General features: G+C 54.0%; 2 protein-coding genes across 3 annotated transcripts in view; both read left to right on the top strand.

The window, feature by feature from the left end:
- The first annotated feature begins 12,848 nt into the window (after window positions 1-12,848).
- On the top strand, window positions 12,849-46,027 carry Dnmt1 (DNA (cytosine-5-)-methyltransferase 1). Of its 2 annotated transcripts, XM_013034035.1 has the most exons (40): window positions 12,849-12,989; window positions 20,835-20,871; window positions 22,266-22,373; window positions 22,767-22,977; window positions 23,410-23,485; window positions 24,668-24,749; window positions 25,989-26,023; window positions 26,387-26,459; window positions 26,913-26,944; window positions 28,264-28,345; window positions 29,494-29,528; window positions 30,286-30,361; window positions 32,134-32,162; window positions 32,333-32,378; window positions 32,473-32,553; window positions 32,639-32,751; window positions 33,809-33,927; window positions 34,052-34,144; window positions 34,540-34,691; window positions 35,247-35,434; window positions 35,767-35,959; window positions 36,808-36,905; window positions 37,019-37,166; window positions 37,965-38,080; window positions 38,275-38,476; window positions 38,558-38,697; window positions 39,716-39,889; window positions 40,359-40,580; window positions 41,349-41,541; window positions 42,335-42,419; window positions 42,775-42,903; window positions 43,061-43,343; window positions 43,471-43,612; window positions 43,933-44,099; window positions 44,181-44,358; window positions 44,486-44,681; window positions 44,793-44,959; window positions 45,046-45,162; window positions 45,304-45,394; window positions 45,633-46,027. In XM_013034035.1, the coding sequence occupies exons 1-40, from the start codon at window positions 12,910-12,912 to the stop codon at window positions 45,674-45,676; spliced, it is 4,833 nt and encodes a 1,610-aa protein (XP_012889489.1). In that variant the 5' UTR covers window positions 12,849-12,909; the 3' UTR covers window positions 45,677-46,027. The 2 variants fall into 2 exon arrangements, with proteins under 2 accessions (XP_012889489.1, XP_012889490.1); XM_013034036.1 differs by lacking the exons at window positions 12,849-12,989; window positions 20,835-20,871 and having other exon boundaries at window positions 22,340-22,373; window positions 22,807-22,977.
- A 4,835-nt stretch (window positions 46,028-50,862) lies between these two features.
- Eif3g (eukaryotic translation initiation factor 3, subunit G) overlaps window positions 50,863-54,211 on the top strand; it is a 3,997-nt gene continuing 648 nt past the window's right edge. The window contains exons 1-9 of the mRNA XM_013033932.1: window positions 50,863-50,939; window positions 51,068-51,114; window positions 51,489-51,572; window positions 51,655-51,743; window positions 51,836-51,895; window positions 52,956-53,060; window positions 53,159-53,348; window positions 53,888-53,995; window positions 54,073-54,209. Coding sequence (XP_012889386.1) covers window positions 50,920-50,939; window positions 51,068-51,114; window positions 51,489-51,572; window positions 51,655-51,743; window positions 51,836-51,895; window positions 52,956-53,060; window positions 53,159-53,348; window positions 53,888-53,995; window positions 54,073-54,209 — 840 coding nt within the window. The 5' untranslated portion in view covers window positions 50,863-50,919. The remainder of the gene's footprint in view (window positions 50,940-51,067; window positions 51,115-51,488; window positions 51,573-51,654; window positions 51,744-51,835; window positions 51,896-52,955; window positions 53,061-53,158; window positions 53,349-53,887; window positions 53,996-54,072; window positions 54,210-54,211) is intronic.

Raw genomic sequence — 54,211 nt, 5'->3', positions numbered from 1 at the left:
CAAAAAAAAAAAAAAAGAATCGGAACTATGGCTCAAGTGGTAGAAAAAAGCTTTCAGAGAAGATTTGTCTAGGGCCAGAAGGACAGATGCCCAATTGCGAGCACTTTAGGCTCCTATCTGTCCATCCATCTGTCCACGAAACTATCCATTTCTTTACTTTCCCATGATCTGTCCATCCATCTACCACCCACTCATCCATCCTGTAAGCGGCCATCCCAGAAGGCCACACGGACACAGTCATGTACAGGAGAAGGAGGTTTATCAGAGGGGCTAACATGGCTATCTCCCCTGCAGGAGTGGGAGCAAAATGGCACCTGTCCCTAGCTGGGGACATTTTGCTGATGCAGCTGGTGGGCCAGAATGAAGAAGGAGGGGCTGAGGACCTAAGGTGGAGGGAATGCTAACACAGCCAACCAACCACTCACTCATCCTACCATCCATCCATCCATCCATCCACCCACTCACCCTGCCATCCATCCATCCATCCATCCACCCACTCACCCTGCCGTCCATCCATTCATCCATCCACCCGCTCACCCTGCTGTCCATTCATCCTGCCCTCCATTCATCCATCCTGCCATCCATTCATCATCCATCCACCCACATTCATTCATCTGTCCATTCATTGTTTTTATTCACTTACTCACCCCATTCATCCATCTCCATCCATTCATCTAAATTGCTCAGCGAATTTCTCCAGGGAAAGTCCTTCTTTTATATAACCTCAAGGAACCTATCAGAAGAAGATAAAAGCAAAATGAAAAACTAGCAGAAGCATGAAGGCTCCAGATCTCAATCGGATTTCACCAATGAGCTCATTACCCACCAGCTCAAATCGAGTCTTTATCCACTGTATGTTCTGATCCTGTGTCTCTTACAGCCCAGACTTCCTGAACCATGGAGATTAGTTATTTGCTAGAGTGTTCTTTAATGGGATTCTCTGTAGCTCCCTCCCACTGGACTCCAGAGTGATTTTTGGCCTGCTGCTGGTAGCTCCTGCTTATCATTCTAATTACTCAGGAGGCCGAGATCTGAGGACTGCAGTTCAAAGCCAACCTGAGCAAGAGTCTGTGAGCCTCTTTTCTCCAATGAACCACCAGAAAAGCAGACGTGAGCCAGGCACTGATGGCTCATGCCTATAATCTTAGCTACTCAGGAGGCTGAGATCTGAGGATCGCCCTTCAAAGCCAGCCCAGGCAGGAAAGTCTTTGAGACTTAATTTCCAATAAGCCACCAGAAAACTGGAAGTGGTGCTGTGGCTCAAGTGGTAGAGCGCTCACCTTGTGCTGAAGAGCACAGGGACAGCGCCCAGGCCCAGAGTTCAAGCCCCATGACCGACAAGAAAAAAGAAAAAAAGAAAATCTCAAGGATGGGTTGGGAAGGTGGCTCAGTGGTAGAGTGCTTGCCTCGCATGCATGAAGCCCTGGGTTCGATTCCTCAGTACCACATACACAGAAAAGGCTGGAAGTGGTGCTATGGCTCAAGTGGTAGAATGCCAGCCTTGAACAGAAAATCTCACAGACAGCATCTAGGCCCTGAGTTCAAGCCCCATGACTGACTCCCCCCCCCAAAAAAAAAAAAGAGTGCATTTTTGGCTGGAAGATCCTCAAAAGCCATTTGAATCCTTTTCTGTGAATCTTACCAGGAGTCACCTGAAGACAATTAATTTCATTACTGAATTTTTTTTCATCACTTGGAAATCCCAGCACCAGAAAAGCCTATTTTGGTTGATTCCCTTGGCTAAGGTGGTATCTATCAGTTTTCTCTGGTTAAAGTTACTACTTTCACCGGCGTTTGGTGGCTTGAATTTGTAATCTTAGCTACTCAGGAGGCTCAGAGCTGAGGATCAAGGTTCAAAGCCAGCCTAGGCAGGAAAGTCTGTGGGACTCTTATTGCCAATAAACTACCAAAGAGTTTTGGAAGTGGAGTTGTAGCTCAAGGGGTAGGAGCACTAGTTCAGGGCAGTGTTTGGGCACTGAGTTCAAGCCCCAGGACCAGCATAAAATAAAGTTATTATTTCCTCTGCTTTTTCTCCTTCTCCTTTTTTTGTAGGCCGTGGGGCTTCAACTCTGGGCCTGGGCGCTGTCCCTCAGCTCTTCAGCTCAAGGCGAGCACTCTAAGCTTGAGCCACAGCGCCACTTCCGGTTTTCTAGTGGTTTATTGGAGATAGGAGTCTCACAGACTTTCCTGCCCGAGCTGGCTTTGAACTATGATCCTCAGATCTCAGCCTCCTGAGTAGCTAGGATGACAGGTGTGAGCCACCGGCACCCGGCTTGCTTTTTCTTTTTTAAATTTTGTTATTAGAAAGGTAATGTACAGAGGAGTCCCAGTTATATTAGTCAAGGAATAAGTACCTTTCTTTTCTTTTTGTCAGTCGTGGGGCCTGAACTCTGGGCCTGGGCGCTCTCCCTTAGTTCTTCTACCACTTGAGCCACAGCGCCACTTCTGGCTTTTTCTGCTTATGTGGTGCTGAGGAATGGAACCCAGGGCCTCATGCATGCAAGGCAAGCGCTCTACCCCTGAGCCACCTTCCCAGCCCCCGAGTACATTTCTTTTTGACAATAGTGTCACCTCTTTCCCTTCCTCTCTCCCAGTTTTTCCCCTCCTGTCCCCAACCCTAAATTGTATGGTTCATTTTCAACAGTGTCTAGTGAGGACCACGGCTGCATTTGTTCACTTTTTGTCCCTCTATTTCTTTGCTCACCCCTTGCCCTCCCCAATATTTCCTCTTTTGTAATGATTAAGTAGTTATGGGGGAAGTATTTTAACGCTTCATCTTACTATTCAGCAGACTTTCATTCTTTCTTGCTCAGTTAAGTTATGACTCACTGGATATTTTGATGCAAATCTGAGATCTCCCCAAATCATTTCATTTGCAGTTTTTTACTTTCTATCTGTAAGACAGCCACACTTACAAAAGCAAAAACAAACCAACAACAACAAAACCAGTGTTAGTAGTTCATACCTATAATCTTAGCTACTCAGGAGGCTGGGATCTGAGGATCACAGTTCAAAGCCAGTCCAGGCAGGAAAGTCTATGAGACTCTTCTCTCTAATGAACCACCAAAAAGAAAAAGAAAAAAAAAATCTGAGACGGGGTTCTCTGGCTCCAAGTGGCAGAGTGGTAGCCTTGAGCAGAAGAGCTCAGGGACAGTACCCGGGCCCTGAGTTCAAACCCTAACACCAACAAGAATAAAGAAAGAGAGAGGTGGCTGGGAGGGAGAGAAGGAGAGAGGAGAGAAGGAAGGAAGGAAGGAAGAAGCAAGCTGAAAAGGCTGAGCAAGAGGGGGTCCCGCGTTTGAGCTCTGGGACTGGCTTCCACGCCCAGATGTTCACCATCAGGTACCAGGTGCGTGGGGCATGCCTGCAAGTCTCACCTACGAGGAAAGAGATCCGAAGGATTACAGTTTGATGCCAATCCCCTGTGGAAAAAGCTAGCAAGGCCCTGATCTCAGTCAACAAGCCAGGTGGGAGTGGTGTGTGCCCTGTCGCCCATCTGGATGGCAGACATCCATAGGTGGATTTCAATCCAAGGCTGGTCTGAAAGGAAAACATAAGACCCTGCTTGAAAAAGTAGCTGAAGCCAGGCCTCAGGCGCATGCCTGCCATCCCAGCTCAAAGCCAGCCCAGGCAGGAAAGTCTATGAGACTCTTATTTCCAATTAACCACCAGAAAACCAGGAGCGGTGCTATGGTTCAAGTGGTAGAGCACTACTTGAGCTAAAGAGCTGAGGGACAGCGCCCAGACCCAGAGTTCAAGCCCCACAACAACCACCAAAAAAGTAACTGAAGTGGGTCTGGCTGGGAAGGTGGCTCAGTGGTAGAGTGCTTGCCTAGCATGCACGAGGCCCTGGGTTCGATTCCTCAGCACCACATACTCAGAAAAAGCCAGAAGTGGCTCTGTGGCTCGAGTGGTAGAGTATTAGCCTTGAGCAAAAACAACTCAGGGACAAGGCTCTGAGTTCAAATCTCAGGACTGGTGAATATAAATAAATAACTGAAGCAAAAAAAGGTCTGGGGACATGGCTCAAGCTGTACCCGCTGTGGGGATAGCACTGCACCTGCTGAACAAGCACGAGGTCCTGAGTTCAAATCCCCAGGACTACAAATATTAAAAAAAAAATCCAATCTTGATTGCAAAAAATAGCACCTCTTTGGACATTGCCTTGGAAGTATTATTCAAAGGCAATTATAATCTTACCAGAAGACACATCAATGTGCCTCCAGGGCCATCCTCCTAAGAGGAATGTATGTCTCCACGGAGATCTCAGGTGAATTCATTATAGCGCCAAAGTAGAAACAATTCAGGTGTCCATTCACTTGAACCAGAAAAACATGGAACCTGCAATGAAGTAATATGTAGCCATGAAAAGGAACAAAGCATCCTCCCACACAATACCGGAGGAGGAGGAGGGGGAGGAGGGCCACTTGCTTGTAATCCTAGATATTTAGGAGGCTGAGATCTGAAGGCTGAGGTTTGAAGCCAGCCCAGGCAGGAGTGTCAGTTCACGAGACTCTCATCTCCAATGAACCACCAAAGAGTCAGAACTGGAGCTGTCATTCAAAGTGGTATAGTGCTAGCCTTGAGCGCAAAAGCTGAGGGACACTTCTTAGGCCCTGAGTTCAAGCTCCAGGACTGGTACCAAAGGAAGGGGGAGGAGGAGGCTGAAAGAAAAGGAGGTGAGGGAAGAGAAGGAGAAGGAGGATAAAGAGGAAGAGGAGAAAGAGAAGAAGGGGAAGGGGAAGGAGAAGGGGAAGGGGAAGGGGAGGAGGAGGAGGAAGAAAGAGGGAGAAAAGCTGCTGAGTGCAGGGGGCTCAAGTTTGTCATCCCAGTTACTTGGGAGGCAGAGATTGTGAGGATTGCAATTTGAGGCCAGCTTGAACAAAACAAAAACCAAAGAACCCTCAACAGTTCTTGAGACCCAATCTCAACAGAAAAACCTAGATCTAGTGATTCACACAGGCCTCTTTAGCTAAGTCAATAAGAGGATCAAAGGCCGGTGCTGGTGGCTCACACCTGTAATCCTAGCTACTCAGGAGGCTGAGATCTGAGGATCATAGTTCAAAGTCAGCCCGGGCAGGAAAATCCATGAGACTCTAAACTCCAATAAAGTACTCAGAAGGGACACGGTGGCTTAAAGTGGTAGAGTGCTAGCCTTGAAAGACAGTGCCCAGGTCCTGAGTTCAAGCCTAATGACCTACAATAATTAGCAACAGCGAAAAAAAGATCTACCAGGTCAGCCTTGGAAAAAAAGAGAGACCCTATCTCAACAATAACCAGAGAAAAAAGACTGGTTGGTATGGCTCAAGCAGTAGAGTACCTTTCTACCAAATTCCAGTAACTAAAACAAACCAACCCACCCTTATATTTTCCTCTATTCTTTTTGTTGTTGTTGTTGTGTTGGTTGTGGGGCTTGAGCTCAGGGTCTGGGCGCTGTCCCTTAGCTCTTTAGCTCAAGGCAAGCGCTTTACCACTTAAGCCACAGTGCCACCACCTCTGGTTTTCTAGTAGTTTATTGGAGGTAATGGTCTCCTGGAGTTTTCTGCCTGAGCTGGCTTTGAACCGTGATCCACAGATCTCAGCCTCCTGCGTAGCCAGGCTGACAGCTGTGAGCCACCGGTGCCAGGCTCATTTCCCTTTTCTAGAATATTTTGTGTGCCAATCCTGGCGCTGGAACTCAGGGCCTGGGCAATGTCCGTGAGCTTTTTTGTTCAAGGCTGGTGCTCTACCACTTGAACCACACCTCTATTGCTAGCTTTTTTTGCTGCAAACCACACACAGCAACAACAACAGCCTCCTGAGCAGGCATGAGGAACTGCCCGCCCCATCCCAGCCCCTCCGAATGCTGTTTTGAAAGCGCTTTGGGTGAGGTATGCAAAGGGAATGTGGCTTGCGTAAGCCCTGGATACTTTATATAACGACATTTCCACATAGTTAAAGCAATTCTGCTCCCTTGCCCAGGGGACATGGTGATGCCTGCAGACATTTCTAGTGGTCCTGTGGGGGGCGGGGAAGGTTGCTATGGCACCCGTGATCAGAGGTAGGGATGCTCCTCCCACAATGCACAGCAAAAGCCTCCCCCTGACCAAAGAGAATTCAAATTCAACTCTTTTTTTTTTTTTTTTTGTCAGTTGTGGGGCTTGAACTCAGGGCCTGGGCGCTGTCCCTGAGCTTCTTTTGCTCATGGCTAGCACTCTACCACTTGAGCCAAAGCACCACTTCCAGCTTTTTCTGTGTGTGTGGTGCTGAGGAATGGAAACCAAGCTTCATGCATGCTAGGCAAACACTCTACCACCATGGAGTCACCTTCCCAGCCCTCAAATTCAACTCTTATTGTCAACAGGCCCCAGGCTAAGCAGAAAATGAAAATTGGATCTCTTTCAGTCTCTATCTCCCCATTCCCATGATCCTGGGTTCCCAGTCTAGGTTCTGGGAAGGTGATGGAAAGTTCTAGAAACATCCCCACATGCCCTGAATCAAGATTGAGCCTCTAGCTTTCCCAGGTAATCTGAATAACTTGGAGATTGCTTGTTGGAGACTCAGTTGTGGTTCATTGGATGTGGGGTCGATTTGGAAGTATCTCAGGTGAAACCCTTTGGGGTTTAATGATGTGGGCGGATCCAGCTTGTATTTCTACCCCCTGGGGCGGGGACCTGACACTTTCCCTTTGGGCAGTTTCAGAAGTGAATGTGGTAACTTCACTTCATTTTCCTGGAAGGTAGGTAATTTCTTCTGTTTAACTTTTTCCTTTCTGAGTGTAACCACTGGCTTTCTCTAGGGCCACTGTGGGTGATAGTTGGGGGACCCTGGGTCTGAGCAGACCTAGAGGTGGACTGTCTGTACAAGGGATTTGGGAAGAAGAGAGGAGCCCCCTCCCCCAAATGGAGAAGGAAAGTGGGGAGAGATAATAGCCTCTATAAATGGTATTATGCAGTAATGTGTTTGTGTGTGTGTGTGTCTGTGTGTGTGTGTGTGTATACACTGAGGCTTGAACTCGGGCCTGAGCATTGTCAATTAATTTTTTTATTCAAGGCTGGTGCTTTTAACACATGAGCCACAATTTTCCCTGCCAGCATTTGCTGCTTAACTGAAGATCGTGTCCCAGGGTTTCTAGCCAGGTCTGGCTTCAGACCATGATCCTCAGATCTCAGCCTCCTGAGTAGCTAGGATTATAGGCGTGAGCACTGATGCTCAGTTTTATTAGTATACATGAGCCCACTCAGCTTTTTTCAGTGGTTGCTTTTGAACTCGCATGACACAGTAGATTGGAGGGCCAACAAATTGCAAGAATATGTTTACTTTCTGGATTTTTTTTTTTTTTTTACAGCAAAAGCCTTCTGTATAGTATTCACTTCTGTGAATAAGTGTGAGTTGAGTGTGGTGGTACACACTTGTAAAGAAGAACCAGGAGAGCTGGGTGCTGGTGGCTCACACTTGTAATCCCAGCTACTCAGGAGGCTGAGATCGGAGGATCACAGTTTGAAGCCAGCCAGGGCAGAAAAGTCCCTGTGGGACTCTTACCTTCAAGTAATGACTTAAAAAACTAGAAGTGGTGGGCTGGGAAGATGGCTCCGTGGTAGAGCGCTTGCCTTGAGCTGAAGAGCTGAGGGACAGCGCCCAGGCCCGGAGTTCAGGCCCCATGACCGGACCAAAAAAAAACAAAACTAGAAGTGGGGGCTGGGAAGGTGGCTCAGTGGTAGAGCGCTTGCCTTGCATGCCTGAGACCCTGGGTTCGATTCCTCAGCACCACATAAGCAAAAAGAGAAAAGCCGGAAGTGGCACTGTGGCTCAAGTGGTAGAGCACTCGCCTTGAGCTGAAGAGCTGAGGGACAGCGCCCAGGCCCAGAGTTCAGGCCCTACGACCCACAAAATAAAATAAAAAGGAAAGAAAAAAGCAGGAAGATCCAGAATTCCTGGCCAGCCTAGATTACCTAGGGAGGTGCTGCTATCTCAAAGCAAAAAAGGCCAAGCATAGTGGCATATTCCTGTAATTGCTTCTGCTTAGGAGGAGATAGGAAAGTCGTGGTTTGAGATCAGCCCCGAAAAGAGACCAGGAGCTCAGTAATCCTAGCTACTCAGGAGGCTGAGATATGAGGGTGGAGGTTCCAAGCCAAGTGGGGCAGATAAATCAATGGAACTCTTAATCACCAATTAAAGTCAATGGAACTCTTAATCACCAATTAAAGTCTATGGAACTCTTACTCACCAATTAACCACCAAAATGTTACAAGGGGAGGCGTGGCTTAAGGGGTTGAGCACCAGCCTTTAGTGGAAAAAGCTGAGGGTAGGCATCCAGGTCCGGAGTTCAAGCCCTAGTACACATACAAACACCCCAAAGCAAAAACATAATAACCACTAGATCTTATCCAAAATAAAACAGAACCCCTATTAGACCTTATCTGAAAAACTAGAAAACAAGAGGCCGGGGGTGGGGCCGGCGTGGTCACAAGCCTGGGAGCTGGGGGCGGGGAATTGGGGGTGTATGTGTGCAGGGAAAGGGGGGGGAACTGAGGCTTTCTTTCCGCATTTCCCCTCTGACTAAGGAACTTGAGCCGTTTTCCAGACAGGCTGGCTCACTTCATTCCTTTTTGGTTAAGTGTCTTGTCAACTCCTTTGTCCACCGAATAGCCATAGGGATTTCAGGGCCTTGTAGGAAAGGAAGGAAGCTCTTTTGTGTCTGGTAGGTGTGGGTTCCTTGTTAGGCTCTGGGGGAGCCATCTAGCAGTTATCTAGGGGGCACTGTGGGGGTGATGGAGGGAGGGAGGGGTCCTCGTGAGATGTGAAGAGGAGGAGGAGGAGCAGGAGGACCTCGGGAGAGGAGGAAGGTGGGAATTTGGGAAGGAGGCAGGGCTGGTTCAGGGGAAGGGCTGTGGGCCTTGGGCCTGGACATTGAAGGGGACACTTACGGGCTCTCTACCATCCATTGTGGTTATGGGGGGCCCTAGACTGGCTCAAGGGCTCCACAAAGCTCTGGCTGTGCCCAGCACGCTGCAGAGAAGGACTTGGGGGTTCCCTAGCTTGAATTTGTGGCTTGGGCAAGGCGCTTGAGTTTGGCAGTATGGAGGTGTGTGTGTGTCCGTGTGTCCTGGGCCTTGATTTGAGCTCAGAGCCTGGGTGCTGTCTTTTTTTTGTGCTCAAGGCTGGCATTCTATCACTTGAGCCCGATCACTACCTCTGGCTTTTAAGTGATTGATGGGAGATCCAGAGTCTCAGAGTTGGCTGCTCAAGCTGCCTTGGAACGCGATCCTCCTATCTCAGCCTCCTGCGTAGGTAGGCCAGATTTACAAGGTGTCCAGCTGAGCCTGGGGGAACTTCTGGGGTACAGTTGAAGGGTGAGAGATGGAGGATGGTTGAGTCAGACCCAAATGCTGGGGGGGGTGCAGGGAGGGTCTTGGTGCTGGACCCCAATTCCAGGGCTGTGACAAGCCTTACTTGGGGTACCAGAGACCAGCTAGTAGCTGATTCAGCTACAGCCACGGATCACCTGGCCTACTTGGGGCTCAGGACACATGGCCAGCCTTCTGTCGGCTCTCAATCCCTAATTTGGGGAGCCTGAACTTCAGTCAGCTGGGGATCTAGCTGGAAGCAGTAATGGGAGGGAGGAGAGGAGGGGAGGGCGGATTGCAGGTCAGGTGGAGCAGTGGATGCCTACAAAGGGTGCTGGTGGTTAATCGTGCAGGTTCTAGTCATTTCTGTGAAGGGTGGGTCCTAGCTATGGTGGGGAGGGGTAGCTGGTTAGGACAATTATGCCAGAGGACAGGTTACACTGTGCCTGTTCTCGGCTCCCTTCCTTTCTCTTGTAGCCTCTCCCCCCCCTCCAGCTACTGTGTGTGTGTGTGTGTGTGTGTGTCTGTGCGCGCGCGTGTGTGTGCGCGCACTAGTCCTGGAGCTTGAACTCAGGATCACTGTCGTCGTTTCTTTGTTCAAAGCTGGCGCTCTACCAGTCCAACCACAGCTCCACTTCTGTGTTTTTTTGGTTGGTCATGGGGCTTGAACTCTGGGCCTGGACACTGTCCTTCAGCTTTTCAGCTCAAGGCGAGCGCTCTACCACTTGAGCCACAGTGCCACTTCTGATTTTCTGGTGGTTTATTGGAGATAAGAGTCTCAAGGGCTTTCCTGCCCAGGCTGGCTTTGAACCATGATCCTCAGATCTCAGCCTCCTGAGCAGCTAGGATGACAGGCGTGAGCCACCAGCAACACCTGGCGTCACTTCTGGCTTTTTGGTTGTTGGTGAATTGAAGATCATTCACAGGCTTGGCTTGTCCATCCTGTCTTCAAAGCATAATTCTCAAATCTTAGCTGCATGAGTAGCTAAGACTACCGGTGTGAGCCATTAACTTGGGACTGCTGCTTCTGCTTTTTTTAAAATGATTTGAGGGGCTGGGAAGGTGGCTCAGTGGTAGAGCGCTTGCCTTGCATGCATGAGGCCCTGGGTTCGATTCCTCAGCACCACATAAGCAAAAAGCAAAAAGCCGGAAGTGGTGCTGTGGCTCAAGTGATAGAGCGCTACCCTTGAGCTGAAGAGCTGAGGGACGGTGCTCAGGCCCAGAGTTCAGGCCCCACGACCGGACCCCCCCCAAAAAAGTAAAATGATTTGAACTCAGGATTTCCCATTCTGTAGAAAAGTGCTATACCACTTGAACCACGATGTCCCAGGCCCTTGTTTTCCTATTGACTCTCTTCCTTTGCCTTTCTCTGGGTCTGCCAGGGTTTGAATGTTTGTCTTTATTGCATTGCTTTCTTCCCCCTCCCCCCTTTCTTCCCCCTTCCCCTCCTTTCTCTCCCACCTATAGTCTTGGGATCGCTGGGATTAGAACTCTGGGCCTCTGGTCTGCAGGGCAAGTTCTCTACCACTGAGCTATGCCCCTACCATGGACTTTTATTCTTACCTTTGGAATTTCTATTGGTCAGATGAATGAACTAAGGTAGGCAACACAGGGACTGAAGACAGCCCTACTTTTGCAACCTGATCCACTTCGGCCTTAGTTTCCCTATGTAGAAGAGAAATGACACTATGGTGGGGGCAGAGAACAGCTTTTTTTTTCCAGTCGTGGGCCCTAAACTCTGGGCCTGGGCGCTGTCCCTCAGCTCTTCAGCTGAAGGCTAGCGCTCTACCACTTGAGCCACAGCGCCACTTCCAGCTTTTTCTGCTTATGTGGTGCTGGGGAATGGAACCCAGGGCCTCATGCAAGCAAGGCAAGTGCTCTACCACTGAGCCACCTTCCCAGCTAGAGAGAACAGCTTTATTAACTCGCCAGCATCAGGCCCTTTCCATGCTCAGATAGTAATTGAACTGGTAACTAACTACATCTGGCTTTTTGTTAATAAAGTTTTATTGAAAGTTATAGCTTGAGATGGTTGTCTGGTTTTCTGCAGCCAGTCTGTCTTCCTCCGTACCAGGATAAAAAGAGTGGATGAAAGAGTCTTGGAGCTAAGTGCTGGTGGCTCAGACTTACAATCCTAGCTACTCAGTATGCTGAGATATGACCCATCTTGGTTGGAAGTCAGTCTAGGCAGGAAAGTCCTTGGCACACTTATTTCTGATAAATCAGCCCAAAACAAAACAAAAAACTGGAAGGAGAGGTGTGGTTCAAGAGGTAGAGTACCAGCCTGGAGTAAAACAGCTAAGGGCTCTGTATGAGGCCCTGAGTTCAAGCCCCTGTACTGGCTCACATACCAAAAAGGATCTTGGACATTAGTGAATGCTATAGAGCCACAAGGTAAGCAGAATGGTGTGGATAGGGTAGAGGGGATTTTTTTTCTTCCGACTGGTCTGAGGAATGTATGTTTAAAAGAATTGAATAGTGGCTGGGAAGGTGGCTCAGTGGTTGAGCACTTGCCTTGCATGCTGGAGGCCCTGGGTTCGCTTCATCACATAAGAAAAACGCCGGAAGTGGCGCTGTGGCTCAAGTGGTAGAGCGCTAGCCTTGAGCTGAAGAGCTGAGGGACAGCGCCCAGGCCGAGTTCAGGCCCCAGGACCGGACCCCCCCCAAAAAAAAAATTGGATAGTATGGTTTTGTTGTTGTGATGGTCTAGGGTCTGGAATTTAGGGCCTGGGCAATGTCCCTTTTTTTTTTTTTTTTGCTCAATTATTAGCTCTTTATCACTTGAACCATGCTCTACTTGCAGCTTTTTGGTGGCTAACTGGAGATGAGAATCTCGGATCCCCACCACCACACAATTTGAACCACAATCCTTCTATCTCAGCCTCCTGAGTAGCTAGGATTACAGACAGGACCTACAGCGCTCCATCTGAATATGTGGTTTTGTATTGGAAGTGGTGCATCTCTCCCGTTCTAACGTGAAACTCGACCCACTGACCGTGAGCGTGGTCCCCGGCCTCCCCTGCAGGGCGAGATCGATTCTAAACGTCTCTTTTCTGGTGGAGGGTCTATTTAACAGGCTAGATTTTTTTACACAGTTCCAAGGACCTGCTCAAGGTCAGATGCTGAACAGAGGCTGAAGGTGGATTGGAACTGAGGGCTTTTGAGGCTACCTCCTCCCCTCCCCAGCGGCTGGGGCTTCCAGTATTATGTTTAGAATGAGCAAAGGAATGAATGAACGTCTCAGGCGGCCCAGGCGTGTGTCTCCCCGCCCCCCTCCCCTTCCCATAGACGACAGTGTTGGCAAAGCTTGGGCGAAACCATGGCGCTGAGCTGGGAAGGGGGAGTCGCGCCCATTCGGCGCATGCGCACGACTCGCTCCCAGGCAGTCCCTATGTAGTTCCGCGCGCGGCTCCGGCGTGGTACGTCCGGCCGTCCCCCCCGCGCTCGGGGCCCGGGTGGTACAGGCGGCCTCCGCTCGCCGCCCCTCCCAGTTGGTTTCCGCGCGAAAAAAGCTCAGGCCTCCAGCGCCGTTGCCGCCGCCACCGCCGTCGCCGCTATCGCGTCCCGTGCAGCTTCGGAGAAGATGCCGGCCCGAACCGCCCCGGCCCGAGTGCCCGCCTTGGCCACCCCGGCCATCTCACTCCCCGAAGATGTCCGTAGGCGGTAGGTGATCAGCAGGGGAGAAAGAAAAGGGGGGTCGAGGGGACGCGGAGACGGGGAGAGGCCGAGGCCGGGCCGGGGTGCGGTGTAAGGGGGGGGGTCTTCTTTCCTCCCGCCCCCCCTCCTGCCCTCCCCGCGGCCGGCGGCCTCCGCTGACAGGCGGGCACGCATGCGCAGTGTGGCCCTGCGAGGCGCGCAGCGGTTGGCGGCGCGCAGGATGGAGCTTCCGGTCCCGCCGTTTTTCCCTCCCTGGCCATTTGGCGCCAAAAAAGCAAAACAACAAAAAGAACATAAACACGGGCACCTGGTGGCCGTGGGACTGGGGGTGTGGGAGGGGGTCTGCTTGTGATGGGTCCCAGGGAGAAGGAGCTTGCTGTGCGGGATCGCCTGCCCCGACGCGCAGGAAGTGGGCAGCTCTGCAGTCCCCTGGAGCCCCCAACCTCGGGGCTTCCACTTCCGGTGCCTGGCCTGGCCCCCCCACACCCCGGGGCAGCGTGTGTGGGAGGGGTGGGGTTCCTTGTACCCCCATGGCACAGCGATCTTTGCACCCCTTCCAGGGGAGCAGGCAGGGTGCATGCATGGTGCTTGGTGCTTGCAGGCCCAGTGGCCCTTCTAGTCAATGGGGGCCCACGTTCCTTGGGATCTCCCAAGGAAGCCGAACCTGTGAGAACCAGCAGCTGTTTCGTTATGTTCTCAGTGGGCAGATCGAGGGGGAGAGGGTGCCCTCCACCATCATGGCTTCCTCTCCCGCCCCCACCCTTCGAATTCTTAGCAAGTGTGGTTTCTATGGGGGGGTTTTCTGGGCCGAAGAGTTGGCGGGAAGATGGATCCGGCCTGCCCTTACAAATCAGTCCTAGAGACTTGTTTTGCCAGAGCCTGGTGCATTAGTCACTCAGAGTCCTGCCTGGGTCTGGATAGTCCTGCACCATATTTACCGCACCTATTTTCTACCCTTTTCCTAAGTTTGGTGGTGGCTGTCTTTGTGCCAGGCTAGCTCTGGTTTGGGCCTTGGGGAATGAAGTGGGGGTGGGGATGGTATTTTGGTTTAAACTTTTTTTCTTAACATACTGTGGTTCTGACCGAGAGCCTGGTCCACACCAGGCAAGCATTATAGCACCAAGCTACACAGGAGATTTTTTTTTTTTTGTCCTGAGCATTTTTCTTAAAGCTAGTGCTCTACTCTACCACTTGAGCCACAGCACCACTTCTGGCTTTTTGGTGGTGAGCTGGAGTTATGAGTCTCATGGATTTTCCTGCCCAGACTGGCTTTGAACTGCGATCCCCATATCTCAGCTTCCTGAGTAGCTAGAATTACAGAAATGAGCCACCAGTGCCCAGCCAGATCTTTTTATTTCCTCTTAATCTTGAAATGGAGTCTTTTGAAGTTGTCCACTCTGACACTGAATTACACCCCCAGCCCATTCGGCTTTTTTTCCTCCATTCTTGAGCTTGAACTCAGGGCCTAGGCACTGTCCCTGAGCTTCTTTTGCTCAAGGCTAGCACTCTACCACTTGAGCCACAGCGCCACTTCCGGCTTTTTCTGTTGATGTGGTACTAAGGAATTGAACCCAGGGCTTCATGCATGCTGGGCAAGCAGTCTACCACTGAGCCACATTTCCAGCCCTCACAGGGACTTTTCTCCTTGGGCTGGCTTCGAACGGCAATCCTCTGATCCTCAGTCTCCTGAGTGGCTAGCATTGCAGGTGTGCGCCACTAGTACTGGGCTTATTACTACCCTGCTTATTACTGTCTTTTCTATACAGCTGATTTAACCTTTGCGATTATTACAGCTTTCTTACTTGCTTGTCATTCTGTGATGAGATTTAAGCTGGGTCTCAAAAGCCTTGCACTCTACCTCCTGCCACTAGAGTGGGTGTGGAATAGGGCAAAGCTGACTTTTTCTACCTTTACCCTCTGAGGGAGAGGTTAGAGGACCACAGTCACTGCAGACGAAATCCTGAGCTGCCTGTAACCGGTTCTGTTGTGCCTGTCGCCTCTAGATGCCCATCAATGGCCTGGGCCACCTGGTTGCACCGCCGGGATAGTGACCCCATCCAGTATCCCCGTTAGAGTGCCCGCCTGTCCCCATCTGCCCTGAACAGAAGTCTTCATCACCTGCAACCTCATGGTCAGCGGTGTATTTTTTTTGTTGTTGGTCCTGGGGCTTGAACTCTGGGCCTGGGCGCTGTCCCTCAGCTCTTCAGCTCAAGGCGAGCGCTCTACCACTTGAGCTGCAGTGCCACTTTGTTTTCTGAATGGTTTATTGGGGATAAGAGTCTCACAGACTTTCCTGCCCGGTCTGGCTTTGAACCTCGATCCTCAGATCTCAGCCTCCTGAGTAGCTAGGATGGCGGGTGTGAGCCACCGAGGCCTGCCATTTTCTGTTATGTTCTTCTTTTGCCAGTTATGGAGCTTGAACTCAGGGCCTGGGTGCTGTCCCTGAGCTTTGTGTTCCAGGCTTAATAACCTACCACTGAGCCACAGCGCCACTTCTGGTTTTCCGGTGGTGCCCAGGCTGAATTCACATCTCAGCCACCTGAGTGGCTAGGATTACAGGCATGAGCCACCAGCACCTGGCTCATTTCCTTAGCTTTTGTGTCCAGGTGTGTTAGTCCTTTTTCTTTTGTTGTGTGTGATAATCCTAGGGCTTAAAACTCAGGGTCTGGGCCCTGTCTCTAAGCGTTTGTGCTCAAGGCTTGTGCTCTACCACTTGAACCATAGCCCTACTACTGACTTTTTTTGGTGCTTCATTGGAGATGAGTCTCCCAGACTTTCCTGCCCAGGCTAGTTTTGAACCATGATCCTCAGATCTAGGCCTGCTCAGTAGCTAGGATTATAGGCGTGAGCCATTGACACCCAGCTTCCTCTTCCTTTTTTTTTTTTTTTTTTGCTAGGGCTAGCACTCTACCACTCAAGCCACAGTTCCACTTCTGTCTTTTTCTGTATATGTGGTACTGAGGAATCAAACCTAGGGCTTCATGCATGCTAGGCAAGTATTCTACCACTGAGCCACCTTCACAGCCCTTTTACTCATTATTTATTTCTTTTGTCTGTAGTGGGGCTTGAATTCTGGTCCTGGGCACTGTCCCTGTGCTCTTCAGCTCAAGGAGAGCACTCTACCACTTGAGCCACAGTGCCACTTCCGGTTTTCTGGTGGTTCTTTAGAGATTAGTCTCAAGACCATTCCTGCCCAGGTTGGCAGGCTGGCTTTGAACTGGAATCCTTCGATCTCAGCTGCCTCAGTAGCTAGGATAAGTGTGAGCCACCAGGGCCCGGCATTTAAAAAATTTTTTTTTGAGTTTAATTCTACTGTTACGGTGTTGAGCAGAGGTGTACATTACTGTTTGATTTTTCTCTTTGAGAAGGGTCTCACTCTGTTGCTCAGGCTGGCTCTAAACTTGGTCCTCCTGCCTCAGCCTCCCTAATACTGGATTGTAGATCAACATTGTCATACCTGTCTGTGTGTGTTGGGGGAGGGGGAGGACATTGAGGATGATGAGATACTACTCAAATACTCTAACAGGGAGCCATACCCTCCACTCGGAAATAATCATGTGTATTTGTTACCTTACAGTTGTGTGTCAGGAATCCTCGGTGGGTCTCAGCAGCTGAACAGAAGTGTCTGCAGGTTTCATTCCTTTGCAGAGACCCTAGAATGTCTCTTCCAAGGCATGATTGGCTCACACCTTTAATCCTGGCTAATCAGGAGACTGAGGATCATGGTTCAAAGCCAGCCCTGGCAGGAAAGTCCTGAGACTCTTTATCTCCAATGAAGTAAGAAAGAAGCTGGAAGTGGAGCCAGCCTTGAGCAAAAGCTCAGGGCTAGCCTGGACTGGCAAAAAACAGGGTGTTTTTTGTTCTCTCAGGGTGTGAGCAGGATTCTGGCAATGACTGGAAGCTCTGGTCTCTCATCTCTTGTTGATTAAAGCTGAGAACTGGTCCTAGCTTTTGGGAAGGTTTTTTCTCCCCTTCCTCCACCTTTCAACTACACACTGCTCCATCTTTACTACACACTTGTATTTCTTTTGAAATGCCTCTAGAATGTTTTTTGCTGGTCCTGGGGCTTGAACTCAGGGACTGGGCACTGTCCCCGAGCCTCTTTGTGTTCAAGGCTAGCGCTTTACCACTTGATCCACAGCACCACTTCTTGCTTTTGGAGTAGTTTATTGAAGTAAGCATCAGATTTTCCTGCTTGGGTTGGCTTTGAATCGAGATCTTCAGATCTCAGCCTCCTGAGTAGCTAGGATGACAGGCGTGAGCCCTTGGCACCCGGACCTTTTTTTTTTTTTTTTGTGAGCCCTGGAATTTCAACCAAGGCCTTCAGCTTTCTAGGTAGGTCCTCTACTGTTTGCATCATGCCCTTAGTCTGGCAGCCAGACTTAAGCTCAATGTTAGAACCTGCATTTAGCCTGCCAGAGACGCTGGTTTCCATCCTGTTCTCAGACTACATTTCAAAGCTGTACTGCTGGCTTTAAGGGTGTTAAGAGTTGACATGCCATTTTGTAATCTGTTCCTATCTAATACTACATGCTTTGGCCAGATTAATTTCCCTAAAGCAGGATGCTGTTGTTGGCTTGTTGGCTGTGGAACAAACCCCAGACTATCAAGCCTATGTTTCAGACTGTCACCCTCTTCCGGTCTCGGGCCTTGTCATCCTGCCTTTGGTGCTTGCATGTTTCTTGGGCCAGCTCCTGTCTGCACTGGGGTATGCCTATGTGGTTGTCTCTGTCCTGTGCCTTTTGTCACATTGCCCTTTGTTTTGGGCAGCCTTTAACTGTAAATTACCAATTTTTGTGTGTATCTATGTCTGCGCATGTGCACACACAGACATGTATATACAACTTTTTGTTTGCTGGTCCTGGGCTTGAACTCAGGGCCTGCCCCTTAGCCTTTTTGCTCAAGACTGGTGCTCTACCACTTGAGCCACACCTTCACTTTCAGCGTTTTGCTGGCTCATTTGGAGATTAGAGTCTTGGAGACTTTGCTGCCTGACCTCATTTCAAACCTCCCATCCTCAGATCTCAGCTTCCTGAGTAGCTAGGATAATGGGTGTGCTCCAACAGTGCCCAGCCTAGGTATATTCATTTTTGGGCCAGTCCTGGGGCTTGGTTGGGGCTTGGGGACTGTCCCAAGCTCAAGGCTAGCACTCTACCACTTGAGCCACAGCACCACTTCCAGCTCTTTCTGTGTATGTGGTGGTGAGGAATTGAACCCAGGGCTTCACAAACACTATCACTAAGCCTCATTCTCAGCCCCCTTCAGGCCCCCCCCCCCATTTATACCTATTTATCTCACCTCTTAAATGACTAATGTCAAGTAGGAGTGAGTCATGAGGTCTCAGGCCCTGTGGAGAGAGCTGAGGTTGTTTTCATGTTGTCCCGTATTTGATCCTTCTCTTTGTTGCGCTGCTAATACTCCTGGGCATGAGGTGGAGGACGGAAATCTCACTGGGAGAGGAGTGGACTTGACCTTTGGGGGGAACTTGGTGATTTATCCCCAAGCACTGCTTAGGCACTTAAGAGAAGCTGTGGCCTGCCGGCCTACCCCACCTCGGTGGGCGTGGCTTGTCGGCGAGGGGGCGTGGCTTCGCCTCGGAGCCCTGCCCTGAGAGGCTCGGATCAGTCTGTGCTGAGTCTCAGCACTGCGCGTGCGCACACCCCGCCAGCCGCTCTGCTCTGCGTGGGATTTCAGTCTGACATGCCCCTGGCTGGAGGGGCGGCGGGGTGCAGCTGTTCTTTCAGGCTCGCCGCAGGGCTGCGATGACTTTTTGCCAGCCACATGCTCCAGGTCCTTCTTGCAGTTGTTTTTTAACATTTTTTCCCCCCATTCCTCCTGGGTGTTGTGGATGGAGCCCAGGATCTGAGCGTGCGACATGAGGTCAGCTCTCTACCCCTGGGGGGCGCGGCCCCGAGCACTCCTACTCTTGGAAGTCGCTGTGGGGCTTCCGGACTCCAGGATACGCAGTCTAGGTAATCACGTGGTTTGTAGTTGAATATTTCTCCAGCCACCCAGCAAGTTAGAAGGTCCCTTCCTGGTGGCACCACATCCGGCCTCCCAGCTTGCCGTCTGAAACGACCTGGTACACAGTAGACGGGCACAAATGTGAGTAGGAAGTAGGAAGCTGGGTCCACGCTGTGACGCTGGCCTGGCACGGACCCTGGGCTTCCTCAGGTGCCAGGCTGATCTGGCCGATGGTGCTTAATCGTCTACAAAGGCCAGCCAGAGCTCGCTGCCATTCAGCAAAAGATCCACTGAGCTCCTGGTCTGTGTGGCTGCTGGGCCCTAGATCCAGAGATGTCACTAGCCTGGTCCCTGCCCAGGGCACCTTCATTCCAAACACCAGACACCAATCCAGCTGGTTAGACTTGTTTGCTGCACTGTCTGCAGGCAGCTTCTGCCATTTCTATGCCACTTTCCAGTCTCTTCCTTATTGTCTGCCCCTTCTCTATTTTTCCCTTACAAATCAAATCTAACTAAAAACACTGCATTGATTCCCTCCCCACCAGGGCTTGAGCGTTTTCACTCAAGGCTAGCACCCTACCACTTTAATACACAGCTCCCCTTCTGGTTTTTGGTGGTTCATTGGAGATCAGAGTCTCATGGACTTTTCCTTCCTTAGCTGGCTTTGAACTGTGATCTTCAGATCTCCACCTCCTGAGTAGCTGGGATTACAGGTGTGAGTCACCAGTGCCTGGCTTATTTTTTGTTTTTTTTGGCTTATTTTTTTGGGTAGTACTGAGTCAAGCTTCCTAGGCAGATTCTCAACCCCTTGAACCCACACCTTCAGATGCTTTGGAGATGGAATCTCTCTTTTTTTGTCATGGGGCTTGAACTCTGGGCCTGGGCATGGTCCCTCAGCTCTTCAGCTCAAGGCAAGCGCTCTACCACTTGAGCCACAGTACCACTTCTGGTTTTCTAGTGGTTCACTGGAGATAAGAATCTCATGGACTTTCTTGCCCGGGCTGGCTTTGAACTGCAATCCTCAGATCTCAGCCTCTTGAGTAGCTAGGATGACAGGCGTGAGTCACAGGTACCTGGAATAGCTTTTAGAATTGTTTTTTTTTCCCCTGACCAGGCAGGCTTTTAATCTCAGTCCTCCAGGTCTGCCACCCACAGGAAACAGCTTTGATTAGGTACAAACCAAAAGATGAGCCTTTACTGAGAAGCTATTCAGTCCATCCCCAGCAGGGATAGGGCTTTGTGGCCTGTGATTGCAAGCAACAATCACTACCACTGGGCTATATTCCTGCCCTCAGATCTAGCAAACCACCTTTTTTCTTTTTGTTGTTGGTTAGGGGGCTTGAACTCAAGTCCTGGGTGCTGTTCCTGAGCTCTTTGGCTCAAGGCTAGCGCTCTACCACTTTGAGCCACAGCACTACTTGCAGATTTCTGGTGGAGGTAAGAGTCACGGACTTTCCTGCCTGGGCTGGCTTTGAACTGCGATCCTCAGACCTCAGCCTCCTGAGTAGCTAGGATGACAGGCGCAAGCCACCTTTTGTAACTTCATCTCCAGCTCCCCTGTGCGTCAGCATACCCAACTGCTGGCCCTAGAGGCCTGACTCGCCCATCTCAATACTTGTGGTTCTGCCGCGGTCAGCTGTCAGTTCCTTCCGTCCCCTCAGGGTGGCGCTAGTGCACTCATTGTAACACTAGCCACAGCCTTTTGCATGCTTACCAGACCTAACAGGAAAAAGCCGCAGTAGGTCTGATTGATATCCACTGGTAGAAGGACCCCAACAGTGGGATGTACCCCTCTTCCAAAACCAGGAAAGTCTTGAAAGTTGTAGTATTGATTCTCAAAGATAAATGAAGTTGATAACCAGTGTTTTTCCATTTCTTTTCCCCCAGGCTCAAAGACTTGGAAAGAGACAGCTTAACAGAAAAGGTAAGCTATTTTTTAAAAAAATTACTTATTTATTTTTTGTCAGTCGTGGGGTCTGAACTCTGGTCCCCCAGCTCTTCCGCTCAAGGCGAGCGCTCTACCACTTGAGCCACAGCACCACTTCTGGCTTTTTCTGTGTATGTGGTACTGAGGAATCGAACCCAGGGCCTCATGCATGCAAGGCAAGCACTCTACCACTGAGCCACCTTCCCAGCCCCATACATTTTTTTTTTCTTTTGCCAACACTGGGGCTGGAACTCCGGGTCTCGTGTTCTTGCTGTTTTTTAGCTCATTGCTGGCACCCACTCTAGGCTACAGCTCTCCTTCTGACTTCTTGCTAGTTAAGTGAATTCTCATGGACTTTGCTGATCAGACTGGCTCCAAACCTTGATCCTCAGATCTCAGCCTCCTAAGTGTCTGGGATTACAGGCATGAGCCCACGGCACTGGGCTCATTGTCAACATGTGTGAAAATAGGAACATTCTATTTTGGCCATACTTGCCCTTTTTCCTGTATACTTTAAAAAACTCATCGCTAGGTGATTTGCTTAAACACACCGTATAATGTAAATATCATGTCACTTTCTGCTGTGGTTTTAAGGAATAAGGACAAGAAAAAGACTTAGGGCAGTGGTGCCGTGGCTCGAAGTGGTAGACCACTAGTCTTGAGCAAAAATCGTTAAGCAGCACCCAGACACTTAGGCTAGGAGTCGATGGCTCACGTCTGTAATCCTAGCTAACTCAGGAGGCTGAGGTCTAAGGATCACAGGTGCAAGCCAGCCTAGGCAGGAAAGTTCTTGAGACTCTAATCGCCAGTTAATCACAGAAAAGCTGGAAGTGGCACTGTAGCTCAAGTGACGTGCTAGCCTTGAGCAAAAGGAGCTCAGGAACAGCACCCTGGCCCCGAGTTCAAGCTCCAGGACCAGAAAAAAACTTGGAATACAAACACAATTTTTAGACTATTTTGCATATGAGTTGGTTGTTCCAGGGGCTGAGTGTGTATATGTGTGCACATGTGTGTGCATGTGTGCTTGTGCCTGTACTGGGGCTCGAACTTGGGGCCTGGCCCCTTTTCCTTGGCTATTTTGCTCAAAGCTGGTGTTGTACCACTTGAACCACAGATTCAAGTGTGGCTTTTTGTTGATAATTGGAGATAAGCTTTACGGACTTTCCTACTGGGGCTGGTTGAACTGCCATGTTCAGATCCAATCTTGAGTAGCTAGGATTACAGGTGTGAGCCACCGTTGCTGGACCTGCATTGGATTTTGTTTGTGGCTAACACGATGTGAACTCCTGTTAGGTCACTGGCCTTGAAGACAGCTTAGTTTCTTGAGTATGCATCTTGTTCGCGGCTTTGTTAGCAGTTGAGGACTGTTCACACCTGTGTCCTTCCCTTAGGAGTGCGTGAAGGAGAAATTGAATCTCTTGCACGAATTTCTGCAAACCGAAATAAAGAATCAGTTGTGTGATTTGGAAACCAAATTGCATAAGGAAGAATTATCTGAGGTAAGAGTGTGTTCTGGGCCCTGGCTTCCACCAAGAGCTCTCCCTGGCCAGGTACTGGGTAGCTCACACCTCTAAGCTACTCAGGAGGCTGAGATCTGAGGATCAATCAAGGTTCGAAGCCAGCCTGGGCAGGAAAGTCTGAGACTCCTATCTCTATTAACCACCAGAAAACCGGAAGTGGGGCCGTGGCTGAAAGCGGTAGAGTGCTAGCCTTGAGAACAAAAGCTCAGGGACAGCGCCTAGGCCCTGAGATGACACCCCATGACTGACCAAAACCAAGACAGGCAGAAAGTGCCGCGCTCGCCCCGCTGCCTGCGGATTCTAAGGGAGGAGCTGTCTCCTCGTGACGTCGCTTGTTTGCATTCACTGCGAAATTATCCTTTCCCGCTGTAGGAGGGCTACCTGGCTAAAGTCAAATCCCTTTTAAATAAAGATTTGTCCTTGGAGAACGGAGCTCACACATTCAGTCGACAAACGAATGGCTATCTAGAAAATCGGAATCGAGAAGGCCGGAGAAGGGGAATGACCGAGCCAAATACGCCCCCAACTCCCACTTCTAAAGCTCGGACACCCCGTAGAAGCAAGACCGATTTGGAGACAAAGCGTAAGGCCACTTGACCTGTTCTTACCCTCGCAGGCTACGGCTCGGGGCGGACAGTCAGCCTGGGATGAATGACTCTGGGTGGTAGAGGATAAGGATGGGAGCAGGGAAGACCCAGGGTTAGTGAATTTCAGCTCAAGAATTGGTAAACTGATTGCTAGAAGTGGGGGTGGGGTAGGGATGGAAGGGTATGCCGGGCTTGGTGGCACATGCCTGTAATCCCAGCACTTGGGAAGCTAAGGCAGGAGGATCACAAATTTAAAGCCAGCCTGGGCCACACTGTGACCCTTAATCTTAAAAACACAAAACCGAACTCTTAAGACCGCTTATTGGTCAGGTTCCTGGTTTTCTGCAGTAGCTTGGTCTTGAAGTAGCCCATGCCTGCGCACTTGTCTGTTCCTAACGGTGTCTTCTTCCTTGCGTTCTTTTACATAGCGGAAACCCCATCCAGCTCCGTGGTTACAAGGAGGACTACCAGGCAGACCTCGATCACATCTCATTTCTCAAAGGCGTCAGTATTGATTGAATGGGGCATTGATTGCTTAGGCCTTGTTGGATGTAATCAGCATGGATGACTTCCATACTGTGCAGAATTTTTGTGTGTGGTGTGTGCGTGCATGGTGCATGCTGAGTGCTTGTATTGGGGCTTGAACTAGGGGCCTAGATGCTATCTAAGACTTTTGCCAATCCTGAGACTTGAACTCAGGGCCTGGGCATTGTCCCTAAGCATCTTTTTTTTCTGCTCAAGGTTCGCATTCTACCACTTGGACCACAGCACCATATCTGGCTTTTTCTATTTATGTAGTGCTTAGGAATCGAACCCAGGGCTTCATGCATGCTGCTAAGCAAGCACTCTACCACTAAGCCACAGCCCCAGCTCATCTATCTAAATTTTTTTTTTTTTTGGGTCCGGTCGTGGGGCCTGAACTCTGGGCCTGGGCGCTGTCCCTCAGCTCTTTAGCTCAAGGCTAGCACTCTACCACTTGAGCCACAGCACCACTTCTGGCTTTTTTCTTATGTGGTGCTGAGGTATCGAACCTAGGGCCTCAGGCATGCAAGGAAAGCGCTCTACCACTGAGCCACCTTCCCAGTCCCTCTATCTAAATTTTTTATGTTGGTCATGGGGCTTGAACTCGGGGCCTGGGAGCTGTCTCTGAGCTCTTTTTGCTCAAGGAGAGTGCTCTACCTCTTTGAGCCACAGTGCCACTTCGGGTTTTCTGGTGGTTCATGGGAGACTAGTCTCATAGACTTTCTTGCTGGGGCTGGCTTTGAACCGCGATCCTCAGATCTCCTCTGAGTAGCTAGGTTGACAGATGTGAGCCTCTGGTGCTCCCTTCCTGCTGTTCTTTTTAGCCTTTTCACTCAAGGCTGGCGTTCTGCCATTTGAGCCCCGCCTCCCCTTCAGGCTTCTTAGCAGTTTATAGCAGATACTAGTTGCCAGGCTTTTCTACCCAGGCTGGCTTTGAACCCATGATCCTCAGATCTGAGCCTCCTGTGTAGCTAGGATTTAAGGCATGATCTCCCATGAGGCCTTTATCATGCTCACATGGCGACGGTAGCGAGCCTGCCATTGAAGGGTTAACTAGGCGTGTTGCACGTGCCGGCTCTGAGGCTCAGGACACGTATGGGGGCTGGTGGTGGGGCTCGGTGGAGGGCTGGGGTTTCTGAGCTCATCACTCCGCATTTGCCACAGCCCCACCAAGCGGAAACCCCTGGAGGAATCTGAAAGTCTGAAATCAGAACCCGAGTCAATGGAAGAAGAGGAACACGATCAGGTGGGCTGTCCTTGTCCACTCGGGGTGCTTCTTGTGCGGGGTCTGGCCAGGAGGCCAGCATGCAGTCGCTTTCCCCAGGGAGGGCCGCGCGGGGCGCGCATGCGCATCTGGGGGTATGTGCAGAGAAGGCATTCTGGGGAGTGGACCGGCTCGGTGCACAAGGCAGACCTGGATGCTTGAACTGGGGCCGGGGAGAGCTGAGTGCTGGCATAGCTCAGTCTGAAGGACCAATTGAATTATTTTTTTTGGTAGGTTATGGGGCTTGAACTCAGGGCCTGGGCACTGCCCCTGAGTCACTGTGCTCAAGTCTTCTACCACTTGAGCCACAGCGCCACTTCTGGTTTTGAGTGGTTTATTGGAGATAAAAGTCTGTCTTTACTGCCCTGGCTGGCTTTGAACCTTGATCCTCAGATCTCAGCCTCCTGAGTAGCCAGGATTACAGGCATGAGCTACCAGCGCCCGGCTTCCCCTTTATTCTCGTGGTGATCCTGGAGCTTGAACGCCTGGTCTCCCACTTGATGGTCGCTGCTCAATTGCTGGAGCTGTGCCCCGAGCCTAGGATTGCTCTAGCTCTTAACAGTGCTTGTTTATTGGGGTTCTGGGAATTGAACCCCAGCAGCTTGTGTGTAACTAAGTATGTGCCCAACCACTGAGCTCCCTCTCAGCTTTACCCATGAGTTCACCCAGGACACCCAAGGTCAAGACTGAGGGAAGCTGGGCACTGATGCTCACATCTGTAGATCTGAGGGTCACTGGTTTGAAGCCACCCTAGGCAGGAAAGGCCAGGAAATTCTTTGTCTCCAGTGAACTACTAAAAACCAGAAGTTGAGCTGTGGTTCAAGTTGGTAGAGCACTAGCCTTGAGCACCAAAGCTCAGAGCCAGCGTCCAGGTCCCAAGTTCAAGCCCCATGAACCACCCTCAAAAAAAGCAACCAAAAACACCAAAAAAAAAAAGAGTAAAACCCAGGCTTTAGAGTATACACCCCTCCTCTCCTACATGTTCCTAACCTCATGATGTGTATTCCCTGAATAGTTGTTGGATCAGTTCAGATTGGCTTCCAAATGATTTTCCTACCTTCCTTCCGCCTCTTGCGTGCTGGGATTAAAGGCATGCACTACCCTGCCCAGCTTCCAGCTTCGTTTACATTTAACCCCTGCTTTTGGCCCTGCTCTTCCTTTAAAATCAATTTCTTTTGTTTTTCCTCCCCTCCCCTCCGTCTTCCCCCTCTCTCTGCACAGGAGGAGAAGAGGCGTAGAGTTACATCCATGGAATCGTAAGGATCATTCCTATTCTTTGGCTGTTGATTTTATTTTCATTTTGTGCATTGTATCATTTTGGGTATGGAAATGTTCTGGAGGGTTTGCGAGGGTTGCTAGCGAGTTTCTCCATCATAGGCCTGTTAATAAGCTGAGTTTTGGGGTCACATTCCTCCCCTGGGTTGCAAAGCAGGAGTTGTGTCCCAGGGGAATTTGTGGTCAGAAGCGAGGTGGCCGAGGGTATTGAACGGTTGCCGCATACGAGCCCTGAGACCCCTGGGGAGGGGAGGGGGGTCTGAGATGACCGCTGGGAAGAGATGGGGTGCATTTTCTGGGGGTGCTCTAAGTGTGACAGGTGCTTGGTGCTTTGTGTTATTCAGAGGCGCTGAGAGTGCTGCAGCAGAAGCGGAGACTGCTCCAGAAGCCGCCGGGGACCCGGAGATGAGCATCAAAGTAAAGCCTGGCCCCCCAAGTGCTGTCCACCCCACCCGAGTGTGCTCATACCCCCTTTGGCTATTGGAGTAAGGGTGGGAGGAAATGACCTTCAGGATGGCTGGGAATGGCGTATGACTGGGTCAGAGGGCCATTCAAGGTCACCAGGGGCAAAGCCAGGTTTTCTTTTATTTTTTTTGGGTCATTCATGGGTCTTGAACTCCAGGCCTGGGCGCTGTCCCTGAACTCTTCAGCTCAAAGGCTAGTGCCCTACCACTTGAGCCACAGTGCCACTTCCAGTTTTCTCTGGCTAATTGGAGATGAGTTCAGGCCCCACGACCGGACCCAAAAAAAAAAATTGTCTTGTGGCAGTCTGTCCTGACGGCCAGCGAGAGGACAGGGACACTTGGGTCCTGTCTCCGTGGGTGAGTTTGGCAATGGAAGAAACTTATCTAGCCTTTTCTTTTCTCCTAGGAGGAAAGCCTCGAAAGTCCTGTCCAACAGCTGTAAGTCCAGTGAACCTACTTCTGCGCTCTGTCTGCAGTCTGCGGGTCTGTCTGCGGGTCTGTCTGCGGGTCTGCGGGTCTGCGGGTCTGTCTGCGGGTCTGCGGGTCTGTCTGCGGGTCTGCGGGTCTGTCTGCGGGTCTGTCTGCGGGTCTGTCTGCGGGTCTGTCTGCGGGTCTGTCTGCGGGTCTGTCTGCGGGTCTGTCTGTCTGCAGTCTGTGTCTGTCCTAGGGCTTGAACTCAGGGCCTGTGCGTTGTCCCTAAACTTTTTTGCTCAAGGCTGGCACTTTGCCACTTGAGCCGCAGCTCCACTTCCAGCTTTTTTTTGGCCTAGGTAGTGGAGCTGAGTCTCATGGGCTTTTCTTAACCAGGTTGGCTTCACACTGCTATTCTCAGATCTCAGATCTCAGCCTCATGAGCCGCTCGGGTTACAGGTGGGAGGCACCAGCACTTAACTTAGCTTTGTGCTTTGAGGTTTCATTGCTAATGTGAAGACCTGGTAAAATGATGGGTGGGTTCTAAGCAGCCCCTGCAGGGGGGTGGGGGGAAGAGAAAGGGGAGAGGAGTCGGGGCTCACACTTGTAACCCAGCTACTTGGAGGCAGATTGGAAGGATTGTGATTGAGGCCAGCTGGGCAAATCTCGACCATCTCAACCAAAACTGGCTGGACTAGGTAGTGGTGCATGCACCACTATGCCTGCCGCCACTATGCCACTATCTCCTTTTTCTTTTGTTGGTTGTGGGGCCTGAACTCTGGGCCTGGGCGCTGTCCCTCAGCTCTTTAGCTCAAGACTAGCGCTCTACCACTTGAGCCACAGCACCACTTCTGACCTTTTCTGCTCATGTGGTGCTGAGGAATCGAACCCAGGGCCTCATGCATGCAAGGCAAGAGCTCTACCACTGAGCCGCCACCTCAGCCCACACATGTATTAAAATTGGCTGAAGCAATATTGGGGCTCTAGGCAGGTGACAGTGTCTCACGCCTGTAATCCTACTCAGGAGGCTGAGATCTGAGGATCCTGGTTCAAAGCCAGCCTGAGCAGGAAAGCCTGTAAGACTTATCTCCACTGAACCACCCAAGGACAGAAGTGTTGTGGCTCAAGTGGTAGATCGCTGGCCTTGAGCACAAAACTAAGGGACAGCGCCCGGGTCCTGAATTCAAGTCCCGGACCGGCAGAACAAACAACCCAGCACCACACTAATCATCCTGTGATCTCTATGATGGAGTCGTAATACAAGAGAGCTCGGGGGCTTCCTTGGACGAAGATGGATGAAGGAGCCCACTGAGTCACTCACTGCCTCGTGTTCTTGATTTCTGCAGAACGCCTAAATTGGAGGAGCCAGACCGAGAAGCGAGTCCAGGAACAGACGCACAGATGGAGGAAGATGACCCGGATGTCAAGGTTGGAAGCTTTTGTTTTCCCTTCGCCCTGCTTTATAGATTCTTACTTGATTGGGAGGGAAAAAAATGTAGGGCAGGGTTCTGTGTTCACCTCTAGCCCCGCACACTGTGGTGGCAGTTGTAGACATGGTTCACCTGATGTCCCCTGGGGTCACTGGGGACTGTCTTGTGGGTGTCGGTGCCCCTCGTACCTAGTGTGCTCAGCTCGCAGCCTTAGTGGCCTCAGAGCCTGGGGTTCTGCTCTCTTACGCCCCCTGCTGGCCATGGTCTTCAGCTGATAGCATGAAGGGAACAGAGCCGGAGGCCTCTCCAGGGTTCTAAGCCTCTCCCCCGAGGCTGGGGAGGTGTTGGGCTCCGGCCATAGCTGGTACATCTGGGGGCCATCGATGCAGCTGGTAGTCTTGTCTCGCGGTGGAGGACTGTGAGCATCGATCTTGGCCTTTTGCCTACCATTGACTTTTAATCTCGTAAATGCATTCAGTTTTTTTGTTGGTGGTGGTGGCTGGCTATGGGATTTGAACTCAGAGCCTCGTCACTGTCCCTGATCTCTCTTGCTCAAGGCTAGCTTCTTGAGCCATTCTACCCCCTTGAGCACTACTTCCTGTTTTCTGGTGGTTAGTCTCGTGATCTTTCTTGCCCTGGCTGACTTCAAACTGCGATCCTCAAATCTTAGCCTCCTGAGTAGCTAAGATATTGGTGTGAGCCACCAGTGCCTAGTGAATTTTAACAGACTTCGGGCTTTGAACTGTGATCTTCAGGTCTGACTCCTCCATAGCCAGGATTAGATGAGAGCCACCAGTGCCCAGCGCAGAAGGCTCTTAAAAACTTCCTGGCTGGATTCGATTCCTCAGTACCACATACACAGAAAAAGCTGGAAGTGGCACTAACCTTGAGCAAAAGCTCAGGGACAGCACCCAGGTCCTGAGTTCAATCCCCAGGACTGGCAATAAACAAATACTTCTTGGCAGTGTTGGAGATCGTGGAAGGTTCTAGTTGCTTTTTGGGCCAGAGACTAGACTAATGGAGGGCGCTGGGGAGCCCGGTGCTCAGCCGGAGGCTCCCAGGCCTCTGCTGTCCTTGCCTCCAGTTCTCTGCTCTGTTGGAATCTGACCTTTTCCTCTGTCTCCACCTCCCTTTTTCCTCCGGCAGGATGAAAAGAAGCCTAAGAGTCAACTCAGGGACGTGTAAGTGATTGGGGTGCTATGTTTGGCATTCGGGAAATGTGGGGTGATGGGAGTTTTCTGGGAATAACGGTAGTGCTATGAGGGTGAAGCAGGACCCAGCGGCATTCCACGCCTGCTCTCCCTCCACGCCTGCGCAGTCTCGTGGGTGCCGCAACCCGAGGACCCACTTTTCTCCACGTCTGGGAGGGTGCCAGAAAGACCATACGTATTTTGGGGGGCGGGGGGATGGGTTGTGCAGTTAGCAGGGTTGGAACTAAGCCTTGAGCTTGGCTTGGCTCGCTGGGTGGATGTTCTGCCATGTGAGCCACGCTTCGCTCTGGCTTTTGGCTGGTTATTTTGGGAGATGAAGCCCCAGCCTGGCTTTGAACTTCCATCCTCTGAGCTCAGCCTTCTAATTAGGTCCAATTACAGATGTGAGCCACCCTCACCTCCCCAGTGAGTTGCTCTGCTTATTTTTTCTTGCCAGCCCTGGGGCTTGAACTCAGGGCCTGGGCGCTGTCCCTGAGCCGCTTTTGCTCAAGGCGAGCGCTCTACTACTTGAGCCACAGCGCCACCTTTGGCTTTTTCTGTGTCTGTGGTACTGAGGAATGGAACCCAGAGCTTCATGCATGCTCGGCCGGCACTCTACCACTGAGCCACAGTCCCAGTCCCAATTGCTTTGCTTGTTGACAGGGAGATAGTTATTTGACATTTTGGGTCCAAGAAGGGCAATGCGTTTTTCTCCAGTTCACATTTAAGTATTTGCTCACTTGGACAGGACTCCCAAACGGAAAACGAGACCGGAAAAGCGACCAACTCCACACACATCTGCATCAAGAGCCACCCGTGAGAGTGTAAGGCAACATTCTTGATTCTTTTTTTTTCTGATCTTGGCAGCATAGGGATTTGAACTCGGGCCTTTTGGACTTAGTAGAAAAGTGCTCTGCCCCTTGAACCTCACACTCAGCCCTTCGTGCTTTCGCTTCTGATAAGAGCCCTGCCTGGTGTCCAACATGGTTTATTCCACCACTGCCTTGCATGTAGCTGGGATTACAGGCATACACTACTGTGCCCGGCTTCCCCTGACTTTCCTCTGAATCGAGCCCTGCACAAGATCTAGATAAATGTACGGTCATGTGTTTAAACCTAGGAACATGTTCTGGGAAACGAGTTTTTTATGAGCTGGTTATTGTGGCTGGCTTTTACACGAGCACAGTGAGTGACCATCACATGAATGTCATTGTCATATATGGGGTTCATGGTTGACCCAAACACCATGAGGCAGCCCAGATCTCTAGCTTGTGCAAGGCGCTTTTATTTTCTGTTCTCCATCTTGCCTGGTCTTCCCCGCCTTCGGTTCTGTCTCTTGTAGAGTTGGGTGAGGTGGTGGGATTGGGGGTGAGTATTTTCTAGAGAAGTCTGGAGGTGATCGGTTTTCATAGGAGACCCGAGAGTCTCTGTATTAACATTGCTCCCAACCTCGCCTGCCATCCGCCTGATCAGCTCACCTGCCTGATCTTCTCACTTGGTTGAGTTCTTTTCTCGAAGACCCCAGGGCCTTTGCACATGTTGGCAAGCGCTTTACCACTGAGCCCCACCCAGCCCTCATTAAGTGGACAATTCCTTCTGCACAGTACATCATTAGAATCGGCTCACTGTGAATGTCGCTGTCCCTGCGTGTCGGTATGCCCAGTCCCCATGGACTGGCATTCAGGGAAGACATGTCCCCCTCCTCACGAGGCAGGTGGGACCCCAGATGGCCGTCCCCTCTTTATCTTCCCTGGGGCTCCCCTCACGAGAATGTCCCAGCTGTTGGAGGCCACACTTGCATGGCCTTCCAGATCCCTGTGCCCAATAGACATGGGGACCGAGGGCTGGTGTGGACATTTATCTGTACTGCGGCACGGCTAGCTGTGCACCCGCCTTCCAAGCTCATTGGCTTTTCCTAAAGGTAACGCTTGATTTCCCTTGGCCTCCCGTGAAACTTCATGTTTGTGGGACTGGGATTTGAACTCGGGGCCTCAAAGTTGCTAGGGGTGGTCTACCATTTGAGCCATGCCCCTAGCCTTTGTGAAACTTGTTTTTGGATGGGGATGGTCAGTCGTGGGATTTGAACTTGGGGCCTGGGTGCCGGCCCTGTGCTTTTTCACTTCAGGCTGGTGTTCTGCCACTTGAGCCAGAGTACCACTTTGGACTTTTTGGTAGTTAATTGAAGATCAGTCTCATGACTTTTTTCCTGCTGGGCTGGCTTTGAACTGTTACCCTCAGATCTAAGGCTCCTGAGTAGCAAGGATTACAGGCGTGAGCCACTGGTGCCCAGTGCTCCTTGTAAAACTCTCTATGGGGTATTGGGCCATAAAACTTTTTTTGAGATAGGATCTTACCTATATCCCCCACTTTCCTGGAACTCTCCCTCCTCCTGCCTCAGCCTGCTGCATGCCGGGACTGCAGGCATGTACTACCATGCCCCACTTGGGCATAAAATGGAGGAGTGTGGGGTTTTTGGTGCTGGGTCAGATCCCGCCTCTTGACAGTGTTGCTGTGTGGGTTGATCACCTTTGGTTTCTTGGTCTGGATGCAGAGTATTGACTTAACTTTCTTAACGTACTATCCTCTTTTCCTCTAGGATGAGAAAAGAAGCAAAACCAAAGAAATGTAAGAACTCTTTGTTGTCATGGTTGTTGTGCCAGTACTGGCACTTGAACTCGGGGCCCTGGGGGCGTCCTCGTGGCCTGCCATCTCCTGTGTGGGTGGGGGGGACACTGGTCTGCTGGGGTCTGTGACACCGTTCCCAGTTGATAAACAACCTTGTGTTCTTTGTGCAGAGCTGAGAAAAAAGAGACCGGGACCAAAGCGATGCTGAACCTCAAGGTAAACTACGCACGCGCAGGGAGGAGGCTGGAGAGAGGGAGCCCTGCGCATGCGCCCCGCTGACGCCCCTGCCCGCCCCCCCTGCCCCCCACAGCCACAGGAGCCCAGGTGTTCGGAGTGCGGGCAGTACCTGGACGACCTGGACCTCAAGTACGAGCAGCACCCCCACGATGCCGTAAGTGCCAGCTCTCCCGTCCCCCCTTCCCGTCCCGTGTCCCCCCCTCCAGTGCCACTGCTTCACGTGGACCTTGTTCCCTCAGCTGGAGGAGCCCCAGATGTTGACCAATGAGAAACTCTCCATCTTCGATGACACCAACGAATCGGGCTTCGAGAGTTATGAGGCTTTACCCCAGCACAAGCTGACGGGCTTCAGGTAAGCCACGCCCACAGGCATGGGCTGGGCTGGGGCTTCAGGTAAGCCACGCCCACGCGGGCATGGGCTGGGCTCAGGCCGTGGTCTGCCAGCTGCCCCCCCCATCCCTGCCCCCACGCGGGCATCCCGGACCTCGGCTAAGGCTGTGAGTGGCACCATGTTGGTGGCTGTAGTTGTTTTGACACGTTGATCACATTGTAAACCTTGCCCAAGTCTGGATACTGGGCCCTAAACACAAGAGAGGGAGAGGGAGGGAGACTTCAAGCTACTTTGCCTTAAGGCTAAGCACTCTACCACTTGAGCCACAACACCACTTCTAGCTTTTTCCATGATTAATTGGAGATAAGAGTCTCCCAGACTTTCTTGCCTGGGCTGGCTTCGAACCATGATTCTCAGATCTCAGCCTCCTGAGTAACTAGGATGACAGGCGTGAGCCACTGACACCTGGCTTTATTTCCTTTTTGGTCGGTTGTGGGGCCTGAACTCCGGGCCTGGGCGCTGTCCCTCAGCTCTTCCACTCAAGGCCAGCGCTCTACCACTTGAGCCACAGCGCCACTTCCGGCTTTTTTGGTGGTTTATTGGAGAGCAGCGTCGCCCAGACTTCTCTTCCCTGGGCTAGCTGGGAACCAGCCCTTCTCCTCCCCCCCCCTCCCACCCTCTTGGTATGTATCTAATTGTCCTGAAATAGTTACATATCACATTCATCACAGACCTGCTCTATAATAGGGTCTCTTGTCGGCCCCCTGTGCCTAGCCTTGGCTCCCTGTCCACCTGAGGTCAGCATGGAACTTTCCAGTAGTCCTCACCATGCTTCTCTCGCTTGCCTAGAAAAGCAATCGCTTCCCCACCTGCCCTGGCTCTGGCCAGCTTTCAAAGCGGGCTGACCATTGATGAGGTAGCCCAGCTGGCAGACGGTTCTAGCCCGCGCTCACGGCCTGGGTGACAGTGCCCGGCATGGGGCTGGGGCTTTGTGTCATCCCGTGGGCCTGGGCCTCTCTGTGCGTGGAGACCTGCCATGGTGGCTCAGCTGTAAAATGTCCCCTGACCGTCTACCTAGTGTGTATTGCAAGCGCGGCCATCTGTGTCCTATCGACACCGGCCTGATCGAGAAGAACGTGGAGCTCTTCTTCTCTGGGTCGGCCAAAGCCATCTATGAGGACAACCCATCTCTTGAAGGTACATGGAAAGTTCCAGAAGGGGATCTTGGGGGGAGTTGGTTTCCATACCAACCCAACTGGGGAAAATACTCTGTGTATGTATGTTCCATCCTGGGGCCAAGCTGGTTCGTCTCTGCGCACAGGTGGCGTGAATGGCAAACATCTGGGTCCCATCAACGAGTGGTGGATCACAGGCTTTGATGGCGGGGAGAAAGTGCTCATGGGCTTCAGCACCGGTAAGGCAGCAGTCGGGGCCCTGGTGCGGGGGAGGGGCTTCTGGGGTGACGCATGGGACCCAGGCTCCGTGGTGGTTAGGAATGGCCTTGGCACTGAGCCTCATGTTTGAGTAGGTCAAGGCAGAGCTTGGTGCCTCACGCCTGTAATCCAAGCTCCTCAAGAGGCTGAGATCTGAGGATCGCTGTTCACAGCCAGACCCACCAGGAAAAGCCTGAGATGTTAGTCTGCAAATAACCACCAAAAAGCTGGAAATAGAGCTGAGGCTCAAGGGATAGCATGACAGCTTTGAGTGAAAAAGCTCAGACAGTGCTCAGGCCCTGAGTTCAAGCCCCAAGACCGGCAAGAAAAGAGAAAAAAAGGCAGGTGCTGTTTTCTAATAGCTGTGTTCCCTCAGCGTTTGCTGAATACATCCTCATGGACCCCAGCCCAGAGTACGCCCCCATATTTGGGCAGATGCAGGAGAAGGTGTACATCAGCAAGATAGTGGTGGAATTCCTCCTGGGGAACCCTGACGCCACGTATGAAGACCTCATCAACAAGATTGAGGTGGGTGACCTGTGCTCCCAGGAGCCAGCCAAAAGCTGGAAGTGGTCGTACGGCTCAAGCGGTAGAGCACCAGCCTTGAGAAAAACCGAAACTGCGGGGCAAGGCCCAGACACTGAGTTCAAGCCCCAGTACTACCCCAAAAACAGATACAAATGAATACATAAGTAAGGTAATTCTGTCACCAGTGGCTTACACCTATCAGATCCTCAAGTGGCTGAGGATCAAGAATTCCAAGCCAGCCTTGCCAGGAAATGCCCTCAGAGACTCCCCATCTCCAGTTGGTGACCGAAATGCTTGACTGGAGCCATGGTTCAAGTGGTAGAGCACCAGCCCCCCAAAACAACAAAACTGAGCAAGACTGCCGGGTCTCCATTCCACACCTCAGGGCAAACACAGAATACAGGAAACACCTGATTTTTGTGTTTTGTTTTATTACTTGGGGATGGAACCCAGGACCTTTGTACATGCCAGGCAAATGCTTTACCACCAAGCCACGCGCTCGACTGTCTTGGTGTTTTGTAATTTCACTTTTTTTTTTTTAATTCCTGCCCAAAGACCACAGTGCCTCCTTCCGGCCTGAACCTGAACCACTTCACCGAGGACTCGCTCCTGCGCCACGCACAGTTCGTGGTGGGACAGGTGGAGAGCTACGACAGGGCCAAGGACACGGACGAGGAGCCCATCTACCTGAGCCCCTGCATGAGGGCCCTCATCAAGCTGTGCGGGGTGACGCTGGGACAGAGGTAGGGACCCCCGCAGCCGGGAAGGCCCCACGCGGCTTCCGTAAGCGGGGCACTGGCGGCTCATCCATGGCTGTCATCCCAGCTGGGTCAGGAGGCTGGGATCTGAGGATCGCGGTTTGAGGCCAGCTCGGGCGGGGAAGTCCAGGAGACTCTGATCTCGAATGAATCCCCTGCAAACAGGAAGTGGCGCTGTGACTCAGTGGTAGCGCGCTAACCTGGAGTGAAATGAAAGCCCAGGGACAGCGCCCAGGCCCTGAGTTCAAGCCCCACAACTGACCGTTACCCTCCGTGTCCGCTGCCCCTAAGATGGTTGCCCCCTCTTTTGCCCTCAGACGAGCCGTGAGCAGCCGCTCCATGAAACCCCCTGCCAAGGACAAAGACAAGGGCCCCACGAAGGCCACCACCACCAAGCTGGTCTACCAGATCTTCGACACCTTCTTTGCCGAACAGATCGAGAAGGATGAGAGGGCCGACCGGGAGGACAAGGAGAATAATTCCAAACGCCGCCGCTGTGGTGTCTGCGAGGTAGCCACGCCCCCTCCCGCCACCGCCACGCCCCCTCCCGCCACGCCCACCTCTCATCCTGCCCCAGCCACACCCCCTGCCAGCCCCCTGTTGGCTCTGTAGCTGGGGACAGATGGCTCTGGGTAAGTGGCCCCGCCTTTCCTCGTGGGGCTGTGGGTTCCAGGTCAGCCTGGGCATCCCCGCCAAGCCCTGTCTCAGCACCTGGGCAAGCGCCTGTCACGCCAGCCATGACAAGGTCGCTTGAAGTAGGCGGATCGCAGGCCAGGGCGAGCTGTTTTGCCGGCAGCTCGTGCCTGTCATCCCAGCTACTCGGGCGCCTGAGATCTGAGCGTGGGTTCTAGGCCAGCCCGGACAGGAAAGTCCATGAGACTCTGCTTGCACTAAACTGCCCAAAGGCCGGAGGTGGAGCTGTGGCTGGAGCTAAAAACCTCAGGGATAGCAGGCCCTGAGTTCAAACCCCAGGAACGGCACAAAAACTAAAAACAAAAGGGGGGTGCTGCAGCCATGCCCAGTGGCTGAGGCCTTGAGTTCAAACGAGTCCACCCCCAAAACGAAAAGGACAGCCAGGTACTTGCACTCGTTCAGACCTGTTACCCAAGCTACTGAGGCGACTGAGATTGGACGCTCAAGAACGCAAATCCAGCCGGGCAGGGCAAATCCATGAGCCCCATCTCCTGCGCTCAGCGCAAAGCCAGAAGTGAAGGTGTGGTCTACATGGTAGAGCACCACCCTGAGTGTAAAAAGCTAAGATAGCAGCCCAGGCCTGAGTTCAAGCCCCACTATCGGCACAAACACCCAGCACCCCGCCAAGGATGGCTCCTTGAGGTGCCCTGGGCTTTCCTTTGAAGGTGTGCCAGCAGCCCGAGTGTGGCGTGTGCAGGGCGTGCATGGACATGGTCAAGTTTGGCGGGAGTGGGCGGAGCAAGCAGGCGTGCGTGCAGCGCAGGTAGGTGGCAAGCGCCCCCTGCTGGCTGGGCGGCAGAGCACAGGGCCCGCCCGCGTGGCCTGGGCCAGCGGGGCCCTGCCGGTGGACACGTTTTCTGCCCCGTGGGCGCACAGGTGTCCCAACCTGGCCATGAAGGAGGCCGAGGAAGACGAGGAGGTGGACGACAACATCCCGGAAATGCCATCGCCCAAGAAGATGCACCAGGCCAAAAAGAAGAAGCAGAACAAGGCACGGATCTCCTGGGTCGGTCCAGCCATCAAGGTGAGCTTGGCCCAGGGCCTGAGACAGCTGGGTGGCTTTTGGTTTTGTTTTTTGGTTCCAATCCTGGGGCCTTGAACTCAGGGCCTTGAACTCAGGGCCTGAGGGCTGTCTCTGAATTTTGTTTTTTTGTCCATTAATTTCTTTTACTCAAGGCCAGTGCTCTACCGTTTGAGCCACAGCGCCACTTCCGGCTTTTTCTGCTTATGGGGTGCTGAGGAATCGAACCCAGGGCTTCATGCATGTGAGGCAAGCACTCTACCACGGAGCCAGCCACCTTCCCAGCCACATCATTTTTAACTTTTTTCTTAGCTGGTACTGGGGCTTGAATTCTGACTTAGCTTTTTTTTTTTTTTTTTTTTGGATCTTAACTGCTTGAGCCATACCTCCAGCCCAGCATTTTGCTGGTTTCTTAAAGGTAGAGCTTCTGGCCGTTTTTTTTTTTTTTTTAATTGGTCGTGAGGCTTGGACTCTGGGTCTGGGCATTGTCCTTCAGCTCTTCAGCTCAAGGCTAGCGCTCTACCACCTGAGCCACAGCGCTACTTCTGGTTTTCTGGTGGTTCATTGGCAATAAGTTTCACGGCTTTTCCTGCCTAGGCTGGCTTTGAACCGTGATCTTCAGATCTCAGCCTCCTGAGTAGCTAGGATTAAAGGCATGAGTCACCGGTGGCCGGCCTTTTTTTTTTTGGCCTATGCTGTCCTTGAACCTCGATCCTCAGGTCTTGGTCCCCTGTCGCAAGGGATGATACATGAATTTAGGGACCATCACCCTGGGCCGCTCCCCATTGTCACCTGTTTCAGGTTGAAGGGAAGAAGACTTTCTACCAGAAGGTGTGCATCGACGAGGAGACCCTGGAGGTGGGCGACTGCGTCTCCGTCATCCCTGATGACTCCTCCAAGCCGCTCTACCTCGCGAGGTGCGTGGCCCAACACCTGTGCTGGGTGAGGTGGCTCACGCCTGCCATCCCAGCTACTCTGGAGGCTGCGAGCGGACCCTCGTGGTTCAAAGCCAGCCTGGGCGGGAAAGCTGGGAGCCTCTTCTTCGCTGTGGCTTCTGGGTAGAGCGCCAGCCCCGCGTGTCTCACACCCGCTGTCCTGTCGCTGCCCGCAGGGCCACGGCGCTGTGGGAGGACGGCAGCGGGAAGATGTTCCACGCACACTGGTTCTGCGCGGGGTCGGACACGGTTCTGGGTGCCACGTCGGACCCGCGGGAGCTGTTCCTGGTGGACGAGTGCGAGGACATGCAGCTGTCGTACGTGCACAGCAAGGTCACGGTGATCCACAAGCCGCCGTCGCCCAACTGGGCCATGGAGGTGAGCGTGCGTGGTGCCCCACCCCACCACCCCAGGCTCTGGGCAGAGGCTGACCCCCCCCCCGCGCCTTTGTCCCCCAAGGGAGGCCTGGAGCCCGAGGACATGCTGCTGGGCGAAGTCAATGATGGCAAGACCTACTTCTACCAGCTGTGGTATGACCAGGACTACGCCAGGTTTGAATCCCCGCCCAAGATGCAGCCCACGGAGGACAACAAGCACAAGTGAGTGTCAGGAGCGGGCCTCCACGCTCGGGCCTCTGCGCTCGGGCCTCCGCTCTCGCTTACTGCCTCTCCCGCTCATGCCCTTTGCTGACTTGGTGGATATGAGAAGTCTTGGGGCAGGGAGAGAGTTAGTACTAGGGCTTGACCTTAGGGCATGTATTCCCACCTGGCTTTCTCACGCTCATGGCTGGTGATCTACTGCTTGAGCCATGCCTTCACTTCCAGGTTTTAGGATGGTGAGTTAGAGGTGTCTTGGGACAGTTTGGCTCCTCTGCCCTTTGCATCCTGAGCATCAGGATTGCATGTGTGCACTGCCCGCACCCAGCAGTAGGGAAAGTAGTGGGCCAGGATCTCCCGGGCTGGAACTCCTTGGGTTAGGGAGTCTTCTTGCTTCAGTTTTGCTTCCTACGTAGCTGGTACTATAGGTGTCTCTGCCATACCAGCTTTGTGGTTTGTTTTTTGTTGGTTGTAGGGCCTGAACTCTGGGCCTGGGCGCTGTCCCTTAGCTCAAGGCAAGCGCTCTACCACTTGAGCTACAGCGCCACTTCTGGTTTTCTGGTGGTTCATTGGAGATAAGAGTCTCCTGGTCTTTCCTGCCCGGGCTGGCTTTGAACTGCGATCCTCAGATCTCAGCCTCCTGAGTAGCTCGGATGACTTGGTGTCCCGCTCTCTAGTCACTTTTCAGACAGGGTTTTCTGTTTCTGGCTCAGGTTAGCCTAGCCCAGTCTTTTCCACCTCCACTTTCCGTGCAGCTGCTATTCAGGTGTGCTCCACCGAGCTTGGCCTAACTCCTCATTCTTTGAGGTCTGGTGTTTGTCTATAGTGCACGCTGGCCTCACACTTCCAATCCTCCTGCCTCAGCCTCTCTAGTGCTGGGATTACAGGTGTGAGCCACCATGCTGAGCTGTTCTCAGCCACACTCCTATGGCTGGCTTTGTTTTCTTGGGTTCTGTCTCTGGATATTTGGGGGGTGGGGTGGCAGTCTTCAGTGCCTTGGCTCTGTGCTTGCTTCCTGCAGGTTCTGCGTGAGCTGCGCCCGGCTGGCGGAGATGAGACAGAAGGAGATTCCCAGGGTCTTGGAGCAGGTGGACGAGCTGGACAACCGGTTCTTCTACAGCTCGGCCACCAAGAACGGCGTGGTGTACCGTGTGGGCGATGGGGTGTACCTGCCCCCCGAGGCCTTCGCGTTCAAGTGAGCCCCCTTGTTCCCTGCCAGTGGGCCCCCCAACTTCTGTACCCCTCAGATCACACTTGAGCTCTGTGCCAGACCCATGACGAGGTAGCCAGTGGGTGAGGGCTGATCCTGCCGGGCTGCCAGCTGCCCCAGGTTGCTGCAGAATGCGGGAGCCGAGCGTTGTGATCACGCATGTAATCCCAGCTGCTCTGTAGGCTGAGGTTGGAGGATTGAGGGTTCAAAGCCAGCCCGGGCAGCCAACTCTTGAGACGGCTTCATTTCTAATGAACCACGCAACAAGCTTAGATGTGGGGCTGTGGCTCAAGTGGTGGAGCTCCAGCCTTTGAGAAATCTCAGCGTCCCAGGCCCGAGTTCAAATCCTAGGACTGGTGCGTGCACACACACACACACACACACACACACACACACACACACACACACACACGGTAGCCCCAGGGTCATGTGGCCTGACCCCACTTCTCCGCAGCATCAAGCTGTCCAGCCCCGTGAAGCGCCCGAAGAAGGAGCCTGTGAACGAGCACCTGTATCCCGAGCACTACCGGAAGTACTCGGACTACATTAAAGGGAGCAACCTGGACGCCCCCGAGCCCTACCGCATCGGCCGCATCAAGGAGATTTTCTGCACCAAGAAGAGCAACGGCAAGCCCAACGAAGCAGACATCAAGATCCGTGTCTACAAGTTCTACAGGTAGGTGGGCGGACCCCCTTCCAGAAGCTTCTACCAGGGCTGGTTTTCTAGTCTTGGTGGTTGTGACTACAGCTGGTCAGGAAGCGGCTGCATTCCCCAGCCATCCCCATGGACCCGCGTGTTGAGACCCTGTGTGTACCAGTCGGCCAGGTGGGCTGAGGTACTCCTGTCATCCCAGCTCTGAACGAGGCCTCCGTTGGATCTTGGTTCAGGCTAGCTTGGACACGAATGCTAGACCCTACGAAAGGGCCAGGGACGCGGGGTTCGATGGAGTGCTGCCAAAACATGTGCAGAGCTGTTTCAAACGTGTCTTGCTTTTTGGGGTTTTGTTTTTGGTCATGAGACTTGAACTCGGGTCCTGGGTGTGCAGTCCCTGAACTCTTGCTCAAGGCTTCCACTGCGAGGCGCAGCGCCACTTCTGAGTTTCTGGTAGTTCATTGGAGATGAGTCTTCACAGAACTTCTTGCCCTGATTAGTTTTGAACCACGATCCTCAGTTCTCAACCTCCTGAGTAGCTGGGATTACAGGCATCAGCCACCACACGGGGCCCGGCTCTTTGAGCTCAGTGGATCCCTACTGCCTTAGCCAAGCCATATAGCACCTGAACCCCGCTCCCCAGCCCCCCCAAGATCTTGCATGACATGGCCAACATCCCAGTGTCCCCCAAACTGGGAAATGCTTCCAGTGGCCCTCCTTGTGGGTTAGGGGGTGCTGTATGTTGTGATTCCTTGGGCGCTCCCCCACCAAGCAAGCATCCTCCCCGCACAGGCCGGAGAACACGCACAAGTCCACGCCCGCCAGCTACCACGCAGACATCAACATGCTGTACTGGAGCGACGAGGAGGCCGTGGTGGACTTCAAGGCGGCACAGGGCCGCTGCACTGTGGAGTACGGCGAGGACCTGCCCGAGTGCGTGCAGGAGTACTCAGCCCGCGGCCCCGACCGCTTCTACTTCATCGAGGTGCGCCCCCCCCAACTGCCCTGACTGCTTCTACTCCATCGAGGTGCGGCCCCCCCAACTGCCCTGACTGCTTCTACTCCATCGAGGTGCGGCCCCCCCGGCTCGCACCGCCCCATGGGGCTGGCAGTCGTCTCTGGCGTTCCAAGGAAAAGTGGGAAGTCGGGCACCAGTAGGGCACACCTGTAATCCCAGCCACTCGGGAGGCTGAGATAGGAGGATCATGGTTCAAAGCCAGCCCAGGCCAACAAAAGTCCATAAGACTCTTATTAGAAATCTCCAAAAAAGCTGCTAGTGGAGCTGTGGCGCCAGTATCGCTTTTTCACTCATGGCTGGGGCTGTAAGGGACGAGGCCCGGGTCCTGAGTTCAAGTCCCAGTAATAGCGCACACAGAACACAAAGGAGTAGGATTTGGTTTGGCATTTTGCAGTGTGGTTAAAAAAAGTACACCATACTGGTAGCCAACTAGCTATGATTCTAGCGACAAGTTGGCTAACTTTCTTTGTGGTGGGTCTTGAACTCAGGGCCTGGGCACTGTCCCAGAACTCCTTTGCTCAAGGCTGGCCCTCCACCACTTGGAGTCACAGCTCCACTTCGGTTTTTGAGTGAATCACTGGAAGTAGTCTCAGACTTTTCCTGCCCAGGCTGGCTTCGAACTGCCATCCTCCAATCTTGAGAAGCTGGGTTTACAGGCAGGAGCCACGGGTGCCCATCCCAAATGAACTTCCCTAGAAGTGTGTCGGGGCGGGGACCGAGGGCCGCGTTTCCCCCGAGCCTCACGGCCACTTCTTTCCAGGCCTACAATGCAAAGAGCAAAAGCTTCGAAGACCCCCCAAATCACGCCCGCAGCCCCGGGAATAAAGGGAAAGGAAAAGGCAAAGGTAAAAAGACCTCTTCCCACCTTGGGGTGTGGAGGTGCACCCCTGGGGTATGGGGCTTGAACTCTGGGCCTGGGCGCTGTCCCTCCACTCTTCAGCTCAAGGCGAGCGCTCTACCGCTTGAGCCATAGCGCCACTTCTGGTTTTCTGGTGGTTTATTGAAGATCAGAGTCTGATGGCCTCTTCTAGCCTGGGCTGGCCTTGAACCGCGATCCTCAGATCTCAGCCTCCCGAGTAGCTAGGGTGACAGGCGGGAGCCCCCGGCACTGCGGAGTGACCGGAAGTCCCCCTTCTCCCCCCTTGGTTGGTGCACACTGCGCATGCGCGCGGCCTCCACCTTTGCTGTGGCCTCCTCCAGGGAAAAGCAAGGCGAAGCCGGCGCCGGCGCCAGAGCCCAGCGAGCCGGAGGCCGGGAAGCTGCCCAAGCTGCGCACCCTCGACGTGTTCTCGGGCTGCGGGGGCTTGTCCGAGGGATTTCACCAGGCCGGTAGGCGCCATCGGGGAGGGGGCGGTCGTGGGGAGTAGGGGGCTGCTTGGGGGGAGGCCGGCCCCCCATGCCCCCCATGCCGTCCTCCTGCCCCCCCCATGCCCCCCATGCCGTCCTGACCCCCGATGCCCCCCATGCTGCCCTCCCCCCCACGCAGGCATCTCGGAGACGCTGTGGGCCATCGAGATGTGGGAGCCGGCGGCGCAGGCGTTCCGCCTGAACAACCCCGCGTCCACGGTGTTCACCGAGGACTGCAACGTGCTGCTGAAGCTGGTCATGGCGGGCGAGGTGGCCAACGCCCTGGGCCAGCGGCTCCCCCAGAAGGGCGACGTGGAGATGCTGTGCGGCGGGCCGCCCTGCCAGGGCTTCAGCGGCATGAACCGCTTCAACTCCCGCACCTACTCCAAGTTCAAGAACTCGCTGGTGGTCTCCTTCCTCAGGTAGTCACAGGTTGGAGGGGAGCGGGGGTGCCTGGCTGCCCCCCCCCCCAGGATGCTGGATGGGAGCAGAAGGGCCCCTGCCCGCTCTCCCGCCAAGGTCCCTCATCCCACGTCTCCTCCCCTGTAGCTACTGTGACTACTACCGTCCCCGCTTCTTCCTCCTGGAGAACGTGCGCAACTTTGTGTCCTTCAAACGCTCCATGGTGCTGAAGCTCACGCTGCGCTGCCTGGTCCGCATGGGCTACCAGTGCACTTTTGGGGTGCTGCAGGTGTGTGCTTCACCCTGCCCTGATGTGCCCCCCCACTCATTCCTGTCCAGAGAGGGCCGGGCAGGCCAGGGCACAGGGTTGCCCACTGCTCAGCCTGTTGTGTCAAAGTGGGGGGTGTCAGGGGCCTGGCAGGAAGGGGGCTGGGGTGACCGAGGGAATCGGGGCGCCTCTGGTGAAATGTTGGCTCTGGACTGCGGCGGCAGTGGGGGAGGGGTGTACCCTCTCCCCCCATCTGTGTGGAGCCCCCCTCCCCCTCCCAGCGTGAGGCTGGTGCAGGGTTTGGGGTGTCTGATCGTGGGGTGTGGCCCTCCCCGGCGCAGGCGGGGCAGTACGGCGTGGCCCAGACGCGCAGGCGCGCTATCATCCTGGCGGCGGCCCCCGGGGAGCAGCTGCCCCTGTTCCCCGAGCCCCTGCACGTGTTCGCGCCCCGGGCCTGCCAGTTGAGCGTCGTGGTGGACGACAAGAAGTTTGTCAGCAACATCACGAGGTAGGAAGCCCCCCTCTTCCCCCCCGGGGTGCGGCCGGCCGCGGGGTCCCCCAGGCGCTCAGGCTCTCCGCCGTGCTGCAGGTTGAGCTCCGGCCCCTACCGCACCATCACCGTGCGGGACACCATGTCCGACCTCCCCGAGATCCAGAACGGCGCGTCGGCCTCCGAGATCTCCTACAACGGGGAGCCCCAGTCCTGGTTCCAGCGGCAGCTCCGGGGCTCCCACTATCAGCCCATCCTCAGAGACCACATCTGCAAGGTAGCGCCGGCCTGCGGCTCGCCCCTGCCGTCCGGCCCCGTGCCCTTCCCGCTGGGGCCCCTGGTGGGGGGCGGGTCTCCCCCTCCGGGGCCTCTGACGGCCCGGGCTGACCCCGTACCCCCTGCAGGACATGAGCCCCCTGGTGGCCGCGCGCATGCGCCACATCCCGCTGGCGCCGGGCTCGGACTGGCGGGACCTGCCCAACATCGAGGTGCGGCTGTCGGACAACACCGTCACCAAGAAGCTGCGCTACAACTACCACGACCGCAAGCACGGCCGCAGCCGCTCGGGGGCGCTGCGGGGCGTGTGCTCCTGCGTGCAGGGTACGGCGATCGGGGTCCCCGGGGGTGGGGGTGGGGGTCCCCGCGGGCAGTGTGTGAGCGATCGGGGTCCCGCCGCCGGGGCCCCCGCCGCTCAGCGCCCCCCTCTCGCAGCCGGCACCCCCTGCGACCCACTGGCGCGGCAGTTCAACACGCTCATCCCCTGGTGCCTGCCGCACACCGGGAACCGCCACAACCACTGGGCCGGGCTGTACGGGCGGCTGGAGTGGGACGGCTTCTTCAGCACCACCGTCACCAACCCCGAGCCCATGGGCAAGCAGGTGCGTCCCGGGGCGCCGGGGGTGCTGGGGGGCCCGGCACCCGCCCCCCCGCCTCCTCCGCTCACCCCACGCCTGCCTCCACCCAGGGCCGCGTGCTGCACCCCGAGCAGCACCGCGTGGTCAGCGTGCGGGAGTGCGCGCGCTCCCAAGGCTTCCCCGACACCTACCGGCTGTTCGGCAACATCCTGGACCGGCACCGCCAGGTCAGGGCGGGGCCTCGGGGGCGGGGCTCGGGGCGTGTCTGGTCTGGGGGCGTGGTCGCAATGGGCGTGTCTGGTCTCGGTGGGGGCGTGGTCACGGAAGGGGCGGGGCCACGCCCTCACGCACCACCTCCCGGTCCCCAGGTGGGGAACGCGGTCCCGCCGCCCCTGGCCAAAGCCATCGGCCTGGAGATCAAGCAGTGCCTGTTGGCCAAGGCTCGAGAAAGCGCCTCAGGTACGCGGGCCGCGCATGCTCGGGGTGGCGGGCATCGGGGTTCCAGGACCCATGTCGGGGTTGGGGGAGGGGTTCAACTTGCTTGGCAAGTCGCCGGCCTTGGGTGTCTATGGGAACTAATAGACGGCGCACCTAAGGCCGCCGCGGGCTCCTCCGAGCCGGGGCGGCCCGATCGCGCGTGCGTGGTGGGCGCGTGGCTGGGTGGACGCCGTCCCTAGCAAAGACTCCTCGCCCACAGCGCAAGTGAAAGAGGAAGAGGAGGAGAAAGCCACCCAGGGCTAGGCCGCCCGGCCGCGTGCCCGTCCTGTCGCCAGGAGCCCGCGCCCGCTGCCGGTGTTGTGCTTTTGACATGTCTGTGTCAGTTGGAATGGTGTCCACGCGGCGCCCTGGGCGCCCTGGCCGAGCTGCGATCTTCCTGTGACTTTCTTTCCCTTCGTTTTTTTTTGTTTTTTGTTTTTTTTTGCTTCTCCACGACTTAGCAAAGCAGTGATCACCCTCTCAATTTTAAAAAAGGAAACTTTTTTACGATGGCATTATATCCAAGCGACCACTTCCCGGGTGGAAATCAAGACTTTATGTAGTTTTTGTATGTTGTAATATTTCTTCAAATAAATCTCCTATAAAGCATCGAAACTACCGGACTGATTGACTCGGGGCTGAACTGAGCCCCGCTCAGCTAGCTGGCCTTGTGTGGGGCGCGGGTGTTAACTCCTGGGACTTCTGGTTCTGGCCACTGAGGTGCAAATGGAACTTAGAAATATGGCTTCCGGGGTGTTTTTTACTTTTATTTGGTCTGGAATGGAATTGTGATGCCCGGTGATACAGCAGCTGTCTTGTGACCATGGGGACCTGCAGAGGATCACGGGACAAGAACTCACTGGCGAGCTGTGGGCCTCTCCAGCCCTGAACAAAACCCTTGTTTGCTTAAGACTGTTGGATGAAATTGGGTGCAAGTGGCTTACACGTGTAACCCTAACTCAGTAGGAAGCTGAGATCTGAGGATCAGTTTGAAAGCTAATTGGGACAGGAGAGAGTCTGGAGACCCTTATCTCCAATTAGCCAAAAGTGAAGTGGTGTTGTGGATCAAAGCGGTAGGAGGACTAACCTTGAGCATAAAGGGCTAAGGGGCGGTGCACAGGCCCTGGGTTCAAGCCCCAGGACTGGCAAAGGGGAAAAGGCTTATTTGGGCTTGGCAGTCAACCCAGCTTGACAAGCACCCTGGATTCTACCACGAACCCTAACTAATGTAGTTCTGTGAAAGGATTTGCTAGGAAGTGCTTTTAAAAACTAAAGTGGCTGGGAAGGTGGCTCAGTGGTAGAGTGCTTGCTTCGCATGCATGAAGCCCTGGGTTCGATTCCTCAGGACCACATACACAGAAAAGGCTGGAACTGGAGCTGTGACTCAAGTGGTAGAGCGCTAGCTTTGAGCAAAAGAAGCTCAGGGACAGCGCCCAGGCCCGGAGTTCAAGCCCCAAGACTGGACAGCAAAATTTTAAAAAGCCACTCCATGTCAATCACCCAGAAGGCCACAGAAGTGGGAAACGCCCACCCTGGCGGCCGTCGGTGCTCTTCTGTGGGTGATCACTAGACGCCGCCTTAGCCCCTGTCCTCAACCGGGCCCGCGAGGTACCCAAGGGAATGCGGCGTGGAATGAATCCCAGCACGGAGCCGGGTGGAGGATCACAGGCTGGGCCAGCCGGTGGGGCTTCAGGAGCCAAAGCAGCCCAGGGCTTGTGCACTGATCCCCAGTACGTACTCCTATTTATTTTCTATCAGTTCCATCACTGCCCCCCCCCCACTTGGTATCTGGATTTGCTTATCTGAGCTACCTTGGGTGCACCCACTGTGTTGGTTTTTCTTCTTGGCTTGATTTGAACTTGACACCCTGTGTTCCGACTTGGCTGGTTCTCTATCACTTGCACAGCTCCACTTCTGGCTTCTGTGTATGTGGCACCCTAGAAATCGAACCCAGGGCCTCATGCATACTAGGCAAGTCTACCTCTAAGCCACGTGCCCAGCCCAGGGTTTTACTTTCAAATTGCTCAGTATCGTTTGGTGCTAGTGGCTCACACCTGCAATCCTAGCTAGTCAGGAGGCTGAGATCTGAGGATGATGGTTCAAAGCCAGCCTGGACAGAAAGGAGTATGAGACTAAGCTCCAGTGAACCACTCAAAAGCTGAAGTGGAGCTGCGGCTCAAGTGGTAGAGCACTAGCCTTGAGCACAAAAACTCAGGGACAGGTGTGCTCAGGCCCTAAGTTCCAGCCCCAGGATCAGCACACAAAAGTAAAAAAAATAGTTGGATTTAAACAAGGTCATTAAGGTGAGTCCTAATCCAGCGTGACAGGTGTCCTTGGAGGGATTACAGCAGACAAGCGCAAAGCTCAAATGCCGTGAGGATTCAGAAGAGGTTGCTGGTTGCTAAGGAGAGCCGCAGAAGATTTGCTTACTGACTCTGAATTCCGCACCGAGGCCTCCAGAACTGCAAGAGAATAAACTTCCCTTTTACCCACTGAGTCTGACTTTTTCTAGCTACAGGGCTGGAATTTGGGGCCTAGTCCCTGTCTTGAGTTCTTTTGCTCAAGGCAAGCGCTCTACCACTTGAGCCACAGCACCACTTCCGGTTTTCTGATGGCTTATTAGAGATAAGAGTCTCACAGACTTTCCTACCCAGGCTGGCTTTGAACTTCGATCCTCAGCTCTCAGCCTCCTGAGTAGCTAGCATGACAGCTGTGAGCCACTGGTGTCCAGCTCAGGCCCAGGTTTCCTTATGGTCACCATAACTTGGGGTTTACATCACGTGCTTTCGTCCGAGAATACCCGGTGTTCTGTGGTGGATTTCGACACTGCAGCACTTGAATGGACTCTGCCCCGTGATCGGCACATACTTAGTTCTTGTGATTGCAATCAGCTGTCACAAACAACTCTTCTTGGACTTTGGGGGTGGGGTGCGGGAGAGGTTGAGAGCTGTTCAGGGTCTTGTTATGTAACCCAGGCTGGCCTTAAATCCACGTCTTCCTGCCTCTACCTCCTGAGTGCTGGGATTACAGGCGTGCACACAATTTATACATTAATATGAGCCTGGGCCCGGTGGCTCACACCTGGAATCCTAGCGTCTCAGGAGGCTGAGATCTGAGGATCATGATTCGAAGCCAACCCCAAGCAGGAAAGTCTCCAATTATCTATGAAAAACTGGAAGTGGAACTGTGGCTCAAGTGATAGAGTGCCAATCTTGAGCCTAAAAGCTCAGGGACAGTGCCTAGACCCTAAGTATAAGCCCAGGATCAGCACACACACAAAAAGGTTGAGGGGGCTGGGAAGGTGGCTCCGAGGTAGAGCGCTTGCCTTGCATGCTTGAGGCCCTGGGTTCGATTCCTCAGCACCACATAAGAAAAAAGCTGGAAATGGCACTGTGGCTCAAGTTGTAGAGCGCTAGCCTTGAGCTGAAGAGCTGAGGGACAGCGCCCAGGCCCAGAGTTCAGGCCCCACAACTGACCCCCCCCAAAAAAAGGTTGAAAGTGGGGTGCCTGATCTGAATAATTTCATGTCAAATGGATCATCAGCCACCCTCTGTTTTGGGTTTGTTGTTTTTTTTTTGCCAGTCCTGGGGCTTGAACTCAGGGCTGGACACTGTCCCTGAGCTTTTTGTTCAAGGCTAGCACTACCGCTTGAGCCACTGCACCACTTCTGGCATTTTCTGCTTACGTGGTGCTGAGGAATCCACCTCAGGGCTTCATGCATGCTAGCAAACACTCTACCACTGAGCCACGTCCCCAGCCACCCTCTTATCTTTTTTGTCGTCTGTTAGGCTACAACTTTATATATGTGTAGGGGGAGGGAGGAGGAGCCTGGCAGTGAACTCAGGGCCTTTGCACAAGCTTAGCGCATGCCCTATCACTAAGCCACGCCTCACCCCTGATGTTAGGTGACTTCGATAGGTAAAATTAGGCTCATCCCAGCTGCCAGCCTGGACTATATCAAATGCTGGCTCGAAAGAATGAGAACTGACCACGTGCTGGTGGCTCACGCCTGTCATCCTAGCTACTCAGGACGCTGAGATCTGAGGATCATGGTTAAACTCAGCCAGGGCAGGAAAAGTCCATGAGACTCTTGTTGTTGGTTGTGGGGCTTGAACTCTGGCCTATGTGGTGCTGTTCCTGAGCTCTTCAGCTCAAGGCAAGTGCTCTACCACTTGAGCCACAGCACCACTTCCGGCTTTCTGGTGGTTCATTGGAGATAAGAGTTTCAGTACCTTGCTGGTACTCAACCATGATCCTTAGATCTCAGCCTCCTGAGACTTTTTTTTTTGGGTCCAGTCGTGGGGCCTGAACTCTCGGCCTGGGCGCTGTCCCTCAACTCTTCAGCTCAAGGCTAGTGCTCTACCACTTGAGCCACAGCGCCACTTCCGGCTTTTTTCTTTTTCTTTTTTGCTTATGCGGTGCTGAGGAATTGAACCCAGGGCCTCTGGCATGCAAGGCATATGCTCTACCACTGAGCCACCTTCCCAGCCCCTAGGAGACTCTTAATAGCAATAAACTACTCAGAAAAAGCTGGAGGGCTGGAAGTCACCGCTGGAGGGCTGTGACTCAGTGGTAGAGTGCTAGCCTGGAGCCCAGAGAGACTCAGGGACAACACCCAGCCCTGAGTTCAAGAACAGAAAGTGTGGCTCAGGAGTAGATTGCTGGCCTAGAATGGGAAAGGCCAAATGAGAGCATGCAGCCATTAGTTGAAGCCTTGGTACTGGCACAAAAAGAAACAAAAGAGAAAGGACAACAACATTTGCTATTTTAGAAGTGATCCAGTCATGAAAGAATTGTTCTGTGTGTGTTTATGTGCCAGTCCTGGGGCTCAAACTCAGAACCTAGGTGCTCTTCCTGAGTATTTTTTTTTCTGAAGGTTGGTGCTCTACCACTTGAGCCACAGCTCCACTTCTGGCTTTTTGCTAGTGAATTGGAGATAAAGGATCTCACAGCCTTTCCTGCCCAGGCTCTCTTTGGACCTTGATCCTCAGATCTCAGCCCCCTCATTAGCTAGGATTGCAGGTGGGAGCCACCGGTGCCTGGCTTCTATTCCTACAATGTAGGAAGCCAGACCCAGGGTGGATTCCTGGAGTCCTAGCGATGGCGAGCTTACGACGAGACCTGCGTCCCTGGCCCACCTTGTGCAGATGGAGCAAGACTTTGTCTCAGAATGATTTAAAAGAAGTCAGAAAATAATTTCCGAGCGGTTGAAGGCGTGGCACAGGCGCCAGCCCATGAGCAGCAGTGTCAGGCGCCGAGTTCGAGTCCTGGGATTCTGGGACAAGTACAGACAGACATACAGAATATATTCTGAGCTGCTCCCCAGCTCCCCACGCTGGGAAAGCGAGCTCCACAGGCTGCGCGTCCGCCTCCTGCCGCCACGGGGCGCGCGCGAGCAGCGCGGCAGGGCCGCTCTAGGCCGCGGCGGCGGCGTCGCCGGAAGTCTCGTTCTCCGTCCACTTCCGCTCTCTTGGCCCTGGCTGGGGCTGCGTGGAGAGGCCTGCACGATGCCGACCGGCGACTTTGAGTGCGTGCGGGGGGCCGCGGGGGGGGCCCGCAGGGGCGATCTGCGGGTCTGGGGGTGCGTGGCAGGCCGGGGTTCCCCGGGGCCGGGCCTCGCCCACCCCAGCCCTTCCTCTGCCCCTCTCTCCGCAGTTCGAAGCCCAGCTGGGCCGACCAGGTGGAGGAGGAGGGAGAGGACGGTGAGTCGGGCCGGCGCCCTGCCGCTTCCGGCTGCCCGCTCGTGCCCGGTGATCTGGGGGTCCCCTCCCCTGCGCCCCGCGCCATCCTGGCGCCAACCTGTTGCATTGTCAGCGTCCGGGTCCCTCCCCACCCCGCGTCCCACAGGCCCCTGGAGGAAGGAACTCCTGACACCCCAAGATGGCTTCGTGGCTTGACCCCCCCCCCTTCATGCATGGGGTCCCCCCAGCCTTGCCCAGTGCTCCAGGTCGCCCCGATCGCTCTCTGTCCCCCTTTCCCCCAGCTCCTGGTGGGGGTGTCAACGCCCCCCCCTACCCCGGGCCCCTCCATTCCCTCCAGCTGACCCCCCCTTCCTCTCCATGGCTGCCCCCGGCAGATAAATGTGTCACCAGCGAGCTGCTCAAAGGGATTCCTCTGGCCACTGGCGACACCAGCCCCGAGCCGGAGCTGGTACCTGGAGGTGAGTGGCTGCCTCTTCACCCCATCCCCTGGCCTCCGGGGAGCCCTCTCCTCCGGGACTCAGTTTCCCTGCTCTTTTTCAGCACCATTGCCACCTCCGAAGGAGGTCATCAATGGAGACATAAAGACGGTGACGGAGTACAAGATAGACGAGGATGGCAAGAAGTTCAAGGTGAGGCGGGGGCGGCGCTGTGGGGACTCAGGGGTGGACCAGGAAGGGCTGCTGGTCCCAGGAAGCCTGGCCTGTCTTCCTCCCATCCGCAGATCGTCCGCACCTTTAGAATCGAGACCCGGAAGGCGTCCAAAGCCGTTGCAAGAAGGAAGGTGAGACCCTCTTTTGCCTGCTTGTGGGGCTCATCCAGGACTGGGACACAAGAATTGGGAAAGTTTGAGACAGAAGTTCAGCTCACTGTTACAGATGTATTTGTTCATCTTATTTGTTTTCAGTCAACTCATGGGGCTTGAACTCAGGGCCTGAGTGCTGTCCCTGAGCTCTTTTCACTCAAGGCTAGCGCTCTACCACTTTGAGCCACAGCACCACTTCTGGCATTTTGTGGTTCATTGGAAATGGGAGTCTCACAGACTTTCCTGTCCAGGCTGGCTTTGAACCATGATCCTCAGATCTCAGTCTTCTGAGTAGGATTACGGGCGTGAGCCACCAAAGCCCGGCCTGGTTGTTTTTATGTTCTTGCGACAAGAATTTATTATGTAGCCCCCACGGCCTGTGCCTCCCGAGTGCCAGGATTACAGGCATGCCTCTGAGGGCTGGGCTGTAGTCAAGGCTGGTTCAGATTTTATTCCTTTTCCCTTGGGACAGAGGAAGCAACTTGTATTCACCACACAGGGCTTCTGGAAGAGTCTCCGTGGCACACACCAGGCATTTGCTGGAGCTGTGACTGGTGACCTCCATAGTGGCCTGGGGTTGGGGTGGGGGGTGAGGGGGACGGATGTGGCCCCTGTTTTCGAGGAGGTAGTGAGGCTGGAATTCCTCATCTGACTCACCTAGACCCATGCCCTGAGCACTGCCACCTGCACAGTGCCAGAGTTGTTGGCAGGCCTGCCGTTGTGACCTCTGCCCTATCCCGAGTCTCCTTTTTCTAACTTGAAACTTTGTTTTGTTCGTTTTTGTGTTGGTCCTGAAGCTCAAAGCGAGCTTTTGTGTTCAAGGCTAGCACTCTACTACTTGAGCCGCAGCTCCAATTCTGGCACTTCGGGTGGCTCACTGGCAGACTTTCCTGCCCAAGCTGGCTTCCAACCAAGATCCTCAGATTTCACCTTCCTGAGTAGTTAGGATGGCAGGCGTGAGCCACCAGCACCCAGCTTCTGACCTGTAACTCTTCCCCACCCCCTACACACCCTGTCCCTTGCCTGTCCCTGAACTCAGAACTGGAAGAAGTTTGGAAACTCAGAGTTTGACCCTCCAGGGCCCAATGTGGCCACCACCACAGTCAGCGATGACGTCTCCATGACGTTCATCACCAGCAAAGAGGTAAGGGGGGAGGTGGTGGCTTGGGGGTGGGGTTGGGGGGGTGGAGGCGGGGTGGCAGGGTCCCTGAGCCCTCACCCCACATTCCTGCTCCCCACCAGGACCTGAACTGCCAGGAGGAGGAGGACCCGATGAACAAGCTCAAGGGCCAGAAGATCGTGTCCTGCCGCATCTGCAAGGGTGACCACTGGACCACCCGCTGCCCCTACAAGGACACGCTGGGGCCCATGCAGAAGGAGCTGGCCGAGCAGCTGGGCCTGTCCACCGGCGAGAAGGAGAAGCTGCCTGGAGGTGCGGGGCTGTCTGGGGCAGGGTGCCTGTGGCTCCTGTCCCCCCTCTCCCCCCACCCCCTCCCAGGCTGCTGGCCAGCGCCTGGCTCCTGTCTGGTCCCTTCCTGTTGGCTGCGCATGCGCGCTGAGACACAGCAGGACACCGGCCTGGGCCACGGCCTGAGTGCTGCTGGGGACAGTTCTGCCTCTGTTTTGCCATCATTCCTCTGGTGGCTAACCATTGGGAGTTGAGGGTGCAGCAGCGTGTGGCCTGTCTGCGCATGCGCGCGTGCAGCCGCAGTGGCGGTCTCCGTCCTTAGAGCTGTCTGCTAGCTGCGTTATGTCACCTGCCAGGCTTGGGGACCCGGGCTTCCTGGGGTCGCGCGGCAGGTGTTGCCGGGGTCGTGGCTCTGTGGGATGGGGGGGGCGTCTGTCCCGTGGCTCTTGCTCCGCCAGCGAGGGCTTGAGCGCCTCTTCTGTCCTTGGGGTCACCGAGGTTTGTGGGGCGCCCTGGCCCGGGGGGGGGGGCTGAGCGGGCCCTGTGGGGCGTCTGGTTGGCAGAGCTGGAGCCGGTGCAGGCCGCGCAGAACAAGACCGGGAAGTACGTGCCGCCCAGCCTGCGTGACGGGGCCAGCCGCCGCGGGGAGTCCATGCAGCCCAACCGCGGAGGGGAGGTCCGGGGCCGGCGGGCGGGGGGGGGGGCCCCTGCCCCCCCAACATCGCCTTACCACTACCTGCCCCCGCAGCGGACGACAACGCCACCATCCGCGTCACCAACCTGTCGGAGGACACGCGGGAGACGGACCTGCAGGAGCTCTTCCGGCCCTTCGGCTCCATCTCCCGCATCTACCTGGCCAAGGACAAGACCACCGGCCAGTCCAAGGT

Source organism: Dipodomys ordii, unplaced genomic scaffold (assembly GCF_000151885.1).
Source record: "Dipodomys ordii isolate 6190 unplaced genomic scaffold, Dord_2.0 Scaffold180, whole genome shotgun sequence".
NCBI classification, from domain to species: Eukaryota; Metazoa; Chordata; class Mammalia; order Rodentia; family Heteromyidae; genus Dipodomys; species Dipodomys ordii.
The sequence above is the reverse complement of the archived record's forward strand: the minus strand, read 5'-3'. Positions and strand labels throughout refer to the sequence as shown.

Coding starts and splice junctions, on each gene's coding strand:
- Dnmt1 (XM_013034035.1), top strand. CDS start 12,910: ATGCCGGCCCGAACCGCCCCGGCCCGAGTGCCCGCCTTGGCCACCCCG. Junction 20,872..22,265: donor GAGACAGCTTAACAGAAAAG/GTAAGCTATTTT, acceptor TCCTTCCCTTAG/GAGTGCGTGAAGGAGAAATT. Junction 45,395..45,632: donor GGCTCGAGAAAGCGCCTCAG/GTACGCGGGCCG, acceptor CCTCGCCCACAG/CGCAAGTGAAAGAGGAAGAG.